This window comes from Silene latifolia, chromosome 11 (genome assembly GCF_048544455.1).
Source record: "Silene latifolia isolate original U9 population chromosome 11, ASM4854445v1, whole genome shotgun sequence".
Lineage (NCBI taxonomy): Eukaryota > Viridiplantae > Streptophyta > Magnoliopsida > Caryophyllales > Caryophyllaceae > Silene > Silene latifolia.
This window is the reverse complement of record NC_133536.1, coordinates 152,830,302-152,902,390: the sequence shown is the minus strand read 5'-3', so window position 1 is coordinate 152,902,390 and position 72,089 is coordinate 152,830,302. Positions and strand designations below refer to the sequence as shown.

The 72,089-nt window shown below is 36.9% G+C and overlaps 1 non-coding gene across 1 annotated transcript; it reads right to left on the bottom strand.

The window, feature by feature from the left end:
• Positions 1-44,736: 44,736 nt before the first annotated feature.
• On the bottom strand, positions 44,737-44,843 carry LOC141615801 (small nucleolar RNA R71). The gene has a single exon (XR_012530197.1). It is a non-coding gene; the product is annotated as a small nucleolar RNA R71 (small nucleolar RNA).
• Positions 44,844-72,089: the final 27,246 nt, after the last annotated feature.

The window sequence follows — 72,089 nt, the reverse complement described above, 5'->3', positions numbered from 1 at the left end:
ACTTCCTCAACTTTTCTTAAGGGTCTTAATAGTCATTTAAGCCCTTAGTAACCCTAATATTTGTACCTAATCTTTAGTTTAAATACCCCTTTGTACTACCTAGATTAACATGTCATCTCAATACAATCTTAATCCTATCTTAATCTTGTCTTAATCTTGTAATCAACTTTTAATCTAGAATTAATACAAATCTCATTCCTTAATCTTTCCTTAATTTCTCTATTGTTCGTCATTTATTTTGGGTAATTAGAAGATTATTTGGGTTTATTTGGAGGATTGACAACCTTCCATCAATCATCAAGTACTTCTATTATTCTTTGCTTTATTATTTGGAATCATCCTCATAGGTATAATTCTCTCTTAATCCTTTTTAATTATTGTTAATTATTTTCATTTGTTCATCATGTTTTGCCTTGCTAGTATGATTGGCAACCTTGTTAGCATGTTAAACATGATAATGAGTGAGTAGTTTCCTTAACTAGGGTTAATGGGGAATTAGGGGAAACCAACATGGGGATTGATTCATGCTTAATCTAATATGTTTTCATAATTAATTTGCTTGCTTGTTGTGATTCGAACTTATGCACATGTTATGTTTGATGAAATGCGAGCCTATAAATCCTTGCATTTTTTACCCATCACTTACCTTTTCAATGAGACTTGTAAGATATAAACCAACTCGAGTCTCATTAGACCATGCATGTAGTTGGATAGGAAGGATTAAGTAGACTTGTAGGTGTTGTACAATCTAATCGATTCGGCTCCGGGACCCAAACCTTCTTAGGGATTGTAAGATATACACTAAGTCGATCCCATCACAACAATAAGTTCTTACATCTAGTAGAAAATATGTTCGTATGATCAAATCACATGAATCCCCTATGAACCCATGACACCCTAGTGCTTTTAATCAAATGTTTACATCTCATTTTAATCAACTTGCTTGTTTTCATTACTTTATTTACATTGTTGATTAGTTTAGTTGATCTCCTATCTCAACCCAAATTGTGACACCCCTAGACACAACCATTTGCAATTGAAAATCCTACATCAATACCCGTCCCTTGGGATCCGACCTTTACTTACCTCTTTACTAAGAGTAGAGTAGTTTGTGAAGTTATAAATACTGTTTTGGTCAAGGTAACGTTTGACGACGAGTAACAAAACCGACGAACCAGTTTCGCCCCTAATCTGACATATTTTATTACTCTAATCTCTACCCTTTTTATTTTTCCTCTATTTTCATCTTCGAAATTCCGTTTTAAGTGTACTTTTGACGTAAATCAGATGAAAGTTGTAATTTAATTATTATTTAATTATTGTAATTCATTTATTTGTTGTTATGTGTGTTTTCACATGTAATCAATCCTAAAACTCAATTTCGACATAAATAATTGCTAAATTATTTGTTCACCGACATAGCTAATTCTCATGCTAGGATTAATCTTTGGATGTTGCATTGCATGCATATAATCGACAACATATCAAATGTAAATAACTTCCCTAATCATTCGTAGAGGTCACTATCGAGGCGGGCGAGATTAGGTGTTCAGTAAAAGAGCTTCCTAATACGTACCCTCAGCCCTTACTCCAGATCTCTGTGAATATCCATGTTCATTGGCGTCCACGAGAGTCATTCTATGTTGGGTTCATATACCCCTATTAGACTCATCTAATTCATTTAATAAATTACCCATAATTTATATTTATGTGGATCTAGTGCATGGATAACAAAATAATGAATTAAGTAAGAAAATCGAAAATGTACCGGATTCTGGGCACAAGTAAGGTTTCCTACCTTCACTTGTTCTTGAGCTTAATACATTGGAATGATCCTCCATAAACTCAAACTTTCAAATTAGAAAGTCTCCTCTTGATTGCACCAAAAACAATCCCTTAAATCTAATAATAATATTAACTAGATGTTATTATTAGATTCCTTAATATAATTTCTAATCTAGTTATACTACTACTACTAGTAATATATTGTGCTATTAGAAATAAATAGAACAAGTTTTAGCTTCTAAGCTATTTTAGAGAGTTTTTGTGTGTTGAGCAAGAACAAGATGGGAGAGTAAAGTTATGATCTCCTTGAATGAAAAAAATATAAGACAACAATTTCTTATATTTGGTATAGGGGGCCAGGTACAAGGGGAAGAGTGAGCCAATGCATGGCCTTCACTTTTTCTTTTGTTCTTACCCAAAAACATAGGTATGTAAGGCTAGTTTGTTTAGGGTATGATGATGTCCATTTTACACTAAAATAAAAATACCCACTAACCTTAAATCCCTTATCAAAAACCGACCCCTCTTATAATATGGATTCCATTTTAACTTTTTTATTTTTTCAAATGTCATTTGTTAGGTCATGTGTCACACATCATGCCCATATGTAATTTTAATGCATATTTAATCCTTTAAATATCATTTTACAACAAATAAATTACATGTGACAAATTAACTAGTAATTCATAATCACAGGTATTTAAAATGGTTCATGTTTATAACTCACAACATTTTATAATTATAATTAACCATTCATTCTTATTTCAATTGTTTCCTAAACAATAATTAAATTTTAGTAACATAACATTTTATTTACTAAAATTAAATTCTCACTCACAAAAGTAAATTGTTGAATTTTAAGGAATTAATTAATCTGTATCGATATACAATTAATCAAATTATATATTAAGGGAATTGTCCTATAGATGTGACCTTAAGGGATCAACTGATCACCACCGCCAAACGACAGTAATGTCAAACTCTAGTGAGCCAATCATTACGGATTAATGTTGATCAGTTGACTATATAATTGAATCATCCCTTTTGTATTCTTGTTATGAGATTTAATATGTGATCGCACTATTGCTGAGGACACATACTCCAACAATCTCCCACTTGTCCGAGACAAGTGTGCGTCACCAATTCTCTTGACTTATTACATCATCTCCCACTCAATGCAAGGTGTCTTGCAGGTCGTACTTGCATTTGATCATATCTTGAGTGGTTTCCTCGATCTGGAGTGTAACTCTCTGACCGGAATTATCTACCGTAGATATCTTCCGAGCGTGGCCACGCATTCTCAGTTCACTACTCCTCGAGTGGCCCTAAGATTTTAGATAACCCTGACAAGGGGATGGACAATTCCTATCGCACTAATCCCTTCGTATAGCCACAGTTTATCATGACCCAAAGGATACCCGTTTGACTTCATGACGACAGTCGTAGAGCATAAAGCAAAGCAAATCAGAAACTGTGCCAACTTGGGCGAATAGTCTTCAGTCAAAGAATCGACTCAAAAGAATACTATAGTAGCTCTCGCCACGACTAGGCTATATAAATGTTGCCAGAACTCTACAAGCGGTCACTACCCAACAGAGTGTCTTATACAGTCTGCCTATGTGATCGACTAGTCATCTCTTATGACACTATGACACTTGAACTTGCCATTAATCGCATCACACTCTAGTCACTTCGAGACGTCACCTCATATAAGCAACTAGGGGCCAATACTATGTTAATCCAGTTCACTTTAATAGGGTTCAATGTTGTCCTTACAACCTATTTGGATATAACAAAGTAATAAAAGACATTTTAATAAAACTCAAACGATGAATGCATTATCACATATGTAAAATCGATACCATATCAATTACTAAATAATCTATAATCCTTGTTTAGCAAGTTTTAGCAACACTTTTCACTTTCCCTAACCTTACTATATACTTTTTACCTTTGTTACGTATAATATTTATTATAAAAACCTTCTGAGTACGTGTCTAGATTCTATCTAGACATAGGCATTCTTGCCTTAGAATAACTCCCACTGTCCTCAGAGTGTGTAGGGATAGGACCTTCGGTTATTGGAATGAACTACCACAGTTCCTCCTATTCATAAAACCGAATCCTAATATCATCCGTTCCTTCTTGCATATCTCAGTATCGCAAGTGTACACAATTTCCGTTGTGTATATCTCATTGTTCATCTGCCTAGGACGTTTCTAGCAGATATCCTCCTTAAAATATAGCCAAGATGGTTCTCCAACCATCCCTATGTGTTTAGAATATGGTTTTTGTGTAACTTCTTGCACATAAATCCATTTCATTTCTACATCTTTAGCTTCATATCTTTAGTACTTCCTGAGTACTAACCAATGAACTATACGGCTATATAGAGACTTCTCTTAAAGATTCTATTTATAACTTCTCGTCATACTCCAAGTATACGAAGTTTAAGAATGGTGATACATCTTAGCGTAATGAATTAATCCCGCAGCGGAAGCATGTGGATTCAATTTCTACATGTTCAACACCTTTGAACTTGTCTAGACTCTTATCAATATAAGAATATTCATTTAACCCCTCTTAGAAATATCTTTATGTGTGTGGATACCTTAGAGATGTATTATTCTTCTCCTAAGTCTTCCATCCTTCACAATGATCAATATGTCCCTTACATATAAGATTATTAACACCACATTACTCTCAATAAACTGAAGGGTAATATCCGTATAAAACCCTTTCTTTATAGGATTATAACGCAAATTTTATATGCAATTTATTGTCATAAACGAAATTAACAATGAAACGATAAAGATTAAGGAATAACCTTCGGTCCTAGTGCAATTCGGCAATGAGAGATCAAAGTAGACCTCCTCCTAATTGTTGCACCCAAGATTGTCCGAGAAATGCCCTTGTGCTAGAATGAATCCTCTAATTGCCTTGCAATATTGAGAGGATTAATTTTGTGAGTTTTTGCTTAGATGAGAGATCTAGGTTTTAGAGAGAAAATAATCTCCAAAACCCTAATTTTCTAACAAATGAATTAGCCTTAGGTTACAAAAGAGAGAGAGCTCTCTTTTGTCCATTTAGGTTCGGCCAACCGAGCATCCAAGGGGAAGTGGGCTTCCACTTCCTCTTAATTTTTAGCTCGTGATCCGGTCCGACATGCAATTCGCTAAATGTATATGACACGGTCTAATTATAAACTGTGATCGGTTATCGGAAATTAAAGCATCAACTAATAAGACGGATTAGTTGAATTATTAATACATGTCCGACAAAGACAATATCGTATAATTAATGTATTCAATATACATTAATCAAATATAAATCGCTTATATTTAATTTTACGAATTAACCGCTTAATTCGTCTTAGCCATTTTTATTTAATCCGTATTAAATAAAATATCTCAACATCACATTTTGACTAATTATTAGTCAAATAACTCGACTAACCGGTTAGTCAATTTTGGCATCTACATATTTGTATTTTCATACCGTCACATCTCTCAAACGTATCCTATAGGTGTGAATTTTAGGGACCAGTTGATCACCGCCATCTGTATGACAATAACGTCAAACTTATCTAGCAAGCCAACCGTTATTGATAAACGTGGATTAACTGATAATGATACAAAAAGTATACCCTTTGATCCTTTTAGAGATTTATAAGTCCTTGCACTAACTGTTTAGGACACCAGCCCCAACAAGCTCCCACTTGTCCGTACAAGTGTATGTGCAATGACGTTATCCGCACTAACGGAGGACACGGCTCAACAAACTCCCACTTGTCCGTACAAGTGTATGTGCGATAACCGATTCTCATATTCATTTAAAATTTCTCCCACTCAATGTAAAACAATTTGCAGATCTGGATCCACAAAGGTCGTATTTTACAATCGATCTGGATCAAGAGTGGTTTCCCCGACTAGAGAGTAACTTAACTGATAAAACGAATCCGTATCCGAGCATGGCCATGCATTTCGATTCTGACTCCTCGAGTGGCCCCGAGAAATATCGAGTACGATAAAGGCTGAATATTTCCTTCAACTCGAACTCCTTCCGATCTAAGCACAGCATGAAATGACCCAGAAAAAATCTACTTGGCCCCCTGTTACGGATGACCGTGAGAAAGAAACCAAAGTCACCCAAAATCTGCCTTAGTCTCAAGAGACAGTCGATAGTCAAAAGAATCGACTCTTAGGATCACCATGGAAGTCCTATCCACGACCGGGCACCGAATGTTATAAAACATTTAGGACTCCACGTCGATGTCACAATTGTGTCCTACGAAATATCCGTATAAATCGCCTCTGTGATTGGTCAGTCAACTGGTTGACTTATGGCTCGTTGAACCCACCATCAACCAACGTCACAAAATAATTGCGAGTTATCGCTCATGTGGGCAATTAAGGACGAAAAAAATATACTGTTTGTTCAGTTCACTTTGTGGTGTTCAAAATTTGTCGTACAAATCCACATGAAAAACAAAATATATATAAAATATCAAAACGATGATGTCGTATAGAGTACAAAAGGGAATGAATCTAATCCATAAAAAGTACTACAACTTAGGAACACGTTTAATTCCCATGGAATTAACATGCCCTTCATGCTTATCTTGTCGTAATGCTTTAGTGAGAGGATCTTCTATGTTATCATCGGTAGCAATCTTGTCTATCACTACTTCCTTTTGCTCCACGTAATCTCGAATTAGATGAGCTTTCCGTTGTACATGTCTAGACTTGTTGCTAGACTTAGGCTCCTTAGCTTGGAAGATGGCACCACTATTGTCGCAATAGATGGTGATCGGGTCATTCGAACTAGGCACTACAGATAGTCCATGTAAGAATTGACGCATCCATATCGCTTCCTTTGTAGCTTCGGACGCGGCATAGTACTCGGACTCGGTCGTAGAATCTCTGAATAACAGTTTGTTTCGAACTCTTCCACTGATCAGCGCCATTAAGAGTAAAAACGAATCCGGATCGAGATTTCGAGTCATCTCGATCCGTTTGGAAGCTAGCATCTGCGAACCGGTTGCGCATAGCTTTTGTTCGCCTCCATAAGTCAATGCCCAATCTTTAGTCCTCCGTAGGTACTTAAGAATGTTCTTGACAGCCAGCCAATGTGGTTCACCCGGATCGTTGGAATCGACTTGTCATACTCAATGCATATGCCACGTCCGGACGTGTGCATATCATGGCATACATGATAGATCCTATTGCCGAGGCATAAGGTATCCGTGCCATGCGCTCTTTCTCTTCCGGTGTCTCTGGTGCCTGAGACTTGCTCAAATGCACCCCTGGAGCCATGGGAAGAAACCCCTTCTTGGAGTTAGTCATGCTGAATCTCTCTAGGACTTTGTCTATGTAAGACTCCCGATCGAGAGATAGCATCCGTCGTGATCTATCTCGATAGATACGGATGCCCGGAATTCTTTGTGCCTCTCCCAGATCTTTCATCCGGAAATGGTTTTTCAACCATACTTTCACCGAAGTTAAGAGAGGTATGTCATTCCCAATCGGGAGTATGTCATCGACATACAATATTAGGAAAACAATCTTGCTCCCACTCGACTTGATATAAAGACATGGTTCCTCGACCGATCGAATAAATCCATTTTCTTTAATCACTTGGTCGAAGCGATGATTCCAACTCCGAGATGCTTGCTTAAGTCCATAAATGGAACGCTTAAGCTTGCACACTTTCTTAGGATGTTCTGGATCGATGAAACCTTCGGGTTGTACCATGTACAACTCTTCCTCCAAAAAGCCGTTTAAGAAGGCGGTTTTCACATCCATTTGCCAAATTTCATAGTCATGAAAAGCGGCGATCGCTAAGATAATCCGAATGGAACGCAGCATGACTACGGGTGCAAAAATCTCATCGTAGTGCAAACCTGGCACTTGGGTGAAACCTTTAGCAACTAGTCGTGCTTTGTAGATATCTTGTTGACCTTCCACAGAATGCTTTATCTTGTAAAGCCATTTGCATTGAAGGGGACGAACCTTAGCAGGTAAGTCAACAAGATCCCATACGTTGTTCTCATACATAGAGTCCATCTCGGATTGCATGGCCTCAAGCCATAGCTTTGAGTCAGAACTAGTCATGGCACCTTTATAGGTTGCGGGTTCACTACTCGTTAAGAGTAGAACGTCATCTATGTCATGTTCCTCGACCATACCAATGTATCTGCCCGGAGGAATAGAGACTCTTCCCGACCTCCTAGGTTCCTCAGAATGTTAACCGTAGCGGGATTGAAGGAATAGGTTCCTCCAATGGTTGCTCGGTATTTGGTTTGGAATCTCCGATGGTCGAAGGTTCTATCACTCTTTGCATTCTCGAGAAATTCCTTCTCTAAGAATGTCGCACTAGCCGCAACAAAAACACGTTGTTCGGTTGGCGAATAGAAGTAATTACCAAGTGTTCCTTTAGGATAACCTATAAAGTATGTCTTGACCGATCGCGGGCCGAGCTTATCCTCGTGTCTCCACTTGACATAAGCCTCGCAGCCCCAAACCCGTATAAAGGACAAGTTAGGGACCGTTCCCTTCCATAGTTCATATGGAGTCTTGTTAATGACTTTAGACGGACTTGGTTAAGTATTAGAGCAAGACGAAGAAGAGCATAACCCCACAATGAGTCGGGCAACACGGTGTGACTCATCATGGATCGAACCATATCAAGTAGTGTTCGATTTCTCCGTTCGGACACACCATTCACCGAGGTGTTCCGGTGGAGTTAATCGTAAGGCAATCCTACGGTCTTTAAGGTGTTGATCAAACTCGTGAGAAAGATACTCGCCACCACGATCCGAACGCAGTGTTTTAATCTTTCTACCCAAGAGGTTCTGTACCCTATTCTGGTATTCTTTGAATTTCTCAAAGGATTCACTTTTATGCTTCATTAAGTAGACATAGCCATATCTACTTAAATCGTCCGTGAAAGTGATGAAATACCTATAGCCTTCTCGTGCGGTGATTGACATAGGTCCACACACATCCGTATGTATGAGTCCTAATAGGTCAGCAGCGCGCATTCCAACACCTTTGAAGGAAATTCGAGTCATCTTACCGATGAGACATGATTCACACGTGCCAAATGATTGAAAATCAAAAGCCGAGATAGCTCCATTTTAATGATGTTTTACGCGTTTCTCATTTATGTGTCCCATACGGCATTGCCATAGATACGTTTGATCTTTGTCACCAACCTTTAACTTTTTATTCATTACGTGTAATATTTCGGTAGTCTGATCTAAAACATAAATTCCGTTCATGGAGATCGCTTTAGTAAATCATATCGTGTAATGAGAAAATACAAGAATTATTTTCTATTACAAATGAAAAACCAAGTTTATCAAGTGCAGAAACTGAAATAATGTTTTTCGAAAGACTAGGTACATAATAGCAGTCATGTAATGACAACTCAAATCCGCTAGGAAGCTGGATCACATATGTCCCCTTTGAGATGGCAGCCACTCTTGCTCCATTCCCAACACGCAGGTCCACCTCACCCTTTACGAGGGGTTCGATGTTTCGGAGCCCCTGCACATGATTACACAGATGAGAACCACAACCAGTATCAAGTACCCAAGTTCCGTAACTTGCGTGGTTAATCTCAATCATATGAATAAAAGTAGAAGAAGAAGACATACCAACAGGTTTAACGCGACCTGCTTTTATGTCCTCATGGTAAACAGGACATGTCCGCCTCCAATGCCCAGTCTTGTGGCAATGATGGCATTCCATGTTATCATTCTTGCTCTTTGTCGCGCCTGATGAGGTGCTCGACTCACCAGGCCCACTCTTACCTGAACCCGACTTCTTAAACTTCGGTTTGCCTACTGCTAGGCTTGGCTGAATTTTGCCCTTACCCTTGCCCTTGTTTGACACAACGAGAACATCCTGTTTCATGCTCCCACTGAACTTCATGTCCTTCTCGGTCTGTACGAGAAGGGAGTGCAGTTCGTGGGGACTTTTCTTCAAATCATTCATATAGTAATTCGCTCTAAATTGCGAAAAACCATCGTGGAGTGAGTGAAGCATGCGGTCAATGACAATGTTCTCGCTGATCTTACAATCAAGCGTCTCCAGCTTCTCGACATTCTCAATCATGCTGAGAATGTGTGGGCTAACTGGTTGGCCCTTCTGGAGTCTCGCATCAAAGAAGCGAGTGGTATGCTCATAGGTCACGATTCTCGGTGCTTTCGAGAATTCCTTGGTGAGCGTGGTGAAAATCTTGTTTGCACCTTGGGCAATGAAGCGTTTCTGCAAATTGGGTTCCATTGCAAAAATGAGTACGTTTTTAATCGCACCCGCTTCCAGGGCGAAATCGTTATACTTGTCGATCTCGTTAATTCCAGCCGTGGGGCCTGGGTTTGACGGCATGGGCTCAAGCAGAAATCTGAGCTTCCCATCAGCAGCGGCAGCATTCCGTAATGCTGCCTCCCATCCCGCGAAGTTAGATCCATCATTCTTGATCGAGTTGATGATTCATCCGATTCATGAAGATCCGGCCAGGACTCACGGTCCAATGTGGCACTTGGCATTGGGTTGTCTCAGTAGAACCACCATTTGTTTTAGCAGTTTAAAAGTTCGTGATCTACACTGAAAAGAAAGGTAAACAAAAACAAAATAAGCAACTCATCGAGGTGATTTAAGTCTATTAAAATTCATTTTAATCGTGTAGACTCATTGCACTTGTATAATTGATCTCCCTCAAGAATAATACAAGTGATCCCAAGACTCAATTTTCGTAAATTGATAAGCCAACTGTTTAGCTAGTTCTTCCGTAAAAACTCTTGGTCGATAGATTTCTGGAAATCCTATCTATAGTCCACCATAATCACAGGATCGTACGAGTGACCATAGTGTTGAGATAAAATAAGTCAATCGGTTCCAACTTACCCGACGTAGAAGGGGTCATATTATGCCTACCGACGAAGAAGGGATTCATTGGAGTTTGTCTTATAAAGACCGTTCTCAATTTTTGTTTATACGAGGAAGATCCCATCAACTAAGTTTCAATTCATTTTAAGTGAACAAATAACTAGCAACTGCGTGAATGAATTAATTTAGATGATGGCTTTAAATCGTGTGACATGAGAATGTCAAAGAAAACTAACTCGTGACCTCTATATGTGTCAGTTTTCATGCAATTATTAGGTGGTTTGGTTTTTAGGCGGAATATGATGCATACTATCGTTACGATAAAATAAATAAAAGAATGCAATACGTAAATAAAAAAATTCCTAGTGTGGCCTATCCTAGTAAAAAGAACAAAATACAACTTTGGAATCCACCGTTGGACCCGAAAAGCTTGTCTTGATGTTCCATCTTTGTCCATGTAGCGGGAGTGAGCATCCGGTCTCCATCTTTAGTCTTCTCAAAATTACAATTAAAATTTACAAATATAAACCTATTTACATTCTAAATAAAAACTGTAATTAAAAGAAATAAAAATGGAGATACGAGATCTCAAAATACAACCAAGACCGTGTTCCATCATTACGGTAACACGTTCTACTAAGGCCACACTAAGTTACAACCGTTTGCAAAATAAATAAATAAATACGTAATTAAAAGCATTCAAAATATATATAAAAACGATAAATAAAATGCATCAACTAAATTAAATTTATTCGTGACATAATTCCGTAATTATGTTAAATTTATCCAAACCACCAAAGATAATTAAAATTATATGACAAAACCGCTTTAGTCAAGTTAATTTTAATCCGAGATAATCCGTTACTTTAAATCGTTTTAAAGTAATTTGATTGTTCGTGGGTGAACCGTTTCACTATCAAGCGAGAGCATAAATCCGTTTTATGCATAAATGGCCGGAAAAAAAAAAAAAAAAAACACAGAATTTTTTTTTTTTTTTTTTTTTTTTTTTTTTTTCACTGCTGGTCGTGAACAGTAACCGCAAATTTTTTTTTTTTTTAAAATCGTTGCTGAAAACGTGAGCAACAAAAACAAAAAACGGCTTCAAATCGAGAGCAACAAAGATCAAAACAAACGATTTGATAAAACCCAATTGCAATTTATTCTAATCCGGATTAAAACAAGATTACAATTGACATGTTCTTCACATATTGTTGTAATTATCGTTTAAAACAACAATTCGCAAAGAACAAAACGAAAACAACACAAAACAAAAATGCAAACCGTGTAAACTAGACACGGTTCCCAAAGCAAAAACAGGCCGTGGCATATAAAAAATTGCCGAGACCAAACATGCCACACGGTTTATCAAAATTTTATACAAAAATCATCGATTTGATAAAAACCAATTGCGATATCACCTAATCCGTATACAAATGAAATAGCAATTGATAGATCTCCAACATATTATAATGAATATCGATTACAAAATAATATGCAAAGATAAAATCGACAACAAAAACAAAAACATGGCACGAATTCCTAGAAAAACAGCCGTGTAAACTAAAGGACACGGTTTTCAAAAAAAAAAAAACAATCGTGCAAAGAAAAAAATTTCGCCGTGTGGAATTTGCATCAAAAAATTAATCGATCCATTTCGTTTGATGAAAAACACATAGAAAATTTACGTGGCCTCGCTCTGATACCACTTGAAGGGTAATATCCGTATAAAACCCTTTCTTTATAGGATTATAACGCAAATTCTATATGCAATTTATTGTCATAAACGAAATTAACAATGAAACGATAAAGATTAAGGAATAACCTTCGGTCCTAGTGCAATTCGGCAATGAGAGATCAAAGTAGACCTCCTCCTAATTGTTGCACCCAAGATTGTCCGAGAAATGCCCTTGTGCTAGAATGAATCCTCTAATTGCCTTGCAATATTGAGAGGATTAATTTTGTGAGTTTTTGCTTAGATGAGAGATCTAGGTTTTAGAGAGAAAATAATCTCCAAAACCCTAATTTTCTAACAAATGAATTAGCCTTAGGTTACAAAAGAGAGAGAGCTCTCTTTTGTCCATTTAGGTTCGGCCAACCGAGCATCCAAGGGGAAGTGGGCTTCCACTTCCTCTTAATTTTTAGCTCGTGATCCGGTCCGACATGCAATTCGTTAAATGTATATGACACGGTCTAATTATAAACTGTCATCGGTTATCGGAAATTAAAGCATCAACTAATAAGACGGACTAGTTGAATTATTAATACATGTCCGACAAAGACAATATCGTATAATTAATTTATTCAATATACATTAATCAAATATAAATCGCTTATATTTAATTTTACGAATTAACCGTTTAATTCGTCTTAGCCATTTTTATTTAATCCGTATTAAATAAAATATCTCAACATCACATTTTGACTAATTATTAGTCAAATAACTCAGACTAACTGGTTAGTCAATTTTGGCATCTACATGACTGTATTTTCATACCGTCACATCTCTCAAACGTATCCTATAGGTGTGACTTTTAGGGACCAGTTGATCACCGCCATCTGTATGACAATAACGTCAAACTTATCTAGCAAGCCAACCGTTATTGATAAACGTGGAACAACTGATAATGATACAAAAAGTATACCCTTTGATCCTTTTAGAGATTTATAAGTCCTTGCACTAACTGTTAAGGACACCAGCCCCAACATAAACTCCATGTATAAACAGAACTTCTCGAGAATTCGAGAAAAGTTTATCACATGATCAAAACATACAATTCAACTCCTTTACTTCTACTTAAGACTTCTTCTTAAGTTTTCATCCTACCTTAGGATAGTTGCGATTTTCAAAACTCATGTAAGATGATTTTAAATCCAACTATAAAATCCGAATTTTACTGAAGCGTTGTTGTTGCGAGCAAAAACCCTTTGCCACCAATCAACCAAGCTAAATTAACATTTTTATGTTTATTCTCATTTCGGACTCTTGTGGAGTTGAGACCAGATAATGCATCTTAATAAGTTGCAAGTTTGTTACTTTCAAAAATAACATGACTCCTGTCCACTTAGGTTTCAAATTAATATTAACTGATTTTGAGCAAGAAAGACCACTTTCCTTACATCTTATCTTCAGTTTGTGGATCTTGAACATTTTCTCCCACTCTGTCTTTAAGAAATAATCCCTTTTTCTCTAATAGACAGCATCACGAGCCACAAACCCATGGTTCTCGTAATCATGTAGGAAGAGAGAGCACATGTTTACTATCGAAACAAGCTACAATTTAGGTACCATGCCTAACCATATCTCATATGAAAAGTACTTGATTGCTTTAGCTATATTCTATTTTAGTGGAAAAATTAAAAATGCTAGAAAAATTTGCAACAGAAACTATCTCCAACTTTATAGTAAAGATTCAATCATATCATATAGGATTCTTTGTAACTTTATAATACACCTTATCTTGATAGGGTGTGATTATGAAAGTGATCTTGTGATACCATATCACACTTAATATGGTGCAGATAAAAGTCATCACTTTATTGTTCCCCATTTTAACAAAGTACTAATACTTTGGTTTTATAATATGTAGGTTTAAATACTTTTTAAACATTCATTGAACTTATTCAAAGAATTTCTCTTCTTACCTCATTAAGTGGATATCAAGTATCTACTTAATTCGTTGGTAAAACAGATGAAGATGTAATAACCTACTCTTATTGAAATTGTATTCGACCATACACTTTAAAGTGTAAATAGGGCGAATATCTTGCTCTATTCATAATCCTTTCCAGAAAAAGTCATGAATTAACTTGTTTTGAATACAAGATTCGTACACACCAAAAGATTCCCAATCAAATGGTTTGGGAGACTAGTTAAAACTAGTTTCTAAATGCGATTTCCAATCGAGAATTGAGAAATGATTGGGGACACCAACTTGATTTGAATATAATTACCTTGATTTGTATGGTCTCACCATAAACTTAATCATGGTTTGTAAGGGCACAACACTTGTTTTAATTGCATAATAGTGAAACCCCTTTGTTTTTATACAAAAACTTGAATTATATTCTTATTTAGAGTTAGTGTACATCATAACAACTATTGAGGTACATTTCTAAATACAAAACTAAAATGAGTACACTATGACACTTATATGTCCATGGATGAAATGGGAACTACCCTAGTTCCATTCAAGTAAATTTCTGAATTTATTCTTGCTAGTCATCACATGATAATGCCAAATATGATAAAAATTCATAAATTTGTATCAAATACTCATGATGTTGTATTTGGCAATAATGCAATGTCAATGTCATAGATATTCAAGAAGGAATCTGTTGGAGTCACACGACCAACTTCCTTGATCTTTACTTATTTGGGCTTGTACCTATTTTAGTGTCTAACACCTTCTCTTTCGAGTCTAGTTCTATCCTTAACAATTAACATAGGTACTTACCTCTTATCTCTCCCACTGACTTCAAGAATTTCTACTTGATGAAAACTTACCTTCATATAAATTCCTAGTTAATCCTTCAGAAGGATGAACTCTATTGTGGTATTTGGTGAATCAACATTTCTAACAAATCAATTTATCAATTTAACATTGTCATATTCTTAACAACTTAAGTGCTTGATGACAAGTGTTTAGGTTGAGCAATAAGACTTTTGAACCGTGTATGCATTGAAGATATTATCAAAATATATTTTGACTAATCATTACGTCTAGTCATATTTCTTCACAAGAAATCAAACATAGATATGTTAGGAATTTAAGTTGCTAATCTTATATGACATAGGACAACTCCTATGGAGTTCTATGGAATAGAACGATTCCTATGGAGTTAGTCCACAACCTATGATACGGTTCATTTTTAAAAAGATATTCTTTGTCGTTAGCAATAGTGGTTTAGCGGAGACTCGTGTTACAATCGAATGATATCGCATATGAGTAGGAGTATTGAAATAGAACAACATTAAAACCAACGAAATAGTGGTTTAGCATGTTTTAGCATTTTATATAATGACCTCCACCCAAATATATAAATGATTCCGAGACCCAAAATTCATATTAACTTTGGATGTGAGCCTACGGGCCCTCTACACCTCTTATTAATATAACTTGGTGGGTTAACCCTTTTAACCGATTCTACAATTAGAACTCTCAGTCAATGAATTTACGCTAAGTTCATCTTTAGCTCAAACCTATTGGGACAACGGTCCCTCTTATACTTTCGCTGAGATCAACAAAATTTCGAAATGTAAAACATTTTATTACCCCACTTACCCAACATCAATAGAGAGCACCCCGAAAAATCGTATTGTACCCTTATGAAATTGAGATTCATGGGTTCCTACTATTTGGTAAGGCTATGTCTCAATCTTTAAAATGTATGAGGTCGAGTCAATTTATTATCTATCAAATTTAAGTGAAATAAATTTTCAAACTAACGATAATTATAATTGACACGGTCGAATACTCGATATGATATGCATGTGTTGTTTACAACGATTTGGCAATGCATGCAACATATAATGAAAAATGCATAAGCAATAAATAAATTTCATAGTATGACCTTCCTAAAATAGAAAATCTAATATTCTATTTAGAAATTCGGAAACCAACTCCATTGGTCCCTTGAACTTCAAGTGGCGCGCTTCCCAAGGACTCCGTCTTGATCGGAACGCCTTTCCGATTGGCACCGTCTTGAAGGAGCTCCGGAATTACAAATAATAATAAAATACGTAGCTATTCCTATTATACATTTGTAATATGAAAAACTAGTAAAAATAAAAGTGATACTAGATCACATTAAATTACAACCGAATCAATATCCCCTTACATTACTGGTAATATCGATTAAAAACTAAGGCCATACTAAGATAAATTACATAATTCATAATTACATAAATAAAATATGACATTCATCAATAAAAATGCAGCACTATTATATGTGATTAACATGCCAAATTAATGTGCCAAATTGCCCTACTTAAACCTTATATCGTATATAATCCGGTTTTATGGAAATACGTGATAATAACTTATTAAAATCATAAATCAATACTTAAATCAAATTTAAGCTCAAGTTAATTACCCTAACTCAATTAGGACTCAAAATTAGTCCTTATTCAATTTTGACAATAATTCAACTTGGTTTTGTATTATTGCTTATTTAAACTTCTTTTAATTATAATTATTATGAAATAATTCCCAATAAATCATAAAATTTTGGAAAAAATCGAAATCACATTTTGTAAATACAGGAATATTATCAAGATTCCAAAAATGAAATAAAATTTTCCCAAAAAATATTTATAATTTACTTAATTAATAAATCGTATAAATCATAACTTTTTACCATTTAATTCCAAATTAAACATAAAAATTATGAAAAAATCAAAATCAAAATTTTGAACATTCTTAAATAATTTCCAGAACCTGGAAATGGCAAAATTTCAACCTAAAATTTTGAATTAATTTTTATAACTAATAAAGTTGCCCTTTTATCGATTTTATCACATAAAAATCAATAAACATACCAAATAAATCAAAATTAATCATGAAACTTTAGATATGATGTTCATATCATATACGATATATTAGGGAAAACTTTCATGTCATATAATTCATTTTAGTTATTTTTGCTAAAAATAATCACTATTTATATCATTTTATCCATTGAAATTATAAATTATGCATGTGACAACATATTAAAATTTGATGGCATGTTTCAAAGTTTAACTATTTTTAGTCATTTAACCTCCACTTATACCATTTTTATCACATAAAAATCATAAAACATGCAAAACTAATCACAATGATCCAAAATTTTACATAAAATATTCAAAATATGCATGTGAGGTCATACTAAAAAATCACGGCCAGTAGTGAAGTTTAACTATTTTTAGTAAATAAAAGTTCATTTTACTCATAAAAATGTAATTATTTCACTAAAAATCATTAAAATAAGCAATAATCATCCATAAATCATCAAAATGACCTAAATATATTTTAGAACCAAAATATATTAGATGCAAAAAAATTTCGTGATTTATCATTATAAATCTAAAATATCTAGTTTTAATTAAGTTACATTTAACTCGGAAAAACCAAATCGATTATGCATGCAATACCACAGCTCTTGATGCCAATCGTTGGGTTTATATACCTCTATTAGACTCATATAATTCAATTAATAAATTACTCATAATTTATATTTATGTGGATCTAGTGCATGCATAACAAAATAATGAAATAAGTAAGAAAATCGAGTTTCCTTACATTGTAAATGTACCGGATTTTGGGCACAAGTAAGGTCTCATACCTTCACTTGTTCTTGAGCTTAATACATTCGAATGATCCTCTATAAACTTAAACTTTCATATTAGAAAGTCTCCTCTTGATTGCACCCAAAACAATCCCTTAAATCTAATAATAATATTAACTAGATGTTATTATTAGATTCCTTAATATAATTTCTAATCTAGTTATACTACTACTACTAGTAATATATTGTGCTATTAGAAATAAATAGAACAAGTTTTAGCTTCTAAACTATTTTAGAGAGTTTTTGTGTGTTGAGCAAGAACAAGATGGGAGAGTAAAATTAGGATTTCCTTGAATGGAAAAAATATAAGAAAACAATTTCTTATTTTTTGTATAGAGGGCCGGGTACAAGGGGAAGAGTGAGCCAATGCATGGCCTTCACTTTTTCTTTTGTTCTTACCCAAAAACATAGGTATGTAAGGCTAGTTTGTTTAGGGTATGATGATGTCCATTTTACACTAAAATAAAAATACCCACTAACCTTAAATCTCTTATAAAAAACCGGCCCCTCTTATAATATGGAGTCTTTCTGATTTTGTCAAATGTCATTTGTTATGCATGTGTCACACATCATGCCCATATGTAATTTTAATGCATATTTAATCCTTTAAATATCATTTTACAACAAATAAATTACATGTGACAAATCAACTAGTAATTCATAATCACAAGTATTTAAAATGGTTCATGTTAATATAACTCACAACATTTTGTAATTATAATTAACCATTCATTCTTATTTCAATTATTTCATAAACAATAATTAAATTTTGGTAACATAACATTTTATTTACTAAAATTAAATTCTCACTCACAAAAGTAAATTGTTCAATTTTAAGGAATTAATTAATCTGTATCGATATACAATTAATCAACTTATCAATTAAGGGAATTGTCCTATAGGTGTGACCTTAAGGGATCAACTGATCACCACCGTCAAACGACAGTAATGTCAAACTCTAGTTAGCCAATCATTACGGATTAATTTTGATCAGTTGACTATATAATTCAATCATCCCTTTTGTATTCTTGTTATGAGATTTAATATATGATGCACTATTTTTGAGGACACACACTCCAACATTCTAGACATAAAATGGTAATGGTAACGAGTTCTTAGTATTCATGTCACTACTTTATGTCTTGACATGACATGAGGTATTCTAACGGTTCCAATTTTCCATAAAAATTGGTGGCGACTCCACAAATGCTGGCTTATTCAACCTTTCACCGGTTTCAATGCCTCACAAATCGGTAATAGCCCATGACGTGCTTTGGCAAACCAAGGTTCCGTGGGAGAAGTGCCGCTACCTCAAACCCACAATGCGCGGGTGCGCGCAGCTCGGGTGGCCCATGTCCATACGAGTACACCCCATAACTGACGATGATGTTTCTAAGAGTACTTCTAAAGAAAAATAAGCCGAGCCCATTACTAGTGCACTACCTTCTCCACACTGACAACAAAAATCTAAGCTGGACAAGCATTTCGGACGATTAATGGAGGTAGTAAACAATTTGTAAGTGAGTGTTCCATTTATTGAGTTGATCACTCAAGTGCCGGCTAATGCGAAATTCATGAAAGATATATTGACGAGGAAGTGGTCCTTTGATGAAGTGGAGATGGTTGCATTTACTCAAAAGTGCAGCGCTGTGTTGCAAGCTAATTCACCACCTAAGCTAAAGGATCCAAAGAGTTTTTATATTCCTTGTCATATCGGTCATATTGCTATTAGTAAAGCTCTTTGTGATTTAGGAGCTAGTGTCGGTGTTATGGCTTATTCTATATGTAAAAAGTTAAATATGGGTCAACTCAGTGTTACTAATATGACCTTGCAGACGTCTGACCAATCTATTAAACATCCATTGGGCATGTTGGAGGATGTTCCAGTTAGAGTGGGGAAATTTTTCATTCCAGTTGACTTTGTTTTTTTAGATATGGCTGAGGACACCCAAATTACTATAATCTTGGGTAGACCATTCCTTCATACAGCAGGGCGGTTATAGATGTTAGGAAAGAGAGACTGACATTGGCTGTGGGGGATGACACAATTGTTTTTAACCTAGAAAAAGCTTTAGAACACCCCATGATAGAAGAAACTTGTCATAGTATTGATATTGTCGATTTTACTATTAATGAGTGTCTCACTTTGTGCTTGAGTATGGATCCTCTAGAGATTGCTCTAGTATTTGATTCAGCTGCTGAGAGGGTTCATGGAATCAGGAAGTTGATGAGATTGAAAAGCTGTTAACTAGAGAGGAGTGCCCAAAGCAAAAGGAATACAACTTAGGTATCCTATCTAAATCTACCAAGGTAAAGAAACCTGAACTTAAACCCCTTCCCTCTCTTATTAAGTTTGAATTTTTGGATGACTATTAGATGAACCCGATAATTGTCAAAGCTAGCCTAACTAAAAGCCAACTTTCTGCTTTGTTGGCTGTTTTGAAAACTCATAAAAAGCCTATTGGGTATAGCATTGACGATTTAAAAGGTATTAGTTCTGATTTTTGTATGCACCATATTCATCTGGAAGACGGTCATAAGCTTAGTGCACAAGATTAGAGACGATTAAATCCTCCAATGCAGAAGGTGGTAAGAAAAGAGGTACAAAAATTACTTGATACTGGCATTATATATTCTATTTATGATTCTAAGCGGGCCAGTTATGTCCAGGTTGTACCTAAGAAGGGAGGTACTACAGTAGTAACAAATGATAAAAACGAATTAATTGCTACTAGACTTGTTACAGGATGGAGGATGTGCATAAATTATAGGAAGCTGGACTCAGTTCTAAAAAAGACCACTTCCCACTTCCCTATATCGATCAGATGTTGGAAAAACTAGTATGCCATAGTTATTTTTGTTACCTAGACGGCCACTCCAGATTCTTTCAGATACCCATTCACCCTAACGATCAGGAAAAGACTATTTTTACATGTCCATATGGTGTATTTTCTTATATGAAGATGCCTTTTGGTTTGTGCAATGCCCCAGCTACCTTTCAGCGTTGTATGATGCCATATTTTCTGATTAAATCGTCTATTATGGAAGTATTTATGGATGATTTCAGTGTTTATGGTACTGACTTTGATGTTTGCTTGAGAAATTTGACTAAGATTTTGCAGCGCTGTGAGGAGAGCAATCTTGTGCTGAACTAAGAGAAGTGCTACTTCATGGTTACTAAAGGGGTGGTACTTGGTCATTTGGTGTCAAGTAGAGGTATCTAAGTGGTCAAAGCTAAGGTTGAGGTGATTGAGCGACTACCGTACCCGGTTAATGTTAAAAGTGTGCGAAGTTTTCTTGGTCAAGCAAGATTCTATTGTGGGTTTATTAAAGATTTTTCAAAAATTGCTCAACCACTAACCCAGCTTATCCATAAAGATGCCCCTTTTGTGTTTACTGATGAGTGTATTAAATCCTTTGATAGGATTAAACAGGCTCATATCTCAGCTCCAATAATCTAGTCTCCAGATTGGAATTTACCTTTTGAGATCATGTGTGACGCCAGTGATTATGCAGTTGGAGCTGTTTTGGGTCAAAGAAAAGACAAATTGTTTGCATATTATTTATTTTGCAAGTAAGACTCTAGATGATACGCAAATTAATTACACTGCCACGGAGAAGAAGCATCTTGTAGTTGTTTATTCTTTAGAAAAATTTAGAGCCTATCTTGTGGGTTCTAAGGTGATAGTTCATACTTATCATGCAGAACTGAAGTATTTATTGTCTAAGAAAGAAGCCAAACCGAGACTTATTCGGTTGATTTTATTGTTACAAGAATTTTATTTGGAAATTCGCAATAAGTCGGGCATAGAGAATGTAGTTGTAGATCATTTATCTCGTATGAGATTTGCAGGAGGAGATTTATTGCCCATTGATGATTCTTTTCTAGATGACCATATACTTGCTATTACTACGTGCTCTCCGTGGTTTACTAATTATACTAATTATTTGGTTGGAGGTATTCTTCCTCCTAACTTATCTTATCAGCAGAAGAAGAGATTTATGCATGATGTGAAGCGGTATTTCTAGGATGACCCATATTTGTTCTGGGAGTGCGCATATGGTATCTATAGACAGTGTATTCCAGAGGGTGAGGTACATGCCATTCTTTCTCACTATCACTCTTCTTCTTATGGTGGTCATCTGGTCCATCTAGGACCTTTGCTAAGGTGATGCAATCGGGTTTCTTTTGGCCAACTATCTTAAAGGATGCTACAAGTTTTGTCCGTTCTTGTGATGCATGTCAAAGGACGGGTAATATTTCGCAAAGGCACGAGATGCCTCAAACTAGGATCTTGGAAGTGGATATTTTTGATGTTTAGATTATTGACTACCAAGGGTCGTTCCCTACATCTCATGGGAAACAATACATATTAGTAGTTTTTGATTATGTCTCTAAGTACCCATTCATTGAGTTTTGAGACAGTGCGCAAAGGGAAAGATTTTTGGAGTTGATGGAGCATCCCCGAATGGCTCCTACTAGATGTGTTGACCACTCACTCTTACTTACTTACAAGATTGAGACTAATATGGCAGATATGTTATATCAGATTGGGTTGTCAGATTTATTTGATATCCATGAGCTTTCTTAACGTCCGTTGACTCTTGAGTTCCTGAGTTCATTTGTATATGATAAGCTACGACATAAAATTCGGTTTAGGTTGTTGAATGCGGACCGTAGTTTGTCATTTGCTCAAATTGCTGAGTATTTGAACATCGTCCCTCATACTAGTGATGATTTGTTGACTGTTACGGATTTTGTCTGCTATTCGATACTTTCATCTGTTTACTGGTTATGCTGACGCAGATGTTAGTGCTATGGCTTTGAGTGATGTTCAGCATGTTTGTTTGAGGCTGTTTCTGACGATGATGAGTTATCTTTTGCATGGGCGGAATGATAGGATCAAGGTTTATTCTATGGAGGTTTTATTACTTGCTAGTTACTTGAACCCTTTTCGGGAGGATACATTCCAATTTAGCCCTCTTGCTCTTATTGCTAGCCCTCTTGAACGTATGATAGGGAAGAATACATGTCTAGATTGTGGGGCCATCATTACTCGGTTTGCTCGTAGGCTGGTTAACTTTCAGGGTGAGGGTCCTTATGAGCCAATGCTTGATTATGAGCCATTAGGTGATGTTGACTATTTGAGGTATGGCGTCCGCTATATCACTATTATTGGTGGTATAGATCCCTACTGGAGGGTGAGGGATGATTTGTGGATGAAGCTGCCAAATGATAACCTACCACTACGCCTAATAAGACATCCAATAACGGTCAAATAATGCAATTACCGTTATTAAATAGAAACACGGAACCGTTATTGCAACGACTGTTGTTAAATATATACCACGGTTGTATGACTGTTATATAACATCAATAATGGATCTATAATAACGTTATCACTACTCAAGAACCGTTATAAAACTATTGTTAATTATGTTTATGGCAACGGGTATACTTTTAAGAAACCGTTATTAGATATTAATAACGGTTTCAAACCTGTTGTCCTAGTTTACTATTGACAACGGTTTAGTAGTTCCAAAACTGTTGTTAAATATTATCTATGATAACGGTTCATTTCGTTATCTTATTTAATTAAATGTCAATATTTAACAACAGTTTTATTGCGTGATAAACCGTTGTTATATTTATCAATTGATGAAACTTTGACAACGGTTATTCTTAAATAAACCGTTGTTAAAATTTTGAAGTTGACAACGGTTATCGTTCGTTGTCTTATATTTTTGGCGGTTTGAATGGGGAGGGAAAAGATGCCAACGATTATTTATCTAAATAAAACCGTTGTCAAATAATTGTTTGCAACGGTTTGTTTTTAACCGTTTTCATTTTTAAATTTTTTTTCTTTTCTTTTTTTAAATTTAGCTTGTTCTACCAGCTGCTGAAATGCTATTTTTTCAGCAGCTTTTATAGCAGCTGCTGGAATGCTATTTTTCACCTGCTGCTGAAAATAGCATTCCAGCAGCTGTGCACTGCAAAAATTCAATCCTGCATCAAAATATTACATCCCGTGATCAATTAAACCCAGTTTCAAAACAGTACAAACAGGATGATCAAAAGCCAAAACACAACTTTCTCAAAAAAAACAAAAGAATCCAATACACAATGGCTCTCTATATATACACACACACGTACATAAAGCATGAGAAAACTATTGAGACTCCGCTAATGAAACAACATAACTGGCCCACATATTTCTAATTCGATTGACGCCTCTGGCGAATATTTTGGGGCTTTGTTGAGTATTAGTGGAAACTACAATTCAAAATATATATAATCAAAATAGATATAATACATGGAAGTATACAGAATTGAACTCAATTTACATCTGAAATAGATTTTAAATCACACTAACCCGTATCGGAATGGTAGAAAATTTTCCTTCGATAACCTTCCACATGGAGTGACAAATGTAAAAGGCGCATTGTTTGTCGTCTGGTTCTTAAGGAGACTATTATATAAATCACACAAAAATCAGTGGAATTAGATAATCAACCTCTCGCATAAACATTAATTAAATGGTACGAGTAATTATTAAGAATACACTTACTATTGGCGTGATAAAATTGAGATAACTGTTGCTTTCATATTTCCCAAATGGACATAATCTTTTTTTTGCTTCAAAAACACAAATTCATAAATATACACACATGCCATTATTATTTGCATATATATGGCTCAAGTCATACAATAACAAATGACATTATTGAAGGTTGTAAACTTACTCAGTTATCATACTTACACAACTGTCAGAGGGTTTGCCTTCGCGAGAGTCAATCCAAAGATAATCGTTTTTGTTTCCACTTGGATTGCCAGTAGCACCCAATGCTTCCTATTCATTTTGAGACATTGAACTGTTATTTCATTTACACGCATTTAAGCTTGTTAATAATAAATTTATAGAACCGTGATTCATTACAATAATCACGCACTATACATATATATTCTCATTGTAGGGGGAAAGCCATAGTTTTTTGGACGACATCAACCGACGAGCGATACTATTGATTTGTTCTTCGTATGAAATTCTATTAACAGAGAACGCCTTAGGACTCAAGAATCCGTAGGCGTGACTAGGGACCTTCCACTCAACGAACTGATTATTGAGGTACCTATTACGCCACATGGAACGAAAATTGTTATTGTAATTGATAATTTTAACAAACATCATTATTCGTTAATGGAAATGACTTAATAGTTATATTAATAAAATTTACTTCATCCAAATCAAATGTGAACAACATCTAAATTGTCAAGGTCGACAAATTCCATAAGTTGCTTCGGGTCCATTATGGCTATATCAGCTGCGCCCATAACTTCATTTTCAATACTAATCATGACTACATCACCTGTAGGTGACCTCTTTATAGCCAGGTTGTGCAAAGCCTTCAGCGAAGCAGTTTTCATCTTTTTTTTATATTCACACGATTCATAATAAGAATCATAAGCAGGCTTGCCTGTAACCACTTTCGTTAACGTAGTAGTAATTGCGTTAGCTTCCATCATGGCTTTGCTTAAGTTCTGCAAATGTAAAGATTAAAGTAGTTACGATATGTTAATATTCGTACCCGGCCCTAATATATTTATAGAACAAGTGACCCCCTCAGTAAAGATTAACGTCTGCATATAGGTACCTCGGGGATGACAACATTAATGAGTTTGTCAAGCCATTGCACATAAGAGCTTAGGGCTTCTTTTAAATAAGTGACCCCCTCAGTAGGAAATGGTACTTGTACTTCCCCATACTCGTCTTAATATAATTGGGACACTTCCACTTTCCTGCAGTTGTGACGAAGGGGTATACCATGAACCTTAACTTGCTGAAACCGGTCGTAATTGAACAAGTATCCCCTGGCAACAACAACTTTCTGTTTCACTTGTAAATAGGACAGACGACAAGCCACCTTGCAATCGCCCTTCACGTCAGCTTTAATCAATTAGTACACATACATTCAGTACCTTTAATAAATTTCCTAAGTAAAAAACGTGTATGATATGAATAATTATAAACTAGCAGCTATTACCTTTTTTGGTGTTGAGAAGAACATCTGATCATCAACTACCTCCACTTCATCCTGTGTCACGGCCTTCCTGGCATCCTCTTCCTCTTCAACTGCCTGATATCGATCCTCGGCTCTCACTTCAGTCTCCTTTCTCATTTCCTTCTCCCTTGTCATGTCATCCTCGGCTTCCTTCTGTACATTAACACTTGTCCATTATAACACGTACTGATTTTCCAAATCATATAACACAATGTATATAAGACAGTTATTATTACCTCTTTTTTCCTCCTCCTCCTCCTCCTCCTCCTCATCCTCCTCCTCCTCCTCCTCCTCCTCCTCCTCCTCCTCCTCCTCCTCCTCCTCCTCCTCCTTCTCCTTCTCCTCCTCCTCCTCCTCCTCATCCTCCTCCTTCTCCGCCTCCTCCTTCTCCTCCTCCTCCCCCTCCTGCTCCTCCTTCTCCTCCTCATCTACTTCCTTTATGACCTCTTGAACCATATCCAACTCTTTTTCTGATGGCTTTTCCCCAGTTTCCAACATTCTCATCATCAACCTGGCTATTTTATGTAGCTGTGTAGTAGAAATTAATGTCAGCATATATAGTTGTAAATTAATTACGTTGGTTCAAATACAATATTTATAGATTACCTTCTTGGAAGCATCACCACGTCGAGTAGTTTTCCCAAAATACTTAGTGATACCAACATGCGTTCCTACCCATCTCACACGACCTCGATGCTCTGCTTTGTCGATTTCCTTAGCAAGAATGTCATCACGTCCTTCAGGCTTCCATTTTCCTTCTTGTACCTCCTTCTCACAAATCCTCTACATACACATAAAACCATTAAGCAACACACAATTATATAACTCCGACTACCAGTGGTAGGAGTGACATATTTATTCAAACTTACAATTTTCTCTTTAATGTCCTTATCATATTCAGTTTCCGTCTTTCCATTCTTAGGAGTGTGACCTTCCACCCAAGCGTCGTGACGACTGAATTTTCCAAGCTTTGCCTGCAATTCATTCATCACATTGATATCCTCTCAAAATTTGTATGATTACGATGAACATATATAACATCCGACTATAACACCTAATAGTCTAATACTATAAGAATTATGTAGTACTTACAAGTTTCTTCTTAATCAATCTATAACCACCTCGGGAGCCATAAAAGACGGTCTTTTTCTTTAAAATGTTCGCCTTATTCCTCTCACTCATAGCCTTCATCAAATAAATTGCATCAAGAAATGTAAGCATGACCAAACACTAAACTAAGTATACTTTTTTACTTATTATTATTATTATTAAGTTACCTAAAACTTGTCAGACTGCCTATAAGCGATATAGCTATCCCAATGGTCCTGACTGACATACGGATACTTCTTTTTTGGTGGGTTCTTGTTCATCTCCCCGGTTTCTTTGTTGAACAAGTGGTTCTCAGCCATCTTTAACTTCCAAGATCTGAGGGCTTCCCTTGTCTTTTTTTTAGGAACTTATCATACATTTCGGGGACAACGTAAGCTAACTGCATATATGATGAGCATAGTTGGTACAAGTGTTTCGGCTAATACACATATCAAGTAGTAACTTAATTTCAGCTAAAACATTTATTATTGTATATACATACCTTTATTCTGTTTATTAGCATGTCGTTCCGTATTTGACTCAGTTCACAGATACGCGGCGTACCGAGAGGCACATATTGTCTTACACAACAACCAATCCAACTCGCAAAATACCCGTCATACTCACCATATGGCAACCCCGTATGTTTATCCTATTGTAAAGGATTAGGTATCTTTGAATTTATTGTCTCTAGGGAAACCCTGTGGCGCATTCAACCCGCAGTGTGTTGCAAATTATTCTCACCACCTGAGTCGTCGCCTAACGCATTTCCGTCGTTTCTTGTGCGCTTTTGGACCATATCTAAAGCAGAAATTAATAAACAAATATTAACATTGCATACTTATAATAACAAACAAATCTCTAGAGAGGAGGGTTTATTACTTCTTTAAAAAGGAGAATCCGGATTGATCTGGTGGCGGCAATGGCGACGATGACGATGACGATGACTGCAACAGCTATGGGGGTAGGCTGGTGGTAGAGGGGAAGCTCAATGTTTGAGAATATTATGTGGGGGAGGGGAAGTTTAGAGTATATATGTGTGAATAATACAACACTTCTTGAAAGACCTTGTTTATTGGAAAGTAATAAACACAGTATAAGAAAATCCATTATATTTTGTTTCCAAACAGACTACGGTTTTGTGTGAAACCGTAATTGATTAGTACTATCTACAACGGGTTAGAAATAACCGTTGTCTGAAATATTTTCATTTTGTTTGATTTTCCCGCCATGAAATAAAGCAACATTTTTATAAACATAACAACGGCCTCAACCGTTATAACTGTACACGTCCAGAACAACGGTTTTGGTATATCCGTTTTAATTTATATTTCACTTTGTTTGATTTTACCGCCAATAAATAAAGCATCATTTTCATATAGATAAAGCATCATTTTGTTTGATACGATTTTTTCCTAACCTGCCCGCTGCAACTGCAGAAAACGTTTACAACAGCATTTTGATATATATAACAGCAAGACAATAATTACACATGACGTAAGATAACTCGATTCGATTGCTGATATTTTCTTGGCTGCCGGAAATGTTTTTTGGATTTGCTAGTCTCTTCATTAACCCAAATACCTTCATCATGATCATCCCGTATATATATGTTTGGAATGTTAAACATTTTCAACATCATTACCAAATTGCGATATAGCACTGTGATCAAGTCCTTCAAATTCAACGTCTTCATCATCTGGAATTCGGCGATGGCAAGATAGAACAACTGACCACTTCTTATCCATAAGATCGGTAACATAAAAAACTTGTTTTGCTTGTGACGCTAATATAAAAGGATCATCCTTGTTTCCAACCTTGTCAAAATTTACTAATGTGAATCCTAAATCATCCTTTCTAACACCATTGTTGTTGTCAACCCACTTGCACCGAAATAGAGGTATCTCAAAATCTATGTAGTCTAAAACCAATATCTCTTCAATAACTCCATAATATTGCATTTTACCCAAAATAAGATTTTTATCCTTTAAACTAGAAAAGTATATAGCCTGAGAATCTACGCAAACTCCACTGTTTTGCATTGTGCTCGCCACATCTTGAATGCAGGTGTAGAAAGTGTACCCATTGATCGCATACCCGCTATAAAAAGTTGCACGAGCATCAGGACCGAAAGCGAGATGTCATAGACTGGTTGAGCTATCATCAATTGGGTTGTCATCATTGTAAATAGTATCCTTAAACCGGTCACTAAATTCCTTGTAATGCTCATTTGCATACCACCTTTCGTTCTTATGAGGGTGTTTTCCCTTAAGGTAACTCTGTTGTTCTGCTCTGTAAGGCTGGACATGATCATCGTTAAATAGAACGTATGTATGAGCTCTATGTCACATGTCAGATGACATATCCTTGGAAACACGACCCCTTACACTTTTTCCATTCATCCAATCACTATGACGATTCGTAGGAGCTCCAATTAACTCATCCAAGGAGAGGTATGCGTAACAATACGAAAGAGCTTCATCGATAATTACTCGCTCATCAATACACCCCTTTGGAAGATACCTATTAGATGTGTAATCCTTGTAAACTTTCATCAATCGCTCGAATGGGTACTGATATCTCAAATACACTGGCCCGAGATACAAAACCTCCCGGACTAGGTGGACAGTCAAATGAACCATGATAGTGAAAAATGAGGGAGGAAAATACATTTCAAACTGACAAAGACTGGTGACGAGGATCTCCTGCAAAGTTTCCGCTTCATCGGGATCAACGACTTTACTGTTGATTGATTTGAAGAAATAGCAAAATATAATTATAGCGTGTCGAATCTTTAGAGGTAGAATGGAACGAACGGCCACAGCTAGTAGTTGTTGCATCAATGTATGACAGTCATGTGACTTTAAACCAGTAAGTTTTAGGTCCTGCAACGAAACAAGGCTTTTAATATTAGATGAATAGCCCTCTGGCACCTTAATACCATGCAAGCATTCGCAAAACTCTTTTTTCTCCTTTTTTGAAAGAGTATGAGCAGTATGCGGCAAAAATGTCCGATTTCCTTTTGTTTTAGCTGCCAGCTCGGGCCTAATACCCATCTTAACCATATCATCCCTAGTTGCCTTGTTGTCTTTTGTCCTACCCGGGACATTCAGCAGAGTATTGATTATATTATCACAAACGTTCTTTTCAATGTGAATAAAATCTAGGCAATGTCTAACCGGGAGGTCACGCCAATACGGAAGTTTGGTAAAAAATAAGTTTTTTTTATAACCACGAGTAGACAACTTAGGTCCCTTCTTCCCATACGTTATCTCAATATTTTTCACTTTATCATACACTTCATGACCATTCAAAATCTGAGGACTCCCACGTTGCTCAGGACACTCATTAAACGCCTTGTGAAGCATACGATAATGATGATCAGGGCATAACCATCGACGATTTCCCTTGTACGCGTGCTTGCGAGAATGCTTCAAATATTCTGATTCAACATCCCCCCCCCCTACACAATGGGCAAGCCTCTTTCCCATGTGCAGTATGTCCAGGAAGATCGCCGTATGCCGGAAAGTCAGTTATTGTACACAATAACATAGCTCTTAGATTGAAACTTTCCTTCTTATAACCATCAAACACCGGTATCTCTCTCTCCCACAAAATCTTCAGATCATCTAGAAGTGGTTCCAAATACACATATATGTCATTTCCACGTTGTCGAGGGCCAGATATCAACAAAGACAACATCAGATACTTCCGTTTCATGCAAACCCATGGGGGCAAATTATAGATGGCCAACACAACTAGCCAAGTACTGTGTTGGGTACTCATGTTTCCATGAGGGTTCATTCCATCTGTGGAGAGCTCTAGACGCAAGTTCCTTGATTCTTTGGCGAAGTCAGGATATTTAGCGTCAAACTCTTTCCACTGTTGACCATCCGCTAGGTGTCTTAACTTTCCATCTTCAATCCTTCCACTATTATGACAAGTCAACATTCTTGCATCTTCTTCATTCAAATAAATCCTTATGAATCTTGGTATTATTGGAAAATACCACAACACCTTAGCTGGGATCCCTTCCTTAGTCTTATAACGCCATAAAGAGCAGCGCGGACAATATGATAATTTCTCATAATCTTTACGGTACAATATGCAGTCATTGTGACAAGCATGTATTTTCTCATATTCCATGCCCAATTCTCTAATCATTTTTTTAGCCTCATATATCCGACTCGGAAGAACATTACCGTCAGGAAGCATGTCACATAGCAAGGCTAGAAGATCCGTAAAACTCTTATCACTCCACCCATTTGCCCCCTTCAAGTTATTTAACTTTACCACCGCGGACAATTTGGTATACTTCTTACAATCAGTAAATAAAGGCATTACAGATTGACTCAACTTCTCAATTAAATCATCAGCATTTATTTCCCCATCACCGGTAGCTTCAAAATCATCGAATCCATCATCTTCAGCAAACTTCTCACCTAAAACAACTTCAGGTGTAGGTGAACGATTGTTTACACACACATTATATGCCCCATCCCCTATATCTAAACCAACAGCTTCAGGTGTATGATTATTTACCTCTACATCAAATTCCCCATCCTTATCCTCTAATTCTCCATGAAAACTCCAACGCCTATAATCTCTACTGAAACTATTCTTTTCTAAGTGTATTTTGACATCTGGGATAGGCAAAACCCTTATATTACCACATCTATTACAAGGGCAGGGGATTGATGAGTGGAGATGAAAATTTTCACTAACGAAATTGTAAAATTCAGCAATTCCATCATTATAAATGGGATCACCAATTTCACCATCAATCATCCAAGTACGACCCCATATATAAGCCAGTAGGTATGAAAATGAGATTACCTTTTTTAAGCTATAAAGATTAATGACGGCGACGACGGCAAAGATGACTTCTTTAATTAGTTTTTAATTATAAATAACACTCTAAAAAAATAAACTCTATATTGCTATCATAGCGCGGGATCTGTTTTTACAACGATTTTAAGAAACACCGTTGTTAATTGTTGTAATATGACAATGGCTTTAAAATAACCGTTGTTGATATATGTAATATGATAACGGCTTAACAAAGAACCGTTATCATTTTGTCTTATTATTGACATAACGGTTCCAATTCTTATTATCTTATTATGCCGTTTCCATTCTTTTTTATTCTTATAAGTAGAAAGTTAGTCATTATAATATTTTATTTGGTGGATTGAATTTGAGTGTAAGGACTTGATTAAAACGTAGTAACAAATAATATAAATACTTAATCTTTTATTCAAATAATCACCATAATCAAAATACAACTCATAATTTCAGATAATAATTAAAGACTTAATTAGAATTTGATGTAGAATTAGGATAGTCTTCATGCCCAATTTCTCCACAAATCTAGCCCCTAATGTTCTTGCCTGCCGAAAACTATCATGGCAGTTGGCTTCGTCAAACTCGATAAAAGCGAAGCCTACAAAACCTTGCTTGTTTGTAGACACAGGGTACACTTTTTTAACCGCAGTGTAACCAGAGTCATGAAGCATTTGCCTCAACCACCAAAAATTAGGGTTTAAACCCTTTCCATTCCCATCATAACAAACCGAGAGATTATGGAGAGTGCAAGTAAAAGGCTGTGCGTAACGATTACGTGATTATAGCTCCGATACACCAGCGATATTTTTTTTAGAGAGAAATTAAAGAGTAAATGTTTGGTAATTTAGATTTTAACATTATGAAGACATATTTATAGAATTATTTTGGTCAAATTGAAAACGGTTGGTCAAACTGAATATTAAGTAAAGTTCTGATAATGTTTTGAATGCAGTGGTCAAACTCAGAAATCTAATCAAATAGTGACAACGCTTGAATTGAAAAACCGTTCTTTTAAAATAGCAAATGATAACGGTTATAAGAAACCCGTATCTATAACATAACAACGGGTAACACAAACCGTTACTGGTGCTAATTTAGTAACGGTTTTCGAAATGCCATTTTCTTAAACCTGTAACGGTTGTCTAACAACCGTTGATAAGAGAGATTTTATAACGCGCTTTTGGAAACCGTTAAACGTTTTTGATAACGGTTTGTTAAACAAGCATTGTCACATTATAATAAGAACGGTTTTCGACAGAAACCGTTATTCTTATTAGCGTGGTCTAGGTTTCCGCCAATATTTTGAAAACGGTAATCTAAGTGTCATTATTAAATGTATTAAACCGTTGTGATACGGTCCTTATTGATTGCCAGAATTGGCGTAGTGTACCATCTATTGATGCTCTTGAAGAGGATGGTTCTGCTATTCGTCCTCTATCCCATACTTACTTGATTCCATAGAATCTGCTAGTTGCTTTGCCTTATTCTAGCACTACTACCACCACAGGACGCCGTAGATCACGCCGAGCTCCACAGACTCATCTTTCTGGCTCTTTTCAGCCATGACCTCTTATTCCATCTTTTGCACCTCCTACGCATTATGGTTACCATTTCGATTCTTTTATCGAGAGGGAAGTAAGGATTCCCAAGGGGATTAACACTGCCTTGACTAACTGGCGGTTGTGGTAGCAGTTGGAGGCCACTAGTCTGTCTTAGGGGCATTAATATGCTAACATTGTGCCCAGTTACTACTCTACTCCTGGGGATGAGAGTCGGGTCTTTCAATTTTATTGTGTTTCTCCATCAGAGTTTGGCCAGGTTAGCCGGGATTATGGTGCTCTTGGACATCCTTTCTACACTCTTATCCGGCCTGATATGCCTGTTGGTTGCTCTGGGGATCAGTTTGGGGCTTCTACTTCTCAGGGAGGTCAGTTTAGTGCTGGGACCTTAGGGTATGTGGTCGGTTTGGAGTTTCTACTTCTAGGACAGCTGGTGGATTTCGATGTGGTTGTACTAGAGGCCATGGTCGACGTGGAGGCCGTGTCGGACGTGTTGGTGACCCGGGGTTGTACACTTTGCTGAGGGAAGTTGATGAGTTTGATGAGACCATCCATGGTGATGGCAATGATGATGATGATGGAGATGAGCAATAGTGACAGCTGGTCACCACATCCCCCGCTTTGCAGCTGGTTTGGGGGAGCTTCTACTTTACATCTGGTACTATCTTTCTTTGTACTTTCTTTTCTTATATTATCGTTAGGTTGTTAGTTATGTCCCTATTCCGTTTGTTAGTAGTGTCCTTTAGGTTGCTGGTGATTTGTTGTGTGATTTCTATGTTGTAGGCGTCACAATGAGGACACTGTAACATTTAGGTTTGAGGGGAGTATTTATTTATGTTGTGTGATTTCTTTCAGTTGTGTACGTTAGTTATGTTGTGTGCATTTATAAAAAAAAAATCCATAAAAATTAAAAATTTTCAAAAATCAAAAAACTTGTTTTAGGTCGAGTCTTGGTGATTTGAGTAGCAGTGATGATAATTTGCATTGTTTTTGCATTTTAATCCCATACAGTTATCCATGTACATTGTTTTGACTCGTTATTCATGAAAATAAAGCTCATAATTCAAGTCTTGACGGTAATAATATGCCTTATGTTAAGTAAATGTGAAAATATTATGTTGGTAAACCAATTAAACTTCCGAGGTCTGTTGAGCTTTTTAGGTCAGGAACATCAATAAACTGGTCTCATTGTCAATTAGGCTTGAGTGTGGTTCTCCTTGTGGAATGTGTAATATCAAACTGCATAAGTGTGACATTAGTTTCTTAACTTTTGCGCATTCATATGACTAAGTACATGAGGAAATGCGGTTCTTACAGTTCAAATAAGCCTTACATTATCCTTTTGTTAGCCCGTTTGAACCCTTGTAGCGGTTCTATATCTCATCTAATAGCTACAATCTAGAATTTGCCTACCTTATCAGGACAGTCGTAGTTGCTTGAGTTTCATATCTATTTTTGCTACTTTGGTTGGGAATGGGACTTTTATTGTCATGTGGATTGTAGCTTAAATTTTGTAGCAATGATGTTAATCTCTTATGATGGAAAAAGAAAAAAAAAATATGAAGCAAAAGAAGAAAAGAAATAAAAAAAAGACTGAAAAAAAAAAAAAAAAAAGAGGAAGATTTCAAAAAAAAAAAAAAAAAAAAACAAGAAAAGAAAAGAAAAGGAAAAAAATAATATTTCTTCATTTGGTTTTGTTAAGAGATTAAAAGAAGATGTGTTAGAGTCTACTGCATTTTTGAAGAGTAACTCATAGTGTCTCATGTGTTGTCAAAGTTGAGATGATTTCTCTATTTGGGATAATTTATGCTTCTTATCATAGATTTGATTTTGGTTAGCGCTGCGACTACCGTCTTAGCCTCACATATCCATACGTGCCTTGATCCAAACCACTCCTATACCATTTGCATTTTTGCCACCCTATTGTCCTTGAGACATGCACTTTTATCTTTATTGTGAATGCATATTAGTTGGAGAAATTTATATCACATTAGAATGCATGCATGTTTCAAAAGTTGAGTGACTGTCTTAATTTTTCCTATCTTACATATAACTCACCCTTTATGAGTGCATGAGTGAATCCGCGAGAAACCGACTAATATGTCTTGCATGATTAAAAGGTATTTGGCTGAGTTACGGTATCATGTTACATCTTGAGTTGAGCAGCATTTTTCTATCACCCGTGCCTTTGAATTTGTTTTATTGGCACAAGTTTGGTCACTACTTTGTTATAGATATGGATAGCTTGGGATTTGTATGTGATCAACATTAGCTCTGGGTTATTCATTCACCATTTGTATGATTGCTATTTTGTATTGAGTGTTTGCTTTGCTTAGGGACAAGCAAAGAATTGGTTTGGGGGAGTTTGATGAATCATATTTATATATAGTTTTACGACTCCCTTTAAGTTGTTTATGATGCGGTTTTTGTGCAAATTACGTTATTTATATGCCTTTTACATTAGAATATCGATACTGGCGCTACTTGGTGTTTAAATGCAGGAATGACGCATTTATGAAGTAAAACGAGTAAAGTGGAGCACTGCGAAATTGGCATAACGGAATACACGAAGCATGGCACGGGAATCTAGAAGAGTGAAAGATAAGAAGTGATGATTGCGCGAAAGAAAGTTGAGAAGAGTGTGTACTCGATCGAGTTTGCCTTTACTCCATCAAGTGGACGTGTACTCGATCGAGTGTGTTGTACTCGATCGAGTATCCTCGTTCGCTGAAGACTTATTTGATATTTCCTAAAAGTCATCTATTTTGTATTATATATACTAAACTCGTATTATGCTATTAGGTTACATTTTATTTATCTTTAGAACTCCTAAAACCTCTATGTTTAGTCGGCTATTGTTATTTTGTATCTACAACTCATTCTACATTAATTTGCTACGGTACTTTAATCATTCTTCACTTATTATTGAATCAAGTTATTTAATTCCTCAATTGTTCTTATGACATGCTTTTAATTATGTCTTCTATTATTATTAGTTTTGTTGTTAATTCTCTTATCATGAGTAGCTAATCAGCTATCTAGGGTAAACGGGGATCTAGGTTGATTAGAAGGGTGTTAATGATTTAATTGTTAGTAACATCGCATGAATTATCGTTTGATTATTGTTCTTATTACAATTACTTGATTAAACCTGAATTAATAATTAGTCTAGCGAATTAATACTTTCACCGACCGGGTTAGAATTAATATAGGCTGCGATAATCAGATAGGTAGAGTTTAATTATAGCAATTGAATGCTAAACTGAATCTAAAGCGCATAATTGAATCGACTGATCTTGTGAGCTTAGGTTGTTCGATTGACCTTACAATTGATTAAAATACACCCCCGGATAATCAACCTAGTGAACCCACTCTCTAGACATTTTGACATTATTGTTCACAACCTTTACTATATTGCAATTAGTTTTAGCAATCAACCAAACAAAATCTTCAAGAAAAACCGTTATTTTAAGATACTTTAAAATTAGCAAACTGAATATTACTGCAACCCTATAGATTTGATACTTGTCTTACCACTAGCTATTTGTTAGTACTGAGATAGGATTACTTTGATATAGGTGATACGACTTTAGCCTTATTAGTTGGATATCATAAGCTTTGAAGAACCCTGAATTATTCCCATCCCCGGACCAAAAGCTAGGACGTTGAGTGGGTCTCATACATTGGTTGTAACTAAACTCATGCATTTCTCTTAGAACCAGGGAGTGGTTCACCCACTCGATAAGGTCTGCCATAGGGTATTGGTGATCATATGGTGGTTGGGGTCGGGTAAATTCGCCGTTATGCGATGGCATGTCCATGGAATGCCTAGGAGGGCCATGAAGTGGCGAAGGCACGTGCATGTAGGAAGATGACGAGGAATATGTAGAATGTCTAGGGCGATCATGGGGTGGTGAAGGCATGGGCATATATGAGGGCGATGGATCATGCATCAAATGATAAGGGACTCCATGGGGCATTGTCGGGGTATTAGCCCGTTCTACTTCTTCATCACTAAGGGCATAGGTGAGCTTAATCGGAATGAGATAAGATTGGGCTGGAGGACGAGGTGGGAGGTTTCGGGCAATTTTCCGGGCGCGGGAAGTTTCATGTACAAGTTCGTGTTCACTTTCCACGAGTACCCATCGTTATTCCTCCTATCCACAATCCAAAACATGTTCTCCATATAGGCAATGTCAAAGTACGACACCCCCGCACTAATAGGCCTATTAATCTCCCCCAGTTAACAACCCAAGAGGTTCTTGGCTTGTAACACCCCAAGAGATGAGACGAAACTTATCCCACACGGGAAAATATGAAAATTGTGATATGTTTGTAAGGGCTTCCACCCACCACTTAGTAACAAGGCCTTGTGCTTTTGGGCTTAAGTGAGGATAAATAACGGGCCCAAAAGTACGCATCTCATCTAATTGGGGTTGTGTTACGACGTTGGCGGGTCGGGTTGTTATCAATGGAATCAGAGTAACCCTGCGACTGTGTGGTGAGATGTGGTGAGGAGTACACGGGCTACCAACCTATTAGGGGAGTATTCTGGGCATGGCTGTGGTCAGCTTTGAGGCACAACGAGGACGTTGTGTTCTTTAAGCGAGGGTGTTTGTAACACCCCAAGAGACGAGACGAAATTTTTCCCACATCGGGAAAATATGTGGATTGTGATATGTTTATAAAGGCTTCCACCTACCACTTAGTAACAAGGCGTTGTGATTTTGGGCTTAAATGAGGATAAATAACGGGCCCAAAGGTACGCTTCTCATCTTATTGGGGTTGTGTTAAGATGGTGGCGGGTCGGGTTGTTATATGGCTAATCTAGTCACTAGGGCACCGCAATCAAAACAGCACTTTCCAGACTTGGTCATCCTCTCAAATGCTAGGCTCACCATGGTAACGGGGCTAAAGTAGAAGCGTCTCTCATAGCATGGGTTTAGGTAGGAGCTCAAAAGTAACACTTCCGTAGAGTTGAGTTTGCTAGGATCTTTACTCCCATAAAGGATATTGGTCATAAGGCGAATGAAGACTTTCAAAAATGGGTGTTCCACGTCATTTATTTTCATTGCACTCACATCGGTATGTTGGTTACCCATATTAAGATCAATGTACTTCGTGGCTTTCATCTCCTTTTATACCTTGTCATAGGTAAAGGTAGTCCTTTTCCCTACATATAATCGTTCCGCAAAAACCTCACTAGAAAGGTTGAAGATGGTTTTCTTGAGCCAGAAACTCACGGAATGGTCTCTTTTGTTGTAGGCAAATGAACTCAAGAATTCAAGGGTGAGATTGCGGTAGCCTATTTCCGCCAAAAATTATAGTCCTTCCATGCCAAGGACGCTAAAAATGTCATGTACTTGCACCTCTATTCCCAAGGTTTCCAAGGCACTCTCCGACACACACCTAGTAGCACTTGTACGCCTTTGGCCATTGGTTAGGAAGGTATTTTTTCGATGTTCACTTTCAAACTCTATTCCCGGATATCCCGAAAGGATAATGATGGGTGGTGCTTCCGGTTGGGGTTGGGTTTGACGGTTGTTTCTTGCACCACGCAACAAGATATAGAATAGGAAAGGTAACAATAGAAACCAACATTGGATATGAATGGAAATTTTCCCCAACTTTTTTAATTGATAAGTGGCAATTTAGAAGAAATTTTACCATAGTTCCCTTTGTACTTCAAGCAAACTAAAATCTTTCCCATGTTACAAATTTTTCGGAAATTGAAACTCTTGTGAAATTTGCAATGATTTAAATTTTAATTAGAGACAATGAAAGACAAAATGATCAAGCTTTTGACACGACTACACCAATTATGGAGCATAGAAACCGAAAATCTTACACACTTAGCCTGTACTTCGAAAATTTTGGTGGAAATTTGAAAAAATATTACCCATTTTGAAACAATATGTTACTCTACTTATCAAGAGTTAAATTTTTGTAGCACAATTAGTCCTAAGGTTTAAGCTTAAAATAAATTTTCACATACTAATACATGAATTCTTGAGAACTTGGTTAAAATTTTAAGACGAAAGTTTTTGACTTAAACCATGTTGTACCAATGCTCATGAAATTATAGCCTTATAATGCCATTAAACCATGTTTAAGATGTAGAAATCAAACTTTGGTCATATTCATAGTGAATTTCGAAAATTTGGGCAAGATTTTGAGACGAAATTTCCGTTTTAAGACAATGCATAGTTTCATGAACAAGGAAATTTGTCTTTTAGCACAATTAACCAAGTTTTACACATGAAAAATCAAAATTTGGGCATGAACACTCTATATTTTGAAATTTTTGTTAGTTATTTAGACCATATTAGACTCATCTTATGATGTCAAAATTACTAACTAATTTTATGAAGTGGTCTAAATCTACATGCATGCAAAAATAAATAACATAAAGATGGTATAAAACCATCTTAAGAGAAATTTCCTTACATTGATGGTGGAAATTTATATGGGCACAACTCAAGGACTCCTTCCTTGATGTTGTTCTTGAGCTAATAGATAGTGGATGATCCTCCAAAACCCAAATTACCAACTTAGGTAATCTCCATTGGTGGCACCCAAGATTATCCCAAAAGACTACTAAAATTACTAACTAAATAATAGTAGTAGTATCCTTGTATTATGTGAATTTGGTGTACTAATTAATATTATTACTTTGATAATATTATTAGTTTATTTTTATATGTGTTTTTGATGTAAAAGATGAACAAAAATAAGAAAAAATGTGGTCTGAAAGTGGCTACTACAAGCTACAAAGACCAAATTTTTCTTAAAATTTTTCCCAACTTCATAAATGGTGGAATAACATGGGTATATATAGGCAAATTGGGGAGACAAAGGTGAGTGAAAAATGCCACATAAAGGACACATGTAAGTCCTTAAAAAACAAGTGCATATGGACCATTTTGGGTCCATTTCGGTTTTCGACATTTGCCCCACAAATGCTTATAAGTCTTTTATTTAATTATCTTCCTTAATTAAATATTAATTTAATTAGTTAACACTTAAATATTACAAATTAACTACTAATGACTACTTAACTACGGAGTATTAAGTAATCATAAGACCATTTTATCAACTTACAATGTGTCAATATTACCCCATTTAGCTAATTTTACAACCTCTTGTAAAATTTAAATAGCTAATCAATTCTACTTCAAAACATATACACATATCGTATAAAACTAATTAATTAATAAATTCCAAATTTTATATTTATTAATTGATTATCACATAATTAAATAATAGATCCCCTCGTCCCGAGTTCATAACCCGTCATCTAATAATACATTCATGCGACTAATTAAAAGTCAAATAATACAAGGAATTAATTATCTCGTATCTCATACAAACAATTAATTCATTCTTTTTGGGCGTCATCCTATAGGTGTGACCTAAAGGGACCAGCTGATCACCGCCGTCACATGACAGTAATGTCAAACTCTAGTTAGCCAATTATTACCGATTAACGATGACCAGCTGACAAATAAATAAATAAATCCCCGATATTCCTTTAACGAGATTTAATATGTAAACGCACTTATTGTGGAGGACACTACTCCAACAATCTCCCACTTGTCCGACACAAGTGTGCGTTACCAATTCTCTTGTCCAATAATATCTCCCACTCAATGCAAGATGTCTTCCAGGTCGTTCTTGCACGTGATCATATCATAAAGTGGTTTCCTCGATCAGGAGAATGACTGTCTGACCGGATAATCTACTATAGATCTCATCTGAGCGTGGCCAAGCATTTCCGGTCACCTCTCCTCGAGTGGCCTTGAGATAAAATATGACATAAATGGACAATCCCGTTGACCTATTTTATTTGTTCGATACAGATCACAATGACCCAGTAAATGCTCATCGGCCTCCTTTTACGGCGCGACCTAGAACAAAAACCTAAGCCATCGGATAACCGTACCTACTCAGACAAACAATCACCTGTCTAAAGAATTGACTCGAAGGAATAAATAGAAATCCTTTCCACGACCCAGCAACAAAAGGACTCTACAAACGGTCAATATTCGATAAATCGTCTCACAATCTGCCTATGTAATCGATCAGCCATCACTATGACCATATGACAGTCGAACTTGTCATCTATCGCCTTACAATCTAGTCACTCTGAGACGTCACCTCATTAAGTAACTAGGGACAAAATACAATGTTAATCCAGTTCACTTTAATAGGGTTCGACATTGTCACTACAACATATTTGGACAAAAACAAGTATTTTAAATTCAGATATAAACTGAATACAACGATAAATGTAATTATCATATATGAAATAAAAAATACAATATCTTAATTATTACATATCTTATAACTTACAACAGTTCTGGCATTCGTCTCAATCCCATCGAAACTACATGACTATCATGTTTAGCATGAGACAATGGCTTGGTTAAAAGATCAGCGATGTTGTCAGTTATCCCAACCTTATAGATTGTAATTTCCTCCCTCTCAATTAAATCTTTAATTACATGAAATTTTCTAAGTACGTGTCTAGACTTGTTACTAGACTTGGACTCTTTTGCTTGAAAAATTGCCCCACTGTTATCACAATATAAAGTGATAGGATCCTTGGTGGTTGGAACTACTTTCAGTCCCTCTAAGAATTGCCTAATCCAAACAGCTTCCTTTGCAGCTTCAGAGGCTGCAATGTACTCAGCTTCCGTTGTAGAATCAGCAGTCACAGACTCCTTAAAACTTCTCCAGCAAACCGCCCCCCCTCCGTTCAAGAAAAAAACAAAACCAGCCTGGGATTTCAAATCATCCATATCGGTTTCAAAACTGGCCTCTGTATAACCTCTTATACGTAATTCAGATTCTCCTCCAAACACCAAGACTGAATCCTTAGTCCTTCTCCAGTACTTAAGAATATTCTTGACGGCTATCCAGTGACTCTCACCTGGAGTTTTCTGATAACGAGTCATCATACTCAAAGCATACGAGACATTAGGACGAGAACACATCATAGCATACATGATCGATCCAACAACGGAAGTGATACATGCTTTTTATATAGTCTTTTTAGCCTATTTCAGCACGTATTTCTATGCATTTTTATACTGTTTTTATAGTATTTTGCCCCGAATTGGCTACTTTGGTTCGTTTTGTCCATTTTGTAGAAATGAACGCGAAAGTAGTGGAATCGTACCCTTTTTCGTACTTTTTGCATGCATTTAGAGGAGACGGGATTTTTCCAGAGTGAGATACTACGTTTGGAAGCATCATGGCACGAATTACGAGGCATTTAGGCGCGGACTTGATCTAAAATAAAGACAAAGAACTAGATCGAGTAGTTCTACCAATCGATCGAGTGGTTTTTACATCCCAGGGTGGTCGATCGAGTGGTTTTCCACTCGATCCTTAGCTTGTAGAAAGACACGTTACTCGATCGAGTAACTTTCTACTCGATCGAGTAGTTGCTGATGAGGTTTTGCTCGATCGAGTGGTTTTAATCCACTCGATCGAGTGGTTTTGCTGTTATGGGCTTCTAAACAGCCCGTGTTATGTTTATTTCGCTAAACTTAATTACGTTGCTATTTAAGCACGCTTTACTAGGTCATTAGGATCTATCTTTCATTTATCTAAAGCTTTCTACTGTAAAACTTTACTGGGTTGCTTATTTCTCTTCACTGTAACTTTGCTCTTGGATTGTTTTCACTCGGATTTTGTGTTCTTTACGCCGGATTCGCTTGGATTGTAATTCCTTCCTCTTTCCTTATCAATAATTAATCATTGTTTGCTTTAATTTCCTTTTTACTCCATTTAATTCCTTTGCCCTAATTTCTCTTTTATGCAATTTACTTATTATTTCATTATGTTTCTTTCTTTGGAAAATTATCTCATTGTTAGTTTAATTAGCGACATGAGTAGCTAAACCCCTTCATGTTGGGATTAGGGGATCTGCGGTAGGAATGTGACGATGGAGTGAATGAATTAGATGAATTAATTACAAGGCTCTATCACCATAGCAATTTCATTGTATTTATTCGACTTAGTTGAGTGCTCACTTCTGAGTTAACCTTTAATCTGGCTAAAATTAATCCTAGATCGAAAGATTGGACTAAATAGGCCTGCTATGAACAATAGACTACCCTGACGAGAATGAAAATTAAGTTAGTGGTATTTTAGGATAGAAGGTGGACCGAAAGGACCTTTTAACATCCGTCTTACATTAATTCGTCTGAGTCATTTACAGCCGAGTCACTGGACTACCATAGTGAACCGAAATCCTGACATGTCCCTCTCTTTCTGATAGTTGAAGTCTTATTCCTTGCCTTTATTGCTCTTCCCCTTTATTTCTCTTTCCTTTAAAACTCGTAGTTTAGATAACAATTCAAACAACCCCCCCCCCCCCCCATTTGTGACCAAATAGATGGACCACTACAGATATCTTGCCTCCCTGTGGAGATCGACCTGACTTCCCTAGCTATATAGTTTGTTTAGTTAATTTATTTTTGACAGGTACACGACAGACGTGTCAAATTTTGGCGCCGTTGTCGGGAAGGCAATTGCCCTATTTGTTTTCGTTCCGTTTATTTTATCCGTCTCAGGGAATTTTTATTCCTTGAGGCCGTTCTTATTATTTTCTTTCAGTGTTGTTTATGCCCAGGTCAGACAGGTTTGAATTAGTTTCAGCTGATTCAGAGCTAGAGAGATTATTCAGGCATAGACTCCGTCTGCAAAGGAAATCATGAAAGGAAGACTTGAGTACTTTCGAGCCAGAGCTACATCACTCTCTTTTCGAAGACAGTCCGAATTCTACAGTAAAGATGCCTAAGCTTTCCAGTCATGCACTGCCTAAAGCATCCTCTATTCCGAAGGGTTTCAATCTCCAGACTGAGGATGGGAATACATTCGACATCCGTCCTTCTTATATCAATCTGGTGGAGAGAAATATTTATAGAGGTGTGGCAGGTGAAGATCCGAGGAAGCATATGGAGACTTTTACCGATTACTGTTCTACTATCCCCGCGACTAAGGGGGTAACTCAAGATAAGATTAAGGAGGTTCTATTTCCTTTCTCTTCAGCTGATTCAGCCAAGGAGTGGCTTACTGACATGGACCGCACAACTTCTGGGGTTACAGATTGGGAGTCTCTTGCTCTTGCATTTTACAAGAGATATTTCCCTCCACAACGCACCAATCTGCTGAGGGCCAAGATTACTAGTTTCAGACAGGCTTCCGATGAAAGTTTCTATGAGGCATGGTCGCGATTCAAGAAGTTGGTGAGGTCTATCCCTCACCATGGTTTTGACCCATGGTTTCTAGCTAATCAGTTCTACAATGGGTTGTATGACGACCAAAGAACCATACTTGATGCGGCATCTAGTGGGAGATTTCAGGAGAACACCGATGATGATAACGGGTGGTCTCTTATTGAAGAGATGGCTAATCACAATGCTGAGTATGGTAACCCGGGGGATGGGATTAGAACAGTTCATGCAGTTGATAAGCAGGTTTTGGCTCAGCTGGAGACCATGAATGCTAGATTTGACAAGTTGGAGCTACAAGCTGCTGGGGAGCCTAAGACAGTCCATGTTCTTACTAGAGGAGAGACCGTTTCTTGTGAGAGATGTGGGAGTAATGATGGCCACACTGCTGGTGGCTGTCTTGTAGAGAAGGAACAAATCCTTGCCTTTCAGCAATATAGGCAAGGAGGAGGTTCCTATTACAATAATCAAGGGGCAGTCCATCCCAATTTGAGGTGGACTAGTCAAAATGTGCTCAATCCTACACCTCCTCTACACCAGCAACAGCCTTATGTTCCTCCACATAAGAATCAACAAGGCTTTCAGAAGCCTCCTTCCTTTGCTCCTCCTAACCACGGTGCATCATCCTCCGGTGGGGTGAGTGAAATTGGTGAGCTTAAGTCTATGTTGCAAGCTTTTACAAAGCAGTTTCAGCTGAGTGATCAACAGAAAGATGCGTCCATAAAGGCACTTGAAACTCAAGTTGCCCAACTAGCCATGAATCAATCATCAAGAAAGCAGGGTCAATTACCGACTCAAAATGAGAAGAATCCACACGAGACGGTAAACTTGATAAATATGAGAAGCGGTCGTTCTTATGAGGGACCGGAAATACAAAAATCGGACCGAGGAGAGTCAGAATCGATGATGAAGCGGTGTTCGTCGAAGAAAGTGAGCTCACGGCAAAGCAAGTGCTCGATCGACTGGTTTCAGGTGGTCGATCGAGCAGATTTAAGGATGAAAGTGCTCGATCGAGTGGTTTTTCCACTCGATCGAGTGATCAAGGAAATGGTACTGGTCGATCGAGTAGTTTATCTACTCGATCGAGTGAAGAGCGAAATGGAGTTGCTCGATCGAGTGAAAATTTCACTCGATCGAGTGATATTGTTGAAGATTCTACTCGATCGAATGGGTATATTGGTCGATCAAGTAGTTTTGATGACGGGAAGCTTATTCGAGAGCCTGCTAGTGCTCGTTTAAGCGATAAATCACCGGAAATACCTTGTTCGAGAGGTAAGAAGCGTCCAAAGGGTACAGAACTTGCTCCGGAAGATACATTGGAAGAGAGAAACAAGGGACTCGAGATACCCATCACGGTTCCCTTTCCGAGGCGTCTGCTGAATACTAAGTCCAATCAACAATTCGGCAAATTTGCCGAACTTCTGAATAGCTTGGAAGTCACTGTGCCGTTCACTGAGTTGCTGACAAAGGTACCCTCTTATCTCAAGTTTATGAAAGAAATTTTATCGCGTAAGAGGAGTATTAGTGATAGTGAGACCGTAGCTTTGACTGAGGTGGGGTCAGCCCTATTTCAAAATAAGTTACCTCCTAAGAAGTCAGACCCGGGTAGTTTTTCAATTCCGTGTCATATCGGTAACTATTTGATTGATAATGCGCTATGCGATTTAGGCGCTAGCGTGAGTGTCTTACCACTGTCTCTGGCCAAGAGACTTGGTTTGACAAAGCTGAGTTGCACCAATATGACAGTCCAGATGGCCGACCGTAGTATATCACGGCCACTAGGTATTGTAGAAGACGTATCTGTGAGGATCGGGAGATTCTTTATTCCCGTTGATTTCGTTGTCTTAGACATCCCCGAAGATGCACACACCCCTATTATTTTAGGGAGACCATTTTTGTCAACTGCTCGTGCAGTTATCGACGTCGGGGGAAAGAGTTTGACCTTTCAGGTAGGGGACGAGGAGCTGATTTTTCATCAGTCTAAGTCCCGGAGGGCTCCCATGCAAGCTCAGCCTTGCAATGTTCTCTCTTCTATTGACCCTATTATTGACACTCCAGTTGAAAATTTGGAGCATTGTGCTGCAATTGTTACCCCTCCGCCTCGATCGACAAAAAAAGGAGGGAAAGTTCGTCTACATTTTCCTTCTTTGAAGGTACGGATGAAAGCAATGAAGGAGCTGTCAAAGGATGTTGTCATCGGATCACAATCAATCAAATTGGAGGTAATGATGCTAAAGACGGTGATAGAGGAGCAAGGATGAGGAAAGTTTGTGCTTATGTGGATGTGAACTACTCCCCTCCTACTGTTTCAAATGAATAATCAAGCTCATGGAAGTTGAAGAGGACTGTCAACGTTTCTAAGACGACATCCTCCAGTCAGGAGCCCACCACGGGGCTACTTAATTGCAATTGGAATTGAGCGGGGAAATGCCCCGTGTAACACCTTGTAATAGATAATTTTTGAATTTTCCGTTGAATTTGTTTTATTTCTTTTAATTAGGACAATTAGTTTATAGACTGTTTTTAGCGTAGATTTAAGACTATAGACTATTTATTTGCGTATTTGTTATGTTGGGATATTTTTCCACGTGTTTCTATGCAGGTTTGGGGAAGTTTTACGCATTCCAAGGGAAGAATTGACGAAATTCAAGAGCTTACGCGAGAAAAGAACTCGATCGAGTACTTTTTGTACTCGATCGAGTGAAAAAATGGTCAATCGAGTGTTTCCTGTAGTCGATCAAGTAAAGCAACAAGTGGGACTTCTAGATCGAGTAGAATTCTACTCGATCGAGCAACTGGATCATCAAAAGTCCTCGATCGAGTAGTTTAAAACCACTCGATCGAGTGATTTCGCAGAGAAGACAGGGAGTTTTGCTTTAAACTCTTATGTTTTGTTTCTAATTTCATTTTGCCCCTAATTTTCGTCTAACACCTCCCCTTTTGCGATCAATTCATCCCCAAATCCCAATTTTTCTTGCCTAATTACCAAATCCGTCTCCTACAATCTATTGCTTGCTAATTAATCTTTCAAAGCCCCTTAATTTCCCTTAATTTGTGCTCATTTACACGGTATTAAAGAGGATTTAGGGTTGCGTTTTGAGCTCGAAAAAAATCGCTTGTTTTGCTTGTTTCTTGAAGATTAATTGCATATTGTAGGTCTATTCCCATCAAGTAAGTGATTTCTACTTCCTCATTGCATATTAATTTCATTTTTTCGAATTTTTATGAGGAATTTTGGAATTAGGGTTCGAAATTTTGGTTTAGTCGATTTTTTCGACTTTAATTGCCTTTGTTTGCCCTTACTTGTCTTGCTTGATGACCAATTCCCCTTCCTCACTATTGTTGCATGTTTAATTCGAATTTTACACGATTTTTGCGATATGGGTTCAGGACAGTCGAAATTTTCGACTGTCATTATGGTTCTCATTGCTATAATTTGTCTAATTAGCTTCCTTGTCGCTTAATTGCTGCTGTTTTAGACTGTTATCACACCCCTTTCGCTTCTTAACATGCTTCAATTCGAATTTTGTGCAAAATTTCGCGATTAGGGCTGTTTAAGTCGAATTTTTATTTGTCAGCGAGTTATATCTTTGCCTTGCCTTATTTAACCTCAGTTGTTGTTACTTGCTACTGTTGTTAACTGCTATCCCCGTTCCCTATCGTTGTTTGCCTACTGTGACTCGAAATTTTTGAGGATTGTTGGGAATTATATGCTGTAAGTCGAAATTTTCGACTAATAGGGGATTCACATGCTGTCATATGCTGGTTTTCGTGCTGTTTTGGCCACTATTAGCAGCTGTTATCTTATCATGCCCCCTACCCTCTGTATACAGGATGGATTCTAGCACTTTACCTTCTACCAGCTCCACCTCTAGTCCGTCTCTGTCTGAGACAGTGGCCCCTGCTATTGCCACTGTCTCCACTTTAGTGACTACTGCAGCCCCAGTGTTCCTAGTTTCAGCTGCAGTTACAGTCTTTGCTCCAGCTAGCTCTTCTGCTAGCTCAGTTCAGGCTGCCACTTCCTCTACGGTCACCACCACTGCTAGCACTGCATCTAGTTCCTCTTCAGTGGTGGCCATAGCAGCCCCTACTGCTACACCAGCCACTGCTTTTACTCCTGTGGTGGACCTCCCCGCTGTCCGTTGTTTCCTTAGATTGATGGGGAGCACTATTTTCGGCCGAAAGGAGTCGAACAACATCACAAACACCGAGCTCTCCATCCTGGGCGGTTACTTGAACATCGACTGTGAGGGTCCCCTTACCCTCAACATAGCTTACTTGACCGCCCAGTACCTTTCCGGGGGAAGAAGGAGACGGGAACCATTGACTGCGGTGGCATAGCCACCATTCTTTCCCGTTCCCTCATCCCCGTTTGGCCTCGCGACTGCAGTACCTCCGGGAGAGAGGGCTGCGAGTCTGGATGCCATGCTTTCTCAAGCATTGGCTTACCCCGGACTACGGACATGGAAGATAGACGGCTTCGTCGCCAGACTTACCTTGTGAGACTCTCCCCCGTCTAGAGCCCCTTCCTACTGTTGCTAGGGGCGCCCGCCTGCCACCACTGCCTGACCTTCACCTTCCACGCCGACCACCTCCTGCTGCACCCGCCGCCAAGAAGCGGCGTCTTGAGACTGGAGAGGGGTCCACACCTTCAGGGAGCACCCAGCCTTCCACGGCTACTCCCGTACCAACCCCTACTCCCACTACTACTACTACTCCTACTCCCACTCCCAATGACCAGACACAGACTCAGCCGGACCTACCGGCTACTTTCGTACCACCTCCTCCCTTTGTGGCGCCCGCGGTCCTGGACCAAGGGGGCGCCGTTTACGGTTTGTTGCTTGAGGTTGCAGGGCGTCAGGCTTGTATGGAGAGGGACTTGCCTCTAGCCTTGGACCCTCTATACGAGTACCACTTGCGGCGACACCGACCGATCCAAGAGGGTTGGCTACACCCTTCCTTCTTCCGGTACGCACCTGAGGGGTACCCCGTGTCTGAGGAGGAGGAGGACGAGGACCCGGAGGTGGCAGTGGAGAGAGCTCGCGCTGAGAAGCAGAGGAGGACAACGAGGGCGTTGTCCGTTTTGGTTTGGGGAGGGTATTGCATCCTTTTGAGTCTGCATTTGCATTTGTTTTTGCATTCACATTTATTTTTCAGCTTGCATTGTTGTTTTTTTTTTCTATCAAAAAAAAAAAAATCCAAAAAAATTAGAAAAATTTCAAAAAAATTCACGTTTACTTTTGCAAATAGGTTGAGTCGGAACGGTAGAATTCCATGATGATAATGCACTATAACTTGTCATTTTACTTGAGCCTTGCACTTTATTGATAGTTATTAGCTTTGTCATACGCATAGTCTACGAGTTTCTGTTCAAATATAGCTGACTGTTTAGACTTGACCTGATAAATTGGCAAACTACTTGAAAAATTCTGAGTTTTAGAGCCATAACTGGTGACATTCATGACCAGTTCATTAGGAATTGAGAGTAGTACTCCTTGTATAGCATGTTCATCTTTTCTGCACTTTTATGACATTCAATTTCTCGTCAAATGCACATATTCGGGTTTGTGGTTGGTGTCACATGCAGGGAGGTGCTTGCAAATTTCCCTTTCTTTATATTTTTTTTTCACCCATTTAGCTCCACATTAGCCAAATTTGCCTTTTTGACCCATTAGCTACATTCCAAATTAAGCCTGCCTAGTCAAGCTAGTTAGTATGTTCTTTTGGGTATGAGTTTTCCGATTGCATTTTGGCCCATATTTCCGTGTTTGGAGTTGTTGGAAAATAGAAGGAGAAATAAGTGAAAAAGAATTGAAAAAAAAAAAGACGTGAAGAGAAAGAAAGGAAAAAAACAAAGAAAAAAGAAAAAAAAAAAAGAAAAGCTGAACGTGAGAAAAGAAGAAAAAGAAAGAAAGTTTGAAAAAAAAAGAATTGTTTTGTTTCAGTTAGTTATTTCAAACGGTATTTAAAAAAGGAAAGTTTGTGACCGTCTGACTCCTCCGTTCTTATTCTATATTTTTTGAGGAGATTGTGTTTGAGTTTAGTGAGCTTTGTGCCAAATGAAGGGCACTTGTACTTAGTTTTTCAGTCAGTTGAGATTCAGATGGTTTTTATTATGGTCCTGTTAGAAACTAGCTTGACGCTTTTACCTCCACATTACCATAACATGTTTTACCTTTCCTCACCTGAACCTCACTATTCCCATACTTACTTGTAGAGGTGGCAATCGGGTCGGTTACGGGTCGTGTCAAAGCGGGTCGGGTCATATCGGGTTCGGGTTATGTCGGGTCAGTGACGGGTTCAGGTCGGTTCGATTCTTGTCAGGTCGTCTTCGGGTCTGGTCATTAACGGGTGGCAAGTCGGGTCGGGTCATTAGCGGGTCAGTGTCGGGTCAGGTTATCAACATATATTTTATCTTATAAATTTCGTTTTGAATGGTAATTTATGTTTAAATAATAGGTAGGTGTACTAATTGTAGTTTTAAGTGAAAATAATTAAGATGAATGTCACTTTGGTGTTATTTAAACCATTATTAAGCTAGTTCATTATCATGTCATCTATCGGGTTGAGAAAATATCGGGTCGCGGGTCGAGTCGGGTCGGCTCATGTCGGGTTCGGGTTGAGAAAATAAGGCTATTATCGGTTATCGGGTCGGTTCGGGTCGGGTCGGTTCGGTTTCGGTTCACCCAATTTTCGGGTTGTATCGGGTCGGGTTCCTCGGGTCGGTTCAGCTTTTGCCAGGTCTACTTACTTGTAAGCCCTCGGCCGTGACGGACATTATTGGTTGGAGTGTGTGCATTAGTACTTGAATTGTCTTTCATTTTTGTTGCATGCATGCTATGTAGGTCGTAGTTAGGTGAGTGACTGCCTTTTCTTCTCTCTTTTACATATTATTCACCCTTTGCTTCATGAGAGAAGAGTGACCACGAGAGAGTCCGATTTTGTTGGTCTTGCAAGGTCGATAGGTTAGCTATATTTCTGAATAGGTTATAACTCGTTTGCGTATTGACTGCTTAGCTTTAACTGTTACTTTTTGTTGCATTAAATTGGTTCAAGTAGACAAGTTAAGTTAGCTCTGAGTTATCATTTCCGTTCCATTAGTTGCATTTTAGTTTACTCGAGGACGAGTAAAGGTTCGGTTTAGGGAGATTTGATACGTGCTTTTTATATAGTCTTTTTAGCCTATTTCAGCACGTATTTCTATGCATTTTTATACTGTTTTTATAGTATTTTGCCCCGAATTGGCTACTTTGGTTCGTGTTGTCCATTTTGTAGAAATGAACGCGAAAGTAGTGGAATCGTACCCTTTTTCGTCCTTTTTGCATGCATTTAGAGGAGACGGGATTTTTCCAGAGTGAGATACTACGTTTGGAAGCGTCATGGCACGGATTACGAGGCATTTAGGCGCGGACTTGAGCTGAAATAAAGACAAAGAACTCGATCGAGTGGTTTTTACGTCCCAGGGTGGTCGATCGAGTGGTTTTCCACTCGATCCTTAGCTTGCAGAAAGACAGGTTACTCGATCGAGTAACTTTCTACTCGATCGAGTAGTTGCTGATGAGGTTTTGCTCGATCGAGTGGTTTTAATCCACTTGATCGAGTGGTTTTGCTGTTATGGGCTTCTAAACAGCCCGTGTTATGTTTATTTCGCTAAACTTAATTACTTTGCTATTTAAGCACGCTTTACTAGGTCATTAGGATCTATATTTCATTTATCTAAAGCTTTCTACTGTAAAACTTTACTGCGTTGCTTATTTCTCTTCACTGTAACTTTGTTCTCGGATTGTTTTCACTCGGATTTTGTGTTCTTTACGCCGGATTCGCTTGGATTGTAATTCCTTCCTCTTTTCTTATCAATAATTAATCATTGTTTGCTTTAATTTCTTGTTTACTCCATTTAATTCCTTTGCCCTAATTTCTCTTTTATGCAATTTACTTATTATTTCATTATGTTTCTTTCTTTGGAAAATTATCTCTTTGTTAGTTTAATTAGCGACATGAGTAGCTAAACCCCTTCATGTTGGGATTAGGGGATCTGCGGTAGGAATGTGACGATGTAGTGAATGAATTAGATGAATTAATTACAAGGCTCTGTCACCATAGCAATTTAATTGTATTTATTCGACTTAGTTGAGTGCACACTTCTGAGTTAAACTTTAATCTGGCTAAAATTAATCCTAGATCGAAAGATTGGACTAAATAGGCCTGTTATGAACAGTAGACTACCCTGACGAGATGAAAATTAAGTTAGTGGTATTTTAGGATAGAAGGTGGACCGAAAGGACCTTTCAACATCCGTCTTACATTAATTCGTCTGAGTCATTTACAGCTGAGTCACTGGACTACCGTAGTGAACCGAAATCCTGACATGTCCCTCTCTTTCTGATAGTTTAAGTCTTATTCCTTGCCTTTATTGCTCTTGCCCTTTATTTCTCTTTCCTTTAAAACTCGTAGTTTAGATAACAATTCAAACAACCCCCCCCCCCATTTGTGACCAAATAGACGGACCACTACAGATATCTTGCCTCCCTGTGGATATCGACCTGACTTCCCTAGCTATATAGTTAGTTTAGTTAGTTTATTTTTGACAGGTACACGACAGACGTGTCAGGAAGCATAGGGAATCGATTTCATGCATTCAATATCCTTAGGTTCAGTAGGACACTGTGACTTACTCAAAGTAATCCCACTGCCTATAGGTAAAAAACCTCTCTTGGAGTTTTTCATATTGAATCGGTCAAGAATCTTATCGATATAGGCTTCTTGACTCAAAGCTAATATCCTTTTGGATCTATCCCTATAAATCCGGATACCCAAGATGGGCTGAGCTTCTCCCAAATCTTTCATTTGGGAGTGATTTCCTAACCACTTTTTGACAGAAGCAAGCATATCTACATCATTCCCAATGAGTAATATGTCGTCCACATAAAGAAGTAAGAAAAGAAATTTACTCCCACTAAACTTCATGTATAAACATGGTTCTTTAACACTTCGAGAAAAACCATTCTGTTTAATAACATGATCAAAACGATGATTCCAACTCCTTGACACTATGTTAGGATTTTTAGGATCCACAAAACCTTCAGGTTGTGTCATAAACACTTCCTCTTCCAGAAACCCGTTCAGGAAAGCGGTTTTGCCATCCATTTGCCATATCTCATAATCATGAAATGCAGGAATCGCTAACATTATCCGAACAGATCTAACAATAGCAACTGGTGCAAAAGTTTCATCATAGTGTAAGCCATGAACCTGGGTGAAACCTTTTGCCACCAATCTAGCTTTGTAGACATCATTATGTCCATCCATGCCGATTTTAATCTTAAATATCCACTTACACTGAAGAGGTCGAACATCTTTAGGTAAGTCAACCAGGTCCCATACCTGATTTTCGGACATGGAATCCATTTCGGATTGCATGGCCACGAGCAATAGCTTAGAGTCAGATATAACTGCTTTGTTGGTCTTAGGTTCATCACTTTCCAAAAGTAAAACCTCATAGTCACCATCTTCCTCGATAACACCAAGGTATCTATCAGGCTGGCGACTAACCCTCTCTGACCTCTTTGTTGGAGCTTGTGTCCTCCACAGTTAGTGTGATAACATATATAAATCTCTTATAGGTTCACAAGGGTATACTTCGTATTTTATCAGTTGATTAACGTTTACTTAATAACGGTTGGCTTGCTAGAAGTTTGACGTTATTATCATACAGATGGCGGTGATCAACTGGTCCCTAAAAGTCACACCTAAAGGATGTGTGTGAGAGATGTGATTGTATGAAAATATAATCACATTGATGCCTGACTAAAAGGTTAGTCTATGTATTTGACTAAACAGTTAGTCAATGTGATGATGAGATGATTATTTAATACAATTAAATACCAGCTGAGACGAATTAACTGTTAAATTCGTAAATTGAATATAAACTGTTATATTTAATAAATGTATATAATGTTAGCTTAAATGAATTACGATGTTAATTCGTAAAAACGTAATCAGTTATATTTAATTAGCAAATTATAAATATGCGATATTTATAGTTAATGTATATTTTATACGATATTGTCATAATAAATGTCGACAGACCGGTATTAATAAATCGACTGCAAACTGTTATGAGTGGACTTATTAATACATGTCGATATAATAGACAATTGATAAAATATACACATTATATATAGTTTGACAATAACCGAAAATAAGGGGATTTTATCCTTATTTTTGGTTGTTGCTAAAACCGAAAAAAAGGAAAGAAATATCTCCCCTTATTCACTCCATCCTACACGGTTTCAAGAGGAGGAGGGAGATCATTTTCTTAACCTAATTCACTTGACCTAATTCTCTCATCATTCACACAAAAACCCTAAAAATTAATTAACAATTTTGGGGATCTATTCTAGCAAGAACAAGGGCATTTCTCATCACATTTTGGGTGCAACGATTAGGAGAATATCGATTTCGATATTGTTCTTAGGCCAAATTTGCTAGGACCAAAGGTTGATTCTTAATCTCTACTCTTTTTGTTTATGCAAATTCGTTTATGACTAGTTTTTCATAATCATAATTTCGTTATAATCCGATTTTCTTATAGGAAGTATACCGATATTTCCTACAAGTGGTATTAGAGCCAAGACCACGAAATTATTTTATATGATTTTCATAAATGAATTTAAAAAAAATTGAAGAAAAAAAAAGGTTTCGGCTGTTTTGAAAAAAAAAATTTGCCGAATGAAATTTTTTTTTCAACCGCGAGTTTTTTTTGTTTGTTTTGTTGTTCTTGTTTCCATTTTGATTTATTCATATTGTTGTTTTAATTAGTTAAGATGATAATATGATAAATTTGTAGATATTTTAATTTAATGAGAATTAAATTGAAATGTAAGTGGGAATTGTTTTGTTTTATGATGATTATTTGTTTTTGCTATATAGTTTTTGGCACACATGATGTTAAATTGTTGTTTAAGGATCATGATTCATTAAATTAAATGTTGATAATTATGCCAATCTTGTTCTAACAGCAACTTTAAACAAATTTGGTCATCTTAATGTTTTTTTTTTCGATTATAAAAAAGGGCTGTTTTTCGTTTTTTTTTTATTTCAGCCGAGAGCACCAAGGAAAAAAAAAACTGGTTTTTATTTTAGGTCCAAATGCCGTGGGAAATTTTAATAAAAAAAAAACTGGTTTTTTGTTTTTTTTGGAATTGCCGAGGGAAAAGAAAAAGAAATCTGTTTTTTTTTTTCGTTTTTGAACAATGCCGTGAGCATTAAAAAAGAAAAAAAAAAGTCTGTTTTTTTTTATTTGCCGAGAGCATTAATAAAAAAAATTTATTTTTGGCCAATAATCTTTGTACATCATTTATAATGTATAATTGTTAGTTGTGAAAAAGTTCACAAATAAAAGATAACTAATTATTTTAAAGAGGTTTAAAATAATGTTGGATTAATTCATATTATAAGTTAATATGTATTAAGATTGAAATTATTGTGAGTAATTGAGGAATTGTCACATAATTTGATCATTTAAATAGCAGCAAGTCTTGCTGATGGCAGCCATATTTGGTCTTCAGCTGAAGACGGGCAAAATGTCACCCAACATTGATGAAAATGTAACCATTTTAAGGTAAATAATTTTTAAAGCTATAATAGTTTGTCATTAAAATGGTAACATTTTGTAGTTAAAATGGCGACATTTGGCCCGTCTTCAGCTGATGGCAGAATATGGCTGCCATCAATGAGAATTTGCGTTTAAATAGGTGGTTTGGATAAATTACTCTACATAATTAAGGAATTATGTCTTGAATGTTTAATTTATAGTTGATGCATTTTTATTTAGATGAATGTTTTGTTGAATGGTTTAATTTACGTATTTTTGCAATAGGTTGTAATTTGTAATACCTAGTGTGGCCTTAGTTAATTATGTTTTCGTAATGATGGAAACATAATTTTAATGTAATTTTTGAGATCTCGAATCTCCTTTTATTTTCTTTAAGTATTATGTTTTTGAAATTAGAATGTAAATTGGTTTATTTTGTAATTTTTAATTGTAATTTTTAAAGAAGACTAAAGATTGAGATTGGATTGCTCACTCCCGCTACATGGACTAAGATGGAACATCAAGACAAGCTTCTCGGGTCCAAGGATGGATTCCAAAATTGTATTTATGTTCATTTTGGTAGATAGGCCACACTAGGACTTTATTTTGTTTTACATTTTTCCATTCTTATTGCTTTTCTTCACATGATAATTAATGCATCATATTCCGTCTAAACCAAACCACCTACTAAAATGCATGAAAATTGACTCATATAGATTGAATATTAGTTTTCATAGACATACATATGTCACTCAATTTTAAGCCATCACCTTAGTTTATTCATTCTCGCATGCTAGATATTAGTTCACTTAAAATGAATTAAAATAAAGTTGATGGGATCTTCCTCTAAAACTGAAATTGAGACTAGTCTTTATAGGCCAAACAACTATGAATACCTTCTTCGTCGGTAGGCATATAGGACCTTACTCTCCATATGACCCCTTCTACGTTGGGTAAGTAGTTTGTGTTGACTTAATTTACCTCAACATTATAATCCGAAGAGTTTATCGTGATTATGATGGACCACTAGTAGAAAAAGTCTCATTAACATCGCCCTAATGACATCAGTTCTTAATAAAACCGATGTAATCACTAATAATAGAGTTTTTAACATCGGTTTTAAAAAAAACGATGTTAATCATCTTATTTTTATTATTTACATCACTTGTTAGCATCGGTTATTTGAAAACCGATGTTAATTTATTTACGTTGCATCGTTTTTGTTGAAAACCGATGTCAATTTAATTAGATAAGATTTATATTTGCATCAGTTAATTAATGAACCGATGTAACAAACTTCCATTATTGTTTACGTGAGAAACCCTTCATTTGTTGAAAACCGACCTCAATTTAATTAGCAAAACCGACCCTTCATTTGCCTCCCTTCCATAGTTTTCACAGAAACCCTATGCAAAACCCTTACAACCCGTAGTCGCCCTTCACGGAAACCCCACGCACAACCTTTCGGCGCCCTCTTCTTCACACCAGGCCGGCCGCTGCACCTTCATTGCTGCAACTTCTCTTCTACGAGTTCAATTGCGAATAAGATGACACTTGATGAGTGAAACACTCCTCGCCACTATACCTCCTTCAACACCCACGATTCCGCCGCACCAGAAATCCCACTTGCCAATCGCCGACGACTTGTTCACTACTCGCTTCACCAGATCTTTCCCACCACTGGCTCCTCCTCCCTACCAGTTCTCCTTGAACAGGTATGAATCTTGTAATTAGGGTTTACAGAAATTTCATAATTAGTTGCATTATACTGTTGAATGATGTTATTGTTGTTTTGGTATGATAATTATAGCGTAATTGTTGCTGGATTTGAAGTATTTGACTTAAATTGATTTGATTTGATAATTAAAGTTGATCAAATTATAGGTTTTTGGTTCAATTAAAACTAGTACCTATACTTACTTGATTATGTGAATACCCGATGGTGACTCTATTCGGAGGTATTTGCGATCATGACTACTCTAAAACAATATAAGGTATTGTACCATTCTCTTTTCTTTGTCATGGGTAGGATTATCCATTAGCGATGTTGTGTAAGCTTTGGGATATAATATGGGAGACCAATATTAGGACTAATATGATTAGCTATAAATGGGGGTGGTAGTTTTTCTTGCTGTGATAGATCACCATTGGATGTTGAATGGAAGTGAGCTGTCCACATAAAACTAATCAGTCCAAAGTGACTAATTCTTGAAAATATTTACCTTTGTTTCTTACTGTAAACTAATGGACTATTTTGACTTTTTAGTTGATCATGTATACGGTCAGGTAAGATCAGCTAACCCTTCCTTTATGTCTTTCACACTTGTAATGGGATTAAAATTTTATTGATTTTTCTTGTTCATATGCTAATTTAAGCATAATGTTTATCAATATAGATGATGTTGCATGTCCGTGGTCATATTTACTCATATGTTGAGCATGCTAGCCTTACATCTGAGAGGTAAAATAGACATGACAAATTTAATTTGAAAAGTAAACATCTTTGAGATTAGGGAGGTATAAAGCTGGATTCTTATAATTCAATGATGAATTTTTTTGGACAGCAAAGTGTAGTAACTTGTTTAAGACTGAAACAAGGCCTCATGTTATGTGAAATTATATTTTATGTGTGTCTTGACCATTCTCTTTTTTCTGTTGCTCAGGCCAGGGAGAGGTAGAGGAAAGAAGAGCAGGAGAGGGTGAAAGAGAACATGCAGAACTATAGAGAAAATGCAAACATTAAGAAGAAGCTCGTGAAAGAGAAGCACAAGAAGCTGCTGAAAGAAGCTGTTTAAGTGCATAGAAGGATAGGAACAACTCCTTCGATGGGTGGAACTTGAGAAACAACCTGAATTCACTGAAGTCTTATCCTTATTTTTTTTTGGTAAGTTTCAAGATATATTGTAGCTTTTCTATTTGCTTACCATTAAGAGTACTGCTCCTCAGAACGGTAAGTTTCAAGATATATTAGAATACATGATTCTTGAACATGTTATTCATGTTTATCACAAAAACAGTCACATTCTCTGCAGCATGATCTGAACTAGTGGCTGAAACAAAGAACATAGGAAAATAAAACTGAAAAGACAAGAACTTTGAAAGAAATACGTAAAAATGGAAAGGAATATTAAATAGAAATAAGTGTAAGTATTGAGTTCAGTGTGGAGTTTGAGAAAGTAAATGTGATGTTTGTGTTACTTGATGTGCGATACTATGTTGGTTACTGTAATTTGAAAACTCAACATTATGTCTTGAACCACTACAATATTGAACATTTGTGCCTATTTTTTACTTCCTTGATGAGTTGATACTCATACTGACGGGGAGTATGAACACACTAGTTTCTAATATCTCTTTATCGTTACGTTGTTGACTGAATCTAAGTAATGACAGTCGCATATTGTTTTCAAGCATCCTCTACTGTAAAATAACACAACAAATTAGTTGATCCTTTGTCTAACAAAAGGCTTTGTGTGTGTTTGTGCTTCCTTGTCAGGTTTACAATTTAAATCAAGGAAAAAGGGATGTAGGAACTGTCTCAACGATGGGAATCATGGACAATGTCAGCATATTTCCCCAACCTGCCGAAGGTACATATAGTTTCTCCTCTAACCTTCTATGGAGTATTAGCTTATTACACTGCCATTCTGCCAACGTGTCATGTTATATTGAATACTGTTTACGTGGTGAACTTCTTGTATGGAATTCGTTATTTGGCCTTCGCAAAGATTACAGATTCTGATAAGATGAAACCCTTGCTAGCCGAATTTAGCTATATGGCTGTATCCGATGCTTCCGAAGTTGTACTCTCACTAATCTGTAGTAGTGTATGTAGTATTCTTCGAGTATTATTTCTAGTTATGGCCTAAGCAGAAGGATTTAATTTACTAGGATAATTCAGACAAATAGCTAGTGATATCACTCTTTTGCACTTATTTTTGCAGCTATGCTCTGGTCAGTATCATCAGACATCAGGAGCATATAGTTGATTGGCTGATAGACCCACTGACCTTACTTTATATAGATTGGGGATTTGAATTTAATCTACATTAGCTATTTAATGGACACGTAGAGACATGCCTGGTCTGTCATGGTAGATTTTCTGCTTGTGGTACTGAGATCTTACCAGTTTTTTGGTTTGTCATTTGCATAGGAGTTATAATCACTAACTCGGTTCTGTATAACACTATATATATTGGAAGATGTGTTCAATTTGTGTTAGCTATTGACATGAATGGTTGTGATTTATACCAACACTAACTTTTGTAAGTATTGTCTTCAACACTGCAGACACATGCAAGGTTGATCATGTCATGCATGAATGTGGTTGAGCGTGTCCATGGAGGTTTCTCAGCTAGTGGTGATATTTCAAGTGGGTATGGCTGTATGAGTTATTGTACTGATATGAATATTAAGATCGTGGCCTCTTGCAATTGCAGAATACCAAAAGAGGAGTATTACACTAATATGTTAATTTTTTTTAATTACACTTGTATACTATCATTATTTAATCAGGTAGTATTATACATGTATCATATCTATTTATGTGTAGATCTAAGAATATTTATGTTAAAAACAAGTGTATGTTTATAATTTTGGAGTATTTATTTATTTATAAATTGTGGGTTTTGGAAATATATATATTTTTTTAATTGATTGTAACTTTCATTTGAGGTGTTTTCCCAATAAAAAACGCCTCAAATGTAATTTTTTATTATTTAGAAATATACCTATTTACATCGGTTTTAGTCAACAAATGATGTAAATAAGGTGATACTTACATCGGTTTTAGTCTATAACTGATGTAAATAAGGTATATTTACATCAGTTTTGTACCAAAACCGATGTAAATTAAAGGCTATTAACATCAGTTTTCGAAAGAAACCGATGTAAATATATACTATTTACATCGGTTTTAGAACCGATGTTAAGGTAAAAATACTATAAACGTCGCCCCCAGAAACATCGCACAAAAACCGATGTAAATGGGGCAAAATAACCGATGTCAATAGGACTTTTTCTACTAGTGGACTAAAGATAGAATTTACAGAAATTATCGACCAAGAATTCTAACAGTAGAATTAGCCAAAAGGTTGGCTTATCAATTTACAGAGAATTGAGTCTTGGGATCATTTATATAATTCTTGAGGGAGGTCAATTGTATAAATGCTTGAGTCTTCGCGTTATAACAGTATTGCATTAGACTTAAATCATAACGATGAGTATGCTTATTATATTTTATTCTTCTTTTCGCAGTGTAGAATTCGTTTATATTGATAATACTGTTACAATAAATGACTGGAAATAACGAAATCCCTATGCCAAGTGCCACACTTGGACGCCAGTCCTGGCTAAAAGCTTTCATGGACCACATGAATCAGTTCACACGACTGAAAAATGACGGGTCCAACTTTGCGGACTGGGAGGCATCATTACGGAATCTTTTGCCATTCGACGGTAAGCTCAAGTACTTAACTGAGCCAATACCGCCAAACCTAGGCCCCAATGCAAGAGTTAACGAGTCAATTGCTTATAGTGACTTCGTTATGGAAGCGGGTGCGATAAAGAACGTACTCATTTTTGCAATGGAAACCAATTTGCAAAGACGCTTCATTGCCCAAGGTGCAAACAAGATTTTCACCACGCTCACTAATTGTTGGAGCTTGTGTCCTCCACAAATTAGTGTGATAACATTTGTAAATCTCTTACAGGTTCACAAGGGTATACTTATTATTTTAATCAGTTGATTAACGATTACCTAATAACGGTTGGCTTGCTAGAGAGTTAGACGTTATTATCATACAGATGGCGGTGATCAACTGGTCCCTAAAGGTCACACCTATAGGATGTGTTTGAGAGATGTGGTTATGGAAATATAATCACATTGATGCCTTATATGACTAAACAGTTAGTCAATGTGTTGATGAGACAATTATTTAATGAAGATTAAATAATATTCGTTGAGACGAATTAACTGTCAATTCGTAAATTGAATATAATAAGTTATATTTAATTAATGTATATGATGTTAGCTTGGACGAACTAATATGTTAATTCGTAATTAAATGTAATCGGTTATATTTAATCAACAAAATGAATGTGTCGTAGTGGTAATAGTAAGGGTACTCAAACCAAGAGGTTATGGGTTCGATCCTCACTAGATGACAATTTATATTTAACACATTTTATACATTTTTGGAATAACCAAAAATAAGGATTTTAATCCTTATTATTTCGGTGGGATTTGGGCCGAAATGAGGAAGAAAAAAAAAAGACTCCTTATTCTCTTCTCTTTTTCGGTTAGAATAAGAGGAAGAGGGAGCTTATTTTTGACCTAATCATTCTAACCTAAACCTAGCCTCCGTCTCATCAAAGAAAAACACAAAACCTAAAATTAATCAGTTAATTTGTGGATCGATTCTAGCAAAATCAAAGGGCATTTCTCATATCGTCTTGGGTGCAACTAATAGGCGAATATCATTGCGATATTGTTTTTAGGCCGAATTTGCTAGGACCGAAGGTTGTTTCTTCATCTCTTTACCTTTTTGTTTATGTAATTTAGTTTTATGACTCGTAATCATCACTTTATAATTCGTTATAATCCTTAAATTTAAAGGGATGCATACAGATAAATCCCACAAGTGGTATCAGAGCCAAGGCCACGAGTTTCTTTTGATGATTTTCATAAAATTGGATGTAAACAATTTTAGGGTTTCCGAAAAAAAAAAAATCGGCTGAAATATTTTTTTTTGCCGTGAAGAATTTTTTTTCCAGCCGTTTGTTGCGGTTTTTGTTCTTGTTTTTGATGATTAGTTCCATTTAGATTTATTCATATTATTGTTTTAATAGGTTAAGATAATAATATAATGAATTTGTAGATGTTTGATTTAATGAGGATTAAATTGTAATGTAAATGGAATAGTTTTGTTGATGATACAAAAATTTGTTTTTTGCTATATAGTTTTTGGCATATTCGGTTAATCATGTTTTATTAATTCATATGCTAATCTTGTTAATAGCAACAATAAACGATTATTGTTCATCAATATCATGTTTTTGCAATTAGGGCATCATGCCGAATTGATAAAAAAAAATTTTGGGGCTGTTTTAATTTTTCCAGTCGAGCCACAAAAAAAAAATTAGGGTTTCTGTTTTTATTTTGTTGTTTCGTTTTTTCCAGCTGAGAAAAAAAAAAATAGTTTCTGTTACTGTTCACAGTAGACAGAATTTTAAATAAAAAAAAAAGGGTTTTGATTCGGTTTTTACAGAAAAACCGTGAAGAAAGAAAAAAAAACGCAGGCTGTTTTGTTTTTCAGTTTTGCCGAGACAAGAAAAAAAAAAGGGTTTTGTTTGGTTTGTTTTGGCCAAGAATGATTATACATTAAATTTACAATGTATGATAAATTATTGTGAAGCGGTTCATAATTAATTGATACCTAATTATTTTAAAGCAGTTTAAAATATTGATGGATTAAATTCATATTACAAGTTTAATAGAATTAAGATTGAAATTAATGTGATTAATTGAGGAATTGTCACTTAATTTGATAATTTAAATAGGTGGTTTGGATAAAAATAATCAACATAATTAAAGAATTATGTCTTGCATATTTTTTTTTAGTTAATGCTTTTCTTTTGTTGAATGAATTTACTTACGTATTTTTGCAATCGGTTGTAATTTGTATTACTTAATGTGGCCTTAGTTAATTATGTTTTCGTAATGAAGGAAACATAATTTTTATGTAATTATGAGATCTCGAATCTCCTTTATTTTTCTTTAGTTTTTGGGATTTGAAATTAGAATGTAATAAATAGGTTTATTATGTAAATTTATTTATTGTAATTTTCAAAGAAGACTAAAGATGGAGATTGGAGCTCACTCCCGCTACATGGATCAAGATGGAACATCGAGACAAGTTTCTCGGGTCCAAGGATGGATTCCAAATTTGTATTTAATGTTCATTTTGATAGGATAGGCCACACTAGGACTTTATTATTGTTTTTACGTTTTTCATTCCTATTGCTTTTCATTCACATGATAGTTTATGCATCATTTTCCGCCTAAAACCAAACCACCTACTTCTAAAATGCATGAAAATTGACACATATAGGTTGTATGTTAGTTTTCATAGACATACAGTTGTCACATGTTTTTAAACCATCACCTTAGTTTATTCATTCATACATGCTAGATATTAGTTCACTTAAAATGAATTAAAATAAAGTTGATGAGATCTTCCTCTAAAACGGAAATTAAGATTAGTCTTTATAAGGGCAAACAACTATGAATCCCTTCTTCGTCGGTAGGCATAATATGACCCCTTCTACGTCGGGTAAGTAGTTTGTGTTGACTTAGTTTATCTCAACATTATAGTCCGAAAAGTTTCTCGAGATTATGATGGACTAAAGATAGAATTTGCAGAAATTTATCGACCAAGAATTCTAACAGTAGAATTAGCCAAAAGGTTGGCTTATCAATTTACAGATAATTGAGTCTTGGGATCATTTATATAATTCTTGAGGAAGGTCAATTATATAAATGCTTGAGCCTTCGCGTTATGACATTACATCATTAGACTTAAATTAAAATCGATGCACATGCTTATTATTTATTCTTCTTTTCGCAGTGTAGAACACGTTTATTTTACTGTTACAACAAATGGCTGGAAATAACGAAATCCCAATGCCTAGTGCCACACTTGGACGCGAGTCCTGGCTGAAAGTTTTTATGGACAACATGAATCAGTACACGCGACTAAAGAATGATGGGTCCAACTTTGCGGATGGGAGGCAAAGCACTACGGAATCTTGCCATTCCGATGGTAAGCTCAAGTACTTAACTGAGCCAATACCGGTAAACCCAGGCCCCAATGCGGGAGTTAACGAGTCACTTGCTTATAGTGATTTCGTTATGGAAGCGGGTGCGATAAAGAACGTACTCATCTTTGCAATGGAAACCAATTTGCAGAGACGCTTCATTGCCCAAGGTGCAAACAAGATTTTCACCACGCTCACAAACGAGTTCTCAAAAGCACCGAGGATTGTTACTTATGAGCATACCTGTCGCTTCTTTGATGCGAAACTCCAAAAGGGCCAACCGGTTAGCCCACACATTCTTAACATGATTGAGAATGTCGAGAAGTTGGAGGCACTTGATTGCTAAATCAGTGAGAGCATTGTCATTGACCGAAGCTTCATTCTCTTCACTATGGTTTTGCCCTTTTCAGGGCGAACTACTACATGAATGACTTGAAAAAGAGTCCTTATGAGCTACACTCACTTCTCGTACAGACCGAGAAGGATATGAAATTGAGTGGGAGCATGAAGCAGGATGTTCTCACGATTTCCAGAAAGGGTAAAGGTAAGGGAAAAGCTCCAGGCGACCTAACTGTAGGTAAGCCAAAATTCAAGAAGCCAGGAAACGGTAAGAGTGGGCCCGGTGAGACTAGTGGCTCACAGGGCAAGGCAAAGAGCAAGAGCGGTGACATTGAGTGCCACCATTGTCACAAGACTGGACATTGGAGGAGGAACTGTCCCGTGTACCGTGAGGACATTAAAGTAGGCCGCGTCGTTCCTGTTGATATGTCATCTTATATTCATATGATTGAGATTAACCATGCAAGTTTCGGAACTTGGGTACTTGATACTGGTTGTGGTTCTTGATGCCCGTCATTGTGTGCACCAAAGATAAAATTTATAATACCTATTAAAACTAACAGAAGCTACTGGTAACAGGGTCGAACCACAGGGAGGCAATGCAATTATTAGTTGTCTAATTTTAAGTCTAAGGTAACAAATGGGGGTTTTGATTTGATTTGGTCTATAGCTAAAGGCAGTAAAAGACAGTAAACTAATTAAACGGATAAAATCAAGAATTAGAAGGGTGCTAAGATGGTCGGTTCACTGTAGTTTCGGCGGCAACATACTAGGTAGGTCTGAAATAAATCACGTGAGACGGAAAAATAAGAAGTCCTCTCGGTCCAGTCTTAACAAGTAGCATCTTTCGATCTCACTACAGGTCCCTAATATCACTAGTACTAACTCTCGTCCTGAAAAGTGACTAAAACCTAAACTTTACCTATCTTTCGATCTCAACATAGTTTAGTCATTTTAATTGCTAGTCTAACAACCTTCCCTATATTTCGATCTAATGGGTCAGTCATTTCCTAAGCATTCAACTAGTCGCATGCACTCGATTCGTCAAAAATAGAATTTAAATCAATTAAAACGAAGACAATCTCAGTGTGGCCAGTCGATCGACCAGGGAACCCAGTCGATCGACCGGCGTGCGATTTCAGGTCATGCTAATTTTAATGCCGTCTAACCTACAGATTCCCTACATCCTAGCACGAATAATTTAGCTACTCATGACTATTATGAAAATAACAACAAGATTAATGAAACAAACTACTGAATTCATGCTTGAAATAATTGAACAAACAAATAACATAAGATGATAATTTTGGCTTCGGGAAACTAACTAGCAATTCTATACTACAACGAAATAAAGCGATTAAACTGAATATAAGAACAGAAAAGTACCGTGAAGGAGAATTGTAAAGGAAAGATCAAACCGAATGCGAAACGAAACTTTATTAAACAGTATTGAGAACCCTAATTACTTCCTAAAAACCGATGATAAAACTTGATTAAAAACTAGATGAAATTCGATGAAAAATTCGATCCCTATTCTGAATGCTAAAGCTCCGTTATATAGGAATACAACGTAGTTCTTATTCCAAAACCTAATGTACTATGGGCTTCTTAATTCTCGATCTTCTTATTCACGTCAGACTCAGCGGCTTGGTCGATCGACCACACAAGGCGATCGATCGATCGCTCTTCATCGAACAAAGAGCTCTTTGGAACTCGTGGGTTGGTCGATCGACTGAAGGCAGCGGTCGATCGACTGAAGTAGCTGATACTTGACTTCTAACTTCTCGTGGATTTGTCTTTCGGGCCTCAAAATGCGCACCAAGCTCGTTCCTTGAGTAAATACTTCACGTCAAATGTAATGCACGATACTCGGGGACGGATTTGGCTTAATTTCTACTCATTTCCGCATAAATCTGCAATAATACATAAAAATATGAAAGTAGACGAAATGGGGCAAATAGTAGCATAAACTACACAAATGAGCTCTGAAATGCGTGTAAAATGGGGTGTAAAACATCATATTTAGGACATGCATCAGTTCTCATCTGTGTAATTATTTGTAGGACCTAAAGAACATCATACCTCTCGAAAAGGGTGATGTGGACCTGCGAGTCGGGAATGGAGCACGAGTTGCTGCAGTCTCGAAGGGAACATACGTAATCCAACTCCCTAGTGGTTTTGAGTTATTTTTATATAACTGTTACTATTTACCCAGTTTATCTAAGAACATTTTTTCTATTTCCGTACTCGATATAGACGGTGTCGCATTTTCAATAAAGGATAATAACTATATTTTCTTTTTAATGAAATTATTTATGGCAAAGCAGTTTCCATGAATGGAATTTACATCTTAGATAAAACCACGGAAGTATTACACGTGAATAATAAGAAATTAAAGGTTGGTGACAAAGATCAAACCTATCTATGGCATTGTCGAATGGGACACATAAATGAGAAACGCGTAAAGAAACTCGTCGATAATGGGACTATTCCCGCATTCGAATTTTCTACATATGGCACGTGTGAATCATGTCTCATTGGCAAAATGACTCGAATTTCCTTCAAAGGTGTTGGAATGCGCGCTAGTGACCTATTAGGACTCATACATACTGATGTTTGTGGACCTATGTCAATTACCGCTAGAGATGGCTATAGATATTTTATCACTTTCACGGACGATTTGAGTAGATATGGATATGTCTACTTAATGAAGCATAAAAGTGAGTCCTTTGAGAAATTCAAGGAATACCAGAACAGGGTTGAAAACCAACTGGGTAGAAAGGTTAAAGCACTCCGTTCGGATCAGAGTGGTGAATATCTTTCAAATGAGTTTGATCAACACCTTAATGACTGTGGAATCGTTCTACAATTAACTCCACCTGGAACACCTCAATTAAATGGTGTATTCGAACGGAGAAATCGAACCTTACTTGACATGGTTCGATCCATGATGAGTCACACGGTAGTACCTTATTCATTATATGGTTTTTCTCTTTTGTCAGCCGCTCTTATACTTAACCGAAGTCCGACTAAAGCTGTCGACAAGACTCCATATGAAATGTGGAAGGGAACGGTACCTAACTTGTCCTTTATTCGGGTTTGGGGCTGCGAGGCTTATGTCAAGGGGAGACACGAGGATAAGCTCGGCCCGCGATCGGTCAAGACATACTTTATAGGTTATCCAAAAGGAACATTTGGTCATTACTTCTATTCGCCTACCGAACATCGCGTTTTTGTTGCGGCTAGTGCGATGTTCTTAGAGAAAGAATTTCTCGAGAACAAAACGAGTAATAGAACCTTCGAGCTGTCGGAGATTCAAGAACCAACAACCGAGGAACGGATGTAGGAAGTTGTTCCTTCAACTGATGATATGGTTATTATTCCTCAGGAACCTAGAAGGTCGGGTAGAGTCTCTAATCCTCCGGACAGATACATTGGTATGGTCGAGGAAAATGACGTTTTGCTCCTAGAGAGTAATGACCCCGCTACCTATAAAGGTGCCATGGCCTATTCCGACTCAAAGCTATGGCTTGAAGCCATGCAATCCGAGATGGACTCCATGTATGAGAATGACATATGAGATCTTCTTGATTTACCTAATAAGGTAAAACCTCTACAGTGCAAATGGCTTTACAAAATAAAGCATTCTGTAGACGGGCAACCAGATACCTATAAGGCACGACTAGTGGCAAAAGGTTTCACTCAAGTGCACGGATTGCATTATGATGAAATTTTTGCACCCGTAGTTATGCTGCGTTCCATTCGGATAATCTTAGCGATTGCCGCTTTTCATGACTATGAAATTTGGCAAATGGATGTGAAAACTGCCTTCTTAAACGGTTATTTGGAGGAGGAGTTGTACATGGTACAACCCGAAGGTTTCATAGATCCTGAAAATTCTAAGAAAGTGTGCAAGCTTTAGCGTTCCATTTATGGACTTAAGCAAGCTTCTCGGAGTTGGAATCATCGTTTCGACCAGGTGATAAAAGAGTATGGTTTCACTCGATCGGTCCAGGAACCATGCTTATATATCAAGTCGAGTGAGAGCAAGATTGTTTTCTTGATATTGTATGTCGATGACATACTCTTGATTGGGAATGACATTCCTCTCTTATCTTCGGTTAAAGGATGGTTGAAGAACCATTTCCAGATGAAAGATCTGGGTGAGGCACAACGCATATTGGGAATCCGTATCTACCGAGATAGATCACGACGGATGTTATCACTGAGTCAGGACTCTTATTTGGATAAGATTCTTGAAAGGTTCAGCATGACCAACTCCAAGAAGGGGAACCTTCCAATGAAGTCTGGGATGCATTTGAGCAAGTCTCAGTCACCCACGACACCTGAAGGGGTTGAACGCATGAGTCGTGTTCCTTATGCATCTGCAATAGGATCAATCATGTATGCTAGGATATGCACACGTCCAGACGTGGCATATGCATTGAGTATGACGAGTCGGTACCAAGGCAATTAATACGTGCATATTCTATACACTTTATTTGCAGTTTTGGCACATATTTCTATGCGTATTTATTAGCTTAAAGCTATTATTTCTCCCGAAACGGTTTACTTTGGAATTTCTATGACTTATTGTAGGAATGAGTGGAAGTGAGCTAAATCAAGCCTAAATCGTCCTCCGGAAGTTGCTTTATGGAAACTTGGAAGATGGGAGTTCGGACTTGTTCACCTCGGGATGCGTGCATTGGAGTGAAGAGGCTGATTGGAAGAGAAAAGGAAGTTACTGCACAGCTCAGTTGGTCGATCGACCAACATATCCAGTCGATCGACCGTGGAAGTTGGTGAAGAGGTCAGATTGTATTGGTGGTCGATCGATCGACCGTGCCATATGGTCGATCGACCAAGCCGTGAATTTGAGATTTATTTTATGCTTTAGTCTTTTAAAAGCCCAATTGTAATTAATCTTTGGGGAGGACGTTTATCAGTAGAGGAAAGACAATATTTTAGGTTATGCTTTTATTATTCAAGAACTAAAGTTTAGATCTAGTTTTGGGGACAAGAAAGTGTAGACTACGGGTTCGAATTCAAATTCTTTGCTCATCAATTTCTTTAGTAAGCCTTAATTTAATTTCAATCTTCCTTTATTCTTGTCCTTTTAATTCTTGTTGTTACCAATTTATTTTCAAGTAATTCAGTTTAATCTTCTATTTAATTTTCAATTCAATCATGCCAATTTCATTGTGTGTCTTTAAGTTTGCAATTGTTATAGTTTTAATCATGCATAGCTAATTATCTTGATTGGGAACTAGGTGAGCCATGGCGTAAATTAGGGTCAATTTTATTAGTATGATTTTCTTCCATATCGATCTTGTTTTCTTTTGATAAACCTATCTTGCTAGATTGAAAGATTAGTAGTTAGGTTATCATTAGATTTGGAATTTCCTTTGAGCGAAAGCTTTGAGAAATTTTAGGGAATTAGAAGACCGTAAGGTTATTTTTGAGCATTGATCGAAAGGCTTGCTCGTATTTCCTGAGACCGTATTATAGGACATCTACTACCTTTTTCGACCTAACCTTCGCCATGGTGAACCGAAGTTCCTGATCTTCTTTTTATCTTGTTTGAGAAATTTCTTATTTTAGCAATTAGTCCCTAGAATCAAACAAATTCAAAACCCCCATTTAATTGTTACTTTTATAGACTGAAAATAGCAAATAGAATTGATCTTGTCACTCTGTGGTTCGATTCTTACTATCACTAGCTATAGTTTTAGTTCGGATTTATAAATTTAATTTTGATACAAAACGACGGTATCAAATTTTGGCGCCGTTGCCGGGGAGACGGTGTAATTCTATTTGCTTTATTTTTAGTTTATTTTTCTTGTCTCAAGGAACTTTGGTTCCTCGAGGCCGTTGCTTACTCTTGCTTCTAGTTTTGCTTTTGCACAGTTAGAAGACATGTTTTTGAGAGGAAGACTTGAGTACTCTCAGTTTTGCGAACATGACTACAATATATGACAATCTTCAGCCACAAGAGCAGCATGTTCCAAAGGGATACGTTTTACCCACCCCTACTACTGGTCACTTAGAATTTCGTTCCTCCAATATCGATTTAGTGGAGCGAAATCAGTTTGCTGGTCTACCGGACGAGGATCCTTTGAAGCATATGAAAATTTTCACAGACTACTGCTGTTCCATACCTGTACCGGCTGGGGTGACCCAGGATGAAGTAAAGGGGATGATGTTCTTGTACTCCTTGAATGATTCTGTGCGATATTGGTACCGCTACCTTGATAGGGTAGCAGCTGGAGTTAACAGATTGGACATCTCTAGCGTTAGCTTTCTACAAAAAATACTTCCCACTTGCAAAGACTGATGCCTTGAGAAGCAAAATTACAAATTTCCAGCATGGACCTGATGAGGAATTTTGTGAAGCATGGGGACATTTCAAGAGTTTGGTTCGGTCTGTCCCTCACCACGGTTTCCAGCAGTGGTATCTTTGCAACTTATTCTATAATGCTTTATATGATGACTACAAGGTTATCCTGGACGCAGCTGCGAATGGTAGGTTCCAAAA